Here is a 72,089-nt window from a genome sequence, read left to right as displayed (position 1 = left end):
AAAAGAATCGGGAAGAGAGGGAGAGAAGGAGGGTAGCAAGGGGAATTTCCCCTCTTTGCTCCAATCAAACTGCCCCCATCCTGCCCATCGTACATCATCAGCCCTGTAGGATTGAGGAAAGAGAGGCAGGGAGGGAGGGAGGCTAGAGCAACATCATCTAGCCCTGATCCAGACACACTGTGCCCTCTCCACCACAGGGCAACAGACACCATTGGCCCTGTGGCAAGGAAGGAAAGAACAAGGCAGGGATTGAGGCAGGAAGGCAAAGGCAGCTGTCAGATTGCTGCACTGGCGTATTTTAGTATTTTAAGATTGAAAATGCCTTGGGTGCCTTGCCTTATTATAAAGGCAATAAATAAATAAGGAAACCCTGGAGCATGCCTAGAAGCAGAACAAAAGTGGCACAAAGTCTCAGCTTCGTATTCTTCCATGCTGGATATAGTTTTTTTTTGTTTTTTGTTTTTAATGTGAGCATGAAACCGAATGGATTCTCTGTGCTTTGTGTTTGCTGGTGGAATATTACCTGCTCCGAGAATGTTTGTGTTTTCCTGTTTTGCACTGTGAAAAAAGGATCCCTTGTTCTTCAGGAAGGGAAGAACGGTAAACATATAACTAGAAGATTACATGTCCTCAGGATAACTGGTACTTCTAAATAACCCACATACCTCTTGCATTGTCTCCTGATGAGTGTCCCGCTGTGGCTAGTGGGATTTGCTAGAAAGGTTAGCAAACTACAGCGTCTAGTCCAGCTGCAGACCCTCCAAGTTCCCCTGTTTTTCAGGGACGTCCCTGATTCAGAAAAGCTCTCCCGGTTTCTGATTTGATCCTAGAATGTCCCACATTTCCTTAGGACGTCCCTATTTTCATTGGAGAAATGTTGGAGGGCTTGGAATTATCTGACCCCCAAGCCATCTGAAGGCAATCCTGTATAGGGAAGTGGTTTTTTTAATGTTTAATGTTTTTATTATGTTTTTATAGATGTTGGAAACTGCCCAGAGTGGCTGGGGCAAGCCAGTAAGACGTGTGGGGCATAAATAGTAAAATTATCACTCACTGGAGAAATATTGGAGGGTATGCAGCTGTCTCTCTCTCCTCCCTCTCAAATTCTGTGGCTTTGAAATCTGCTAGAACAAAGCAGAATAAAGCCGCTCTTTGTTCTGATTTTAAAGCAAAATAATGAATGTCCTTCATTTGTACTGCCCCCTTTTACAATCAAGAAGCCCACCCCAATCCTAGAGGAGTTTGCACCAAGGAATAAGTGCATAAACTAGCAGTCCTACATTGCAATCCTGTCCTTTTCTCTTTGGGGACAAGCCCCACAGAGTTCAATAAGACTTAGTCTCAGGTAAGTGTGTATAAAGGGATTGCAGTCATAATCTTTCACTTTCCCCCATAAGCTGTTTACGGAGACTGTCTTAATAGCTTTGCAATTTTAAAAGGAACAATATTTGCATAGAAACAACTCTCTTGAACTTTGCTTGCCCTGATAAACTGGCTTCATCCCCAGCATGTCTCCTTGGCTGGAATTATTATGAGCACCATGAGTAAAATCTTGCGGTGGAAAGGAAGTTTAATTTCTTGAAACCATGCTGGTGTTCTTGAGCACCATCTACTGGAACATATCCTAGTGGCTTTCTGAATCACGGAGCTGGAAGAGATTTGAAGGTCATTACTTAGCTTTTTGCATTCTCCAGCTCATTTGGGTGTTGTTGTTGTTTTTTTAAAAAGGATGGTGACAATATTAATTTTTAAAAAACCCTAAAATCATAAAATTCATGTTGGATGCCCCAAGCTCATATAATGACGTTGTTTCAATTGCCCAATAATGTGTTAAGTCTCTATAACTTAGATCCTAACTCTCGCCGCTCCTGTAAATGGGAGAACTGCACTGGCTCAACTCTCCTTTGAGAGTTTAGAGCAGGTGTATGGAATCGTTGGTCCTCCAGCTGAACCTCAGCTCCCATTGTTGTTGTTGTTTAGTCGTTTAGTCGTGTCCGACTCTTCGTGATCCCATGGACCAGAGCATGCCAGGCACTCCTGTCTTCCACTGCCTCCCGCAGTTTGGTCAAACTCATGCTGGTAGCTTCGAGAACACTATCCAGCCATCTTGTCCTCTGTCGTCCCCTTCTCCTTATGCCCTCCATCTTTCCCAACATCAGGGTCTTTTCCAGGGAGTCTTCTCATGAGGTGGCCAAAGTATTGGAGTCTCAGCTTCAGGATCTGTCCTTCCAGTGAGCACTCAGGGCTGATTTCCTTCAGAATGGAGAGGTTGGATCTTCTTGCAGTCCATGGGACTCTCAATAGTCTCCTCCAGCACCATAATTCAAAAGCATCCATTCTTCGGCGATCAGCCTTCTTTATGGTCCAGCTCTCACTTCCATACATCACTACTGGGAAAACCATAGCTTTAACTATATGGACCTTTGTTGGCAAGGTGGTCATTAGCCATGTTTGCTGAGGTTGATGGGAGTTGTAGTTCAGCAACATCTGGATGGCCAAAGGTTCCACAGACCTGAATTTAAGGTTAAAACCCAACCTGTTTTCAACAGCACCAATGAAGGTCTGGCATTTAGGGTGGCCAGGTGAAAATCAAAGCAGGATTCTTTTACCTTGAATAGTCTTTTATTTAAGAATCATAGTTGTGTAGAATTGATTTATTCCACACAACTATAAAATGTGCAGTACCCTGTCCTCTTTTGCACCGGGCTGTTCTACATGGATTTGGTGTGAGGGGAGAGATCAGGATGCCCTTGTCCCCGGATTTTAGGATTCCCCAGGCAGCAGGATTTGGTTGTTCCTTGCCAGTGGAGGAGGGTCAAAGTCTACTGACCGCACTCCACTGCTGCTTAATCCCACCAAAGGCCAATCTGGGGCAGTGTCCCGTTTCCCACAACAGCTGACCAGACAGGTTCCCACCCAGATGGCTTCCAAGACTAGGTCTGCCTTGTTTTAACCCTTGGTTTCCTGCGCCTTTGTGAAATCAGCCAGGAAGGGAAAGGGGAACTCATGCAAAAGGATTTCCTGGCAGATTGTGAGGCGAATCTACAACAACAGGATGCCTTGAAAGGAGTAAAGTAAAAGCCACTTTGTCATCACTTGTAGCAACATCTTATAAGTTCTGTTCAAGGAAAAAGAGACACTAAAAGCAGATAACCTGTCAACACTGGAAATATAAGTTTCCGCTTCACAAAAGATGCAAAAGCAGGGCAATGTTTCCAGCTATCCCCCACCCCCAAAGGCAAAGAAATAAGAAATGAAACGCCAAGACTATACAGCTCTAATACATTGCTGCACACTTGTGGGAGAGAAACTGTGGTCCTCTTATTTCAGCTTCTGAAACAGTGAGAGTTTATTCTGAATTATTCAGCAGAGTTTGGTTTTATTTTTATTTTATTTTTCAAAACTTGGATTCAGACTCTTTTCGCAATCTTTGATGTTTTAAAAATAAGCTTCTAGCCTTCATTGGTCCAAACATGAATTGGAAATCACCAGGCAGAATTACAAAAGGCTCCATTGACACTGCACATCCTTCCTGCAAGAATTTTCTTTTTCTGATGAAACATAACACCACTGTTATACATCTCTTCATCTAAATTTCCTCTTGCTACCATACTCCCCCTCTCAAAAAAGGTATACATTTCCCATTCTACAAAGGTGCTTATTAAAAAAAAATAGATACAGACTAGAAAAAAAGAATTTACTCAAAATCTGCTCAAATTTGATACAGAATTTGAACTAGAACAAATCAAATATAACAACAACAACAATTTATTTATACCCCACCCGTCTGGCTGGGTTTCCCCAGCTACTCTGGGTGGCTTCCAACAAAGATTATATATGGTGAAATGGGCACAAAGTATTGGAGAAAATATTCCTTTGGACATCTGGGGAAATCTATGCATATCAGATTCACAATTTCCCCTTCAATATGGGTAATCTAGAAAATTGCTGCAAAGTTATGAGTGACTGGTACATTACACCAGCAAAGATAAATGAAGTTAACAGAAATTACCCATCTTTGTCAAGGAGAGGTAATTCCACATGTGGTGGGAATGTCAGCTGTCAAAAATATTAGAAGATGATAATAAAAAAATCAAGTCACAAGCATTTTGGGATATGAAGTACTACTTCACCCTGCTTTCTTTTTACTAACCTACAGTATATGAAACAGTTAGCTAGACCAGAAAATAAAGAACTAATTTCTTATATTGCTACCTCAGCCAGAATTATTCATGCCAAATATTGGAAATTACAAACTATACCTAAAATCAAAGAACGGATTGATAAACGTCAGGATTTTGCAGTTATGGACAAATTGAGAATATAATGAGAAGGAAGAAAAAGACAAGATAACACATTTTGGTAAAATGGCAGAAGTTTATTTATTATAGTAAAACATACAGAAAAGCAATGGGTTTGCAAAGTTGACAATGGGTTTCAAATTTATGGCGCCTTATGGTAAGTAGATATAGATATGCTTTATTATTTTGAAAAATGTTAGCAAAATGTTGAAACCGTGCTCCTGGTGTGTTTATAATTTGGGACTAAAAGAGGTAGGAATGATCAAGTATATTCTTCTGTAAGGTTCTCCTTATAATTTCTGCTCATGGGTGAAGCGATGATAGTTTTATTGCTTGCTCTTGTTAGGAACAATAATTTTAATTTATTTTTTATCTGGCATGAAAATATGTGTGAGCATCATAATCAGTGGAAGTGGAAGTGCAAAGGCAGTAATGTAATAGCCATCTCTATTAAGGAGAGAGAGAGAGAGAGAAATGGTCAGGTTGGGTTCCATATAGATGTAGCCATCGCCATGACACCTCCTGCCACAGAGTCCTGGGCTGGTGACTGAGAGATGGCTGTTTGTGGACTTAAGCTCAAACAGGGCAGTTCATAGTTGAATGGGAATGCAAAGGAAGTTCTACTTGATTAGGCAAATGCTATAGACACTATACCACACTGCCTCTCCCCCATGCAAGGATAGCCTGGAGGCTGAGGGTTCAAAGCCCTCTGTTCCTCATGCTGAGAAAAGGCAGGAAACAAACCAATAAATGTATTATTATTTATTAATATTTTACTGAATGTTCTATTGAAGAATTCTGGTTTTTTAAAAAATGAAAGTACCCTTTCAGAACTGAAAACCATTAAAGGCTTTGCTTTGAAAGATAGCCATGTGTCCTACTTTACAAAGGATAGTGCTCTGTTTGAAGGAGTCTGGTTTTGAGATAAAGAAGATCTGGTTTGAAGATAAAGAAGGGAGAGGAGCAAAAGCCCTAAAGCTGGCCATCAACAGGTCACCTGCTCAGTTTTCTCCACGGTGGTGAAATGTATTGCATTTGTACTTAAATCATAGCAGTTATTTCTAAATTTACATCAATGCAACTCAATTAGAATTTGCAAACTTTATTGAAATCTGTGTCCTTGGTTGGTCTTTGGTTTGTTTGATTTTGGCGATTCGTTTCCTCTCTCGTTTTGGTGATGAGTGGTGGTTGATCATCCCTATTAAAGGTAAAGGGACCCCTGACCATTAGGTCCAGTCATGGCCAACTCTGGGGTTGTGGTGCTCATCTCGCTTTATTGGCCGAGGGAGCCGGCGTACAGCTTCCAGGTCATGTGGCCAGCATGACTAAGCCGCTTCTGGCGAACCAGAGCAGCACACGGAAATGCCGGAGCGGTACCTATTTATCTACTTGCACTTTGACGTGCTTTCGAACTGCTAGGTTGGCAGGAGCAGGGACCGAGCAACAGGAGCTCACCCCGTCGCAGGATTTGAACCACCGATCTTCTGATCGGCAAGTCCTAGGCTCTGTGGTTTAACCCACAGCGCCACCCGTGTCCCTTGGTCATCCCTATTACTCTGTTGTTATTGTTGCTGCTGCCTATCAGAGGTGAAAGACACTTTGTGTGTGCTCAGAGGAACTGTGATCTTGGGTTCATTTCTGCAGACACCAGTTCCCTTCAGAAATAAATTGCACTCTTTAGGGGACCTAAAGGTACTTAGATTAAGGAGCCAATTTTTATTAATTTTTTTAAAAGAAGTTCACACCCCTGCTTGTTCATCCAACAAGGACAGAGTCCTGTGCACTTTTAACAGCATGATGAGCATGTTTTCCAAAAAGCAGCTGCAAACTAACATCCTGTGAATCTCCCACTTACCCCTGTCAAAATTTCTCCTCTGGCATTGGAACGCAGAGAAAAATGTTTATTGTTCTTTTTCTGATCAGAACTCTCTTGTCCCAGAATTCTCCCACATGATTCCAAACCACCAGGAAACTTTCGGGGGGGGGGGCGGATTGCTCTTTGGAAAATCAGTCAGGGTTAGGGCTTTTTTTCCAGGCGGAACTTACCGGAACTCAGTTCCAACCCCTCTCATTTGGGCGCCATTGCCCTTCTAAGAGAATGAGGCAAATCTTCATGGTGAGTTCCTCATTTTCTAGTAAAATAGCACTGGTCCGGGTGGTAGATTCTCAATCCTCCACTCCCTTAAAAAAAAGTGTTTAAACTGCTTCCTTTGAACGTGGTACCTCACGTTAAGTACTTAATTCGTTCCGGAGGTCCGTACTTAACCTGAAACTGTTCTTAACCGGCAGCACCACTTTAGCTAATGGGGCCTCCTGCTGCTGCCGTGCCGCCGGGGCACGATTTCTGTTCTCATCCTGAAGCAAAGTTCTTAACTTGAAACACTATTTCTGGGTTAGCGGAGTCTGTAACCTGAAGCGTATGTAACCTGAAGCGTATGTAACCTGAGGTACCACTGTATATCCTAGTCTGACCAGCATTTCCCAAACTTCTGACTGCTGAAGCACACTTTGTTTCCAAACTAAAAAGTAGGAGGCGTGCATTAGTCTTAAAAAAAATGTTTTCATTTAGCATGTTTGCTAGTAAGGCTGCATACAGATATATATATCAGTTCAGCTGTGAGCCCAATGTGAAAGTATACCCATCACATATCTGATAAGCATAAAGCCGTCTTCTGAGGATTGGAGTCAGTTGAACCTGTTCTTCTAGTTTAGAAAAGAAAACAAATTTCCACAGCACAGACCTGCTAGCCATTGTATCAATCATGAAGCAAATCTATCAGAGCCGGTGTGGATTGGGGGTAGCCGTTTTATATCAGTCCTGAAACCGCCTCCCCTTCCTATCAGAGTAGATTTCAAGGTTTGAACAAACTGTGGGAAATAAGCTCTTAAAAATGCTGAACAAACCAAAGCAGGTAATCTACCCGGAACCTAGTACAGATAAGCACTTTCAATCTCATGTGCTATTGAGGAACAAAAAAGTTTTATGTTTTAGACGATGGGGGAGATAACGTCTCGGGCAGCAACCCATTCGTGAATGGCTGAGTCAGACAAGTGATAACAGCAGGAACCTTTACTGAACTAACAGAACCGGACAACAGGGCCAAAGTAACTGCTTATATACATTTCACAAGGCCTGGGCCACTCCCACTCTCAACGTGATTGGTTGCCTAAACTCCCAAGCTGCAAATCATGACTCAGAGTTTAAGGGCCAATGGCAGAGGTCCAAATCCTGAAATGTTCTGTGATTGGATATCACGTATCAAATCAGATCACAGGGGCTCAGAATCCTTAGTCCAGACTCAAGCTCAGGCAAACACAGACTACTGAATAGAAAAAGACTCTCGTTCACTAATCCAGCCCATGGCATTTCGTGGCCACAGAGCACGCTCAGTCCTCGCTGGGCTGTTCAGGGTTCACTTGCAAAAATGCATTTATTAGAAGATATATACACAGTAAAAAGCGGACTAATTGTTCTGAGAATTCTTTTTGCTTGAGTCCAATCCTGCCGGGGTTCATTCCCTGATAGGAATGGGTGGATCTGTCAATTTCAAGTTTTTAATGTTGGATGTTTTATTGTGTTGGATGTTTTAATTTGTTGGAAGCCGCCCAGAGTGGCTGGGACAACCCAGTTAGATGGGCGGCCTAGAAATTGTTGTTGTTGTAGTTGTTGTAGTTGTTGTTGTTCTCATTTATTAAGTTCAATTTCAAGCATCAGTTTGCATTTTTCTTAATATAACAAATGTGGTGAAGGGAACCTAAGATTGAAGAAATAAGAAAAAGCAGAGAGACTGAAACTCTCCATTGCTGCAGAAGGGTGAGCCCCCTTGAACAAAAGTGGGCTTACCGTACTTCTTGGTAAACATGCACAGGAGTGCACTGAGGAATGGTTGTGTACCAGAAAAAAACAAGCAAATATGACTTTTTAAAAAGCTTTGTTTCTCTCAGGAGTTTCCAGAATAGGCACGCTTGATAAAACAGTGCGACGAAAAATCTGGGCAGCATAGGACTACATGTGACATGCAAATCGATATATGCACTACAAGCATGTTTACTCAGAAGTAAATCCAGTTTAATTCAGAGGGGCTTACTGCTTAGGACAGGCTTCCTCAAACTCGGCCCTCCAGATGTTTTGAGACTACAATACCCATCATCCCTGACCACTGGTCCTGCTAGCTAGGGATCATGGGAGTTGTAGGCCAAAAAATATCTGGAGGGCCAAGTCTGAGGAAGCCTGCCTTAGAACATATGTTCAGGACTGGCCCTGTTTACATCGATCGAGTTCCAGCACTTAGTCTTGTTTTATATCCTTCTGATGGGTGGTTGTGTGCATAATACATGCCCAAGCATAAGTAGGCACATAAATGCACACCCTCTGCGTGGGAAGCCTTGTAGACCAAAGCATAGAAGCTATATATGAGGTACGCATGACCTTCGTTCCAACAGAGCATGGGAAGATTTGTTTTAAGGGCGGTGCTTTCCAAAGTCTGTTGGCGATTAAAAGCATATCAGAGCCACATCAACATCTCAAGGCTGCTGAATACCCAGAGTGACTCATCATGTGCTCAATGCGGTCATTCTTTCAACTTCCCCTCTCTGGTTTGTTCATGAATTTTACTATTGCTCTCAGTCAACAATCACATAAGGGAAGCAACGGTTAATGGCAGAACACTGTGAGGGTGTGAGAAAGCCTCAGCCTCCCTTCCACATTTCTCATTTATAGGGCAGAGATGGGGAACTCACAAGATAGCCATGTGTCCTACTTTACAAAGGATAGTGCTCTGTTTGAAGGAGTCTGGTTTTGAGATAAAGAAGATCTGGTTTGAAGATAAAGAAGGGAGAGGGGCAAAAGCCCTAAAGCTGCCCATCAACAGGTCACCTGCTCAGTTTTCTCCATGGTGGTGAAATGTATTGCATTTGTACTTAAATCATAGCAGTTATTTCTAAATTTACATCAATGCAGCTCAATTAGAATTTGCAAACTTTATTGAAATCTGTGTCCTTGGTTGGTCTTTGGTTTGTTTGTTTTTGGCGATTCGTTTCCTCTCTCGTTTTGGTGATGAGTGGTGGTTGATCATCCCTATTAAAGGTAAAGGGACCCCTGACCATTAGGTCCAGTCATGGCCGACTCTGGGGTTGTGGCGCTCATCTCGCTTTATTGGCCGAGGGAGCTGGCGTACAGCTTCCGGGTCATGTGGCCAGCATGACTAAGCCACTTCTGGAGAACCAGAGCAGCACACGGAAACACCGTTTACCTTCCTGCCGGAGTGGTACCTATTTATGTACTTGCACTTTGACGTGCTTTCGAACTGCTAGGAGCAGAAACCAAGGAACGGGAGCTCACCCCGTCACGGGGATTCAAACTGCCGACCTTCTGATCGGCAAGTCCTAGGCTCTGTGGTTTAACCCACAGCGCCACCCACGTCCCTTTTACTAGCCATATCGCTGGATAACTTATGCTAATATGTTTGTTTCCATATGAACTGACCCAGACCCTCTGCTTGTCATCAGAGGCCCTTCTCTATGTACCCACTCCCCAAGAGGTTTGGAGGGTGACAACATGAGAATGGGCCTTTTCTGTGGTGGCTCCCTGTCTGTGGAATGCTCTCTCCAGAGAGGCTCGCCTGGCACCATCATCACAGGTCTTTAGGCACCAAGCAAAAATGTTCCTCTTTTCCCAGGCCTTTAGCCGTTAAATAATCTAAATAATGTTAAAGTTGTGGAGCGGGGGACTATTATTATGACTATTTTTATTAGTATGCTGTCTAATACTGTGCTTTGTTTTATGTGTTTTATAATTAAGCTCCGTAAAATGTTTGAAAATGTTGTACGCTGCCCTGGGATACTTTGATAACGGGTGGTGTATAAATCAAATAAATAATAATAAAAATCATTCCCATTTTTATTCTATTTCTTTCCCTAAACTGAGGGTATGTAATGATATTTCAAGGGCAGGAAATGCAATGAAATACAATACCCAGCAGAGGTGCATATCTTTTTCAAACATTTGCTGGATGGTTGGGGGAAAACCAAAGGCTTAGCAAAAACAAACATAGAGGAAAGATGGTTTCCCCCCAAAAAAAAATTGGGGGGAGGGGATTGCCATTTCCTTACCCTTACAAGGTGGAGAAGACTTTTCCGCTTTTTTTGCTTTTAAAACTTAAAGTCCCCTACTACTCAGGAGCTGCACTTCCCGGAATATTTTAGCTTAAGGATCACTGAAAAGATCTCTCTCCCCACCACTCGCCCCATATGTTTAAAAAAATTCACATACAGCTTCCCAGCTGGGTTGAAAGGAGTACATGTAAGTACATATGTACTATCAATTGGATGGATGTAGAATCAGAGAAGGGAAGCTGGCATTCTGTCAGCCTAATAAATATATTTGGATGCAACTCTCCCGCAGCTGGAGCCTGTGATAAGAAAATGCTTAACAATACATGTCAGTTGCTTTGTCAGTGTGTCTGCCCAAAATCAGCTCTACGCAAGGCTGCACCAAAAGGTTTACTTTGGCTCTGTGCCAATGTGTGTTGCAAATCCCAGAATAAATTTTGGAGTAACTTAAAGGTAAAGGAACCCCTGACCATTAGGTCTAGTCGTGGCCAACTCTGGGGTTGCACCACTCCTCTTGCTTTACTGGCTGAGGGAGCCAGCGTACAGCTTCCAGGTCATGTGGCCAGCATGACTAAGCCGCTTCTGGCGAACCAGAGCAGCACACGGAAACGCTGTTTACCTTCCCGCCGGAGTGGTACCTATCTATCTACTTGCACTTTGACGTGCTTTCGAACTGCTAGGTTGGCAGGAGCTGGGACTGAGAAACGGGAGCTCACCCCATCGCAGGGATTCGAACCGCCAACCTTCTGATCGGCAAGTCCTAGGCTCTGTGGTTTAACCCACAGCACCACCTGCGTTGGAGTAACTTACTTTGACTCAAAAACCAGTCTAAGAAGCTAGAAGAGGCCCAAGGTTTCATTGTAGGTGAGTATGCAATACGTACGCCGGCTCCCTTGGCCAATAAAGCGAGATTAGCGCTGCAACCCCAGAGTCGGCCACAACTGGACCTAATGGTCATGGGTCCCTTTACCTTTTAAAGCATCGGTAGGGAGGGATGTTCTGAACTCATCCTCCAGCCCTGGAGTCCAGTGCAAAAAGGTGTGCCTTGGCTTGACACTGAGATGTATACAATGATGAAGCTAGGGAGAGTGAACCTGGGGGCCACTATAGAAAAGGCCCTGTCATTCACTGCCAACACACTAGCTTCACAGAGGAACACAACTGCCAGCTAAGCAAAAAATAAATAAATGCATATTGCTGGGGTAAATGTGAGCATAAAAATGTGTATAGTCGTGAAAACCACGAACAAAGCATTATTCTACTGGAAATATTACTGCAAAAAAATATTATTAGGGGAAACTGCAAGGAAACATGTATATTAAGACAAAATCTCGTAAAAATGTTGATGCATTTTCATGGGGTATTTAATTAATTAATTAACTAATTGCATACTGGTGTGGAAATGTGGGGAACTGAATTTAAAAGTGGAAAAACTGAGATAAACTGAAATTCTGATATTTGCCCTACCAATTTAGTAGATGGACTGGGTCTTTATAATTCATAGCTCTCTCTTTTTTTTTTACATACTGCTCATAGCTTTAACTCTAAAAACTGCTCCCCCTCCTTTGTCAACAAATCATCCTTCACTGAGAGAGGAAATTAGATGACAAGGACACTGAATGTTCCAGCAGGTACACGACCGGATGGCTGCATGAGAGTAGCAGCAGCAGCACCATGATAAACCTCAGTGACCCAGTGGAATGGACATATTTTCTGTGGAGTGAACATTTAAAAACAACAACAACAACTTGCATCTTTTGCCAAGAAGGGCATTTGATTTATATTTTTTGAACAACTCTGATAGAGATAATTTAAAAAAAAATACTGGCAGAAAGCATTTATTCAGGGGTCTTTTTTTATAGAAACAAAAATACATTTCTCTTTTAAAGCCAAAATAAAATAAAAGCCTTTCCCGTGAGGACTTGGGGTTGTGGGCAATTAATTCCTACTCAGAGTAGGCCCACTGAAATTAATGAATCTGGATTTGCCATGTCCATTAACTTCAGTGGGTCTACTCAGGGTATGTGTTTGTTTTGTTCTGAGCCAGTGTTTAGCTGATTTTGTTTGCTGAAGATATAGTAATGTCTGCTTTTACAGCCTTCATTGGAAATCCTCCATTTCATCCTCAGGATCTTCATCTTCCTTCTTTTTGTGAAGCCCCCTCCCTCCACTGAATCCTGATGAGGCCCCTCCCTGCTGCTCAGCACATGGAAAGTTGATTTTTTAAAAAAGGAACTAGTTCTATTTCTAGATCAAGCTCTCCCTGTCCAAAAAGAAACCAGTTTCACTTCCAAGTTCATCCTTTCACAAAACAAACTAGTTCGGTTCCAGTTCATCCAAACAAACTTTTCAGTTCATAAAAAGTTCATCCTCTGCAAACAACAACCCAGCATTCCGAATGTTAACGATCCTTAAGCTTCCTGCCCAGAACTATAGTTTCCTTGAGTAGAAGGAATGATCACTATAAATCTGTAGGGTAGTATTCTCTCACACACTTTATCAGATTTCCACATTCACCCCAAGGATAACCCAAGAAAAGAAGTCAGAATGGAGTCTGGAAGGATTTTTTATTTGTTTGTTTATTTAGTTTTACAAATTAAAATTTACACTCATACCACACATCCTAATCACAAAAACAAAAGATTCCCACAAATCTTTGGACTTCCCTCTGTGGGTTCCCTTGTTCATCCTTATATGCTGCATCTTTTATAATAGTCCTTTTGAGGCATCTGATCATAGCCTGCATTTTAATCAAGGCTTATATTTTGATCAGATTCCTGTATTCTAAAAATGAGCTTAAATTCACAAATGTTTCTTTCGAGACAGGAAACCAGCAGGCAAGGTCTTTGTCAGAGGCCCCTTTGGTTTATTGCGGTCATAAAACAGGCTGGGACCAAAAGGTCACACTGACCATACAAATTATAGAATACAATCAAGGTTGCAAAAACACAATTAAATAGTAATAATTATTGTGCCTCCCATTAAACTTGAGCCACATCTTCCTAAGGTTAAAAGGGCAAGAGCTAATACAAAGCATCTGGCTGGCAAGAGGGGGAGTAAAGAGCCGTTTTTTAAGCTGTTCCTTGTTCCTTTTAAATTGAGATCCTTTTACTCTGCAAAGATTTCTTTTCCTCTTAAAAGGTTATTTATGTTATGAAATATTGGCTTAAATGTAATTATGCAAAGGATTTAGAAAGTAAGAAATCGTAGAATCATAGAATCATAGAAGAGTTGGAATAGACCACGAGGGCCATTGAGTCCAGACCCCTGCCAAGCAAGAAAAACACCATCAGAGCACTCCTGACATATGGTTGTCGGGCCTCTGCTTGATGACCTCCAAAGAAGGAGATCTTTCATTGATAATGTGTGGGAAGGTGAACAAAAAGATCTGTTCAGATAAAATTAGCCACCATCTGTTTTGGAGTGAATAGGGCAAAAGATGAAATGTTAGTTAAGGCGCCTAGTCTAGGGCAAAAGATGAAATGTTAGTTAAGGCGCCTAGTCTAGGGCAAAAGGTTATCTGGTAATTAAGGTGCCTGGTCGAGGTAAATGTAAGATATATGACTACTTATTTGCCAATTATAAATAGAAGGAAATATAGCTCTTTGTCTCCCATAAAAGGTAATAGGAAATGGGTGTATCTTTTATGATTGGTTCTAGCAAACAGCCAATAGGAATTTCAACCAGGCTGATTGGACAGAGGCAGCCAAAGGAGGAGCAAGGGGGCTGAGCTGAGGGAATATAAGTGCTGGCCATAATGGCAGGAGGCCAGGCCAGAGCTTGGTAACCATATACCACTGTGCCTCACATTTATTTGTCTGACAAATAAATTATTATTTTAATTTCTCTATTGCTGCGTTGAATATTTCATTCCAGCTAAGCGTTAACCACAAGCAGGGTGCTACACTTTGGGGTGGGGAATATCCATTATATCCATAGTTCTTGTTACATTACAAGTGTTATTTAAGACCTGCTAATGATTTTAATTGTTTACAGTGGTCTCCAAGATAAACTATAAACTTCTCCCATTCCTTATCAAAATTTTGGTCTTCTTGGTTTTTTATCTTTCCAGTCATTATTGCCATTTCGGCACAATCCATCAACTTAGTCTGCCATTCTTCTCTGATAGGGACCTTGTCTTCCTTCCATCTCTGGGCTAGAAGCATCCACACAGCTGTCGTTGCATACAAAAACAGTCTTTTCTGCTCCCTTGGTATTTCTGCACCTAAAATTCCTAATAGAAAAGCTTCTGGGTTTTTTAAACAAAATTTATTTTAAACTTTTTAAAAAATTCATTATTTGAAGGAAATGTTTAGTAAACTTGTACACAGATTTCAGACTGAAAAGCGCTAACTGCTCAAATCGGGTCCTCCCTTAAAGAGGAAAACCAACACACTGTGTTGTGGGTGGGTACGATTGGTTAGCCACAACACCCGATTGGTAGGTCCCTCATAGCTGGGTGTAATCTGGCCAATGGGACGCAGTCCAAATGGTTCGAGGGACCTATTTATACCCTTGCAAGTGACTCAGAGCTTCCTCTTTCGGCGTGTGCATTCAGAACACCCACCCACTTCTCCCTACTTTTAGGGCTTTACGCTTGACCTTGCTATGCCGTCGTGTATCGTCTGTCATTGGGACAGGGACACGGCAGGAATTTTCCCCACTTGAATGATTGGATGTTGCCATTTGGGTTTTGCCTGCTGTGTAGCAAATCATCACAACTTGTAAGGTTATGGATAGGCTCTGGTTGAAGTGATAGGGATGGGAGAACGCTCTCACCATCCCTATGTGAAGGGTATTCCATTAAAGTAATCCAGGGACTCGATGGTTTGGTCAACCCTTGAGAGGGGGTTGTGCCCGTGCCTGAGTCCAGGGGGACATTTGGGTAGCGGAGATAGCCCATGCCCAGCTTTCCGCTTATCCAGGTGTTCACCCTTGGCTGACCTATGCTGGAGCCCTGGGTCAGCGCAACCTGCATGGCAGGGAGCTTGTTGAACCAGAGCCTATGCAACCATTCACTTTCTGTAATCAACAAAGTTGTGGCCTAAATTCCGCCAAAAACCAAAACCATTGAGTCAATCATGAATTTATTTAGGGGGGATGTTTCTGGGTCTGAACACACAAAATGAAAAATAATTTTATACGTTGTGTGTCTTTGTTTCTCAATTTGATCAGCCACACCAACTGGAGCTGATGGGAGTTACCTGGAGGACCACAGTCTCTCCAAGGGTGTTTCAGATACTCCTATTGTGGCTCCTCCATCGCATCGCATCCCAGTGTTAACAAGCAGCAGCTCTAAGCACTGCCTTTCTAACACACGATGGAGTTTAGCTCCTCTCCATTTGCAAGTAAAACTTTGACAAAGAGCCCAACCAATGGCTGCTTTGAAGTCCAGGTTCTGTTTGAAGAAATCTGAGCATAGATACATCTACTTTAAGGATTGCTACCACCCCCAGCTTTCCTAACAAAAAAGCTAGATCTTTTCACAGGTTCACCACAGGTAGGCTATTCTAATGTGCTGGTGCAATTTCCCCCAGTGTGGAACTGTAGTGATGATTTCAGATAGTGAAGTTCTATTTAAGGTAAGAATCCTGCCAGGAAGAAAGAGGGCAGCCCTGATTCTGTGGTTTTATCATTTGGATGATTTAATTGTATTGGTTTTTAAATTATATGCCACCCATCATGTCCCGTTACTGAGGGCCAGCTGATCAACAGCCAAAGAACGTAAATAATATGTGAATATTATCACATAAGCAGAAACTATGTATATGGTCTGTTTAAGCTTTTTGTGTGTGCTTATCCTGCTTTTGATCTCTGCGTTTCTTCCTGGTGGCAAAGTTTCCTAAGTAGCATCAAGGAGCCTTTTAACAGTGTGACTCTCTCAAATATCCCAGTGTGACTCTCAAATCTGTCAGAGCAATGTTATAAGACTTTGGAATGTGTGTCACATGCTAATCAGTCCCAGGAAGGAAAAAAAACCCTCTCACTCACCGCAACCAATTATTGTCGGGAGTGATTTCAAGGGCTTAAAAAAAACTGACATGAAAACCCAGCCAAGAAAGAAGAGACTTTGAAAATAAACATCACATTCCCATGATGAAGCCAGAGTGGAAAGGAGGTTCTTCTAGCAGCCGCAGACAAGAGGAATTTCTCATTCACGTGGTAAAGCACTGAAGCATTGCTTGTTAAAGGACACGGGACTTGTCATCCCAGACTGTGTGGGGGACTTTCGTTCAACAACAGTGAGAAGCAGTATTCGAGTGGTCGGGTTAATATTCTACCATTTCAGTCTGAACCATGCCCAGATTTTGCAGTAAGATTGTCATTGCACAGCTATCGCATCCCAGAGATTCTGCTGGGAAAGTGAGCATGTTTGCACGAGAGCAATGCTTTTATGTAATGCTTTTGAGGGATTGTTCCTTTGAAATATGTCTTCACTGTCTTGGTGTTAGAACTCGGCATCATCAGGTATCTGCCAGTGGCCCATTCTCACAACCGGACGCCTTCATCTGCCCCAACTGCAACAAAACATGTCCCTCCCCAACTGCAACAAAACATGTCCCTCTACAGCTACAGCAGGTTTGACTTCACCCCCGAAGGTGGAGTCTTCCATTGTCTCCCAAGACAGATGGGTGCCAACCAACGAGAAATTAGCACTAAAATGCTGGCTAATTTTCATGAGAACCTTTTGGGGTGGGGGAAGAACCAGCTGAGGTGGAACTGATTGGGAGAATAAGAAACCAAAACGGAGAAATTCAGTCACCCATGCCTAGGCACAGGTGGCTGGGGAGAAAGTCTGGTCAGATTCCCAGAGGAAGCTTGGCTTACGTCTTGCCACTTGCTCAGTGTGGGAGACATGATCCGACCTACAGTGTAAATGAGAACCTGGCAATGCTCTCATGGAGAACTAAAGCACAGCTGCTGGGGCATACATCGGAAGACTGTCCAAGCGTCCTTGCTGGCAAAACAAAACATAAAGGCAGTGATGTCTGCACCCAGTACAGAGATAAAGACAGCAGTGACCTCATTCCCTTAACTCAGCGTTGGACCGATGAGTCTGTAGCATCCTGGCACGTCCCCTGTGGCTCAAAACATGTGTCAGAACAGAACAAGGAGAGATCACGGCTCCAGCCGGCCTTCTGCATTTCATTGGTTCAAAGTATAGCAAACAATGTCCCAGATTTCGTAAAGGAATATTAAGAGATTGGTGACAGGATAGAAAGTAGTAAGAGAGAAATATCGTCATGTCGAGAGACACACCGAGTCCTCTGTGTGCACTTAATGCAGTTCTTGTCATTTCATTTCACAAGAGAATAAAGCTTTTAATAATAATGATGATGATTTTTTATTTGTATCCCGCCCTCCCCAGCTGAGGCTGGGCTCAGAGCAGCTAACGTCATAAAAAAATCCATTTTTAGAGATAAGGGAAGAGAACAATACCAACCACCAGGTCCGTGAAAAGAGACTACAATTCAAGATTGAAAAGGGCAGGGTTCCCTTAGCTTGGGCAAGGAGACAATTAAGGTGAGGGCGTGATTAAAGCACAGAGCGCTTTGCGTGGATTTTCAGAACGGAATGGCGATTCTTTAGAAACCCTTCCTTGGAATGACCCACAAGTCATTTTCTTGAAGGTGCCTCTCAAGAAAGGTGAAAATGTTTTTGTTCCCAGAAGCTGTCTTTGTGGTATTAGCTGTATAAACACCAACTGGGCAAGGAGAAGGTAAAGGGACCCCTGACCATTAGGTCCAGTCGTGGACAACTCTGGGGTTGTGGTGCTCATCTCGCTTTATTGGCCGAGGGAGCCGGTGTACAGCTTCCGGGTCATGTGGCCAGCATGACTAAGCCGCTTCTGGTGAACCAGAGCAGCGCACGGAAATGCCGTTTACCTTCCCGCTGGAGCGGTACCTATTTATCTACTTGCACTTTGACGTGCTTTCGAACTGCTAGGTTGGCAGGAACAGGGACCAAGCAACAGGAGCTCACCCCATCGCGGGGATTTGAACCGCCAACCTTCTGATCGGCAAGTCCTAGGCTCTGTGGTTTAACCCACAGCACCACCCGTGTCCTGGGCAAGGAGAAAGGGGGAGGCAAATAAAGCTAGCATTCCATTTCAGTCCAGGCTCTCCGTTAACCTGGTCGCCTTCAGCTATTAAGAATTCTAATTAACTGCTCTGGTTAAATGTCTAAGTCATGTTTGTGTGTGGTTTGGTTTGCACATGAGTAACGTGTACAGGGCTCCATTAAAGCCTAGTTTGTTCCCAGTTGTCAGAGGGGAACAAGGGGTTCATGCAAACTTACCTTTTGCCCGTGCTTTGTAGGCATAGATCCATGCATTCCCAGTCCATGTCTGAATACTTTTTTTTTTTTGCCCTAATGCTTTCCCTGCCAAAATCTTTTTACCACCGAAAACAATTCCGCAAAAAACATGAATTGCTGTTTGTTCCAACACAGTGTTAAAGAGCGGGGGGGGGGGGTTCTGGAGAAAGCAACAGGAGCTTAAAAACACAGACCTGTGCCTATAAATGTGACACAAAAGGAAGTTTGGGTGAGCCCTGTGTCCATACCATTGGGTACCTTAAAAATCAGCCTAGCAACACACTTTTTAAAAAATAACATCAATTGGAGTTTTTGGTGTTTTTTTAGTGAGTTGGTCACTCAAAATAGTCTTCCAGCACATACATCATGGGAAACGCATGCACAGGTCTGCAGTATAGATCAAAACCTTTGTTTTAAAGTAACATACAGTGGTACTGCAGGTTAGATATGCTTCAGGTTACATATGCTTCAGGTTACAGACTCCGCTAACCCAGAAATAGTGCTTCAGGTTAAGAACTTTGCTTCAGCATGAGAACAGAAATCGTGCTCCTGCGGTGCGGCAGCAGGAGGAGGCCCCATTAGCTAAAGTGGTGCTTCAGGTTAAGAACAGTTTCAGGTTAAGAACGGACCTCCGGAACAAATTAAGTACTTAACCCAAGGTACCACTGTATTTTCATCATCTTATTCATCTTCTTCCAGAGATTCCTTAGCATATTTCTCTGCTTCTTCCTTAATTTCTTTTTGGACACCATCTTTTCCATTGGTCATTTCTCCAACCCAACTGAGTTCAAGTTCAAAAGCGTTATCTTTTACTTCACCACAGCTCAAATCAACGAGGCAGTCCAACGGTTGCACGCTGCTTCCTTCCTCTCCCAATTTTTTCTCTTTAAAACATCTGATATGGTGTGTTCATCCACCCACAGCCTGAGTGGCTAGCACTTGTGAGTGGGTGGGCTTCTAAAGTAGTCTATTGTCCCACCTACCAGGATCAGTCCAGGTGAGCAAGGCAGATTCCTCCTCCATCCCTTTGGGCTACACCCACTTCCGGTCCCTGCCCTCTGGCAGCCAATGCCCCCACAGGGGTTACAATGGGGCAGTGCTGGAAAAGGTTATCCATCTCTTACCTCAGCAAAGGACAAAGGGCAAATGACTTTGGCACTGCTGATTCAGTCACTGACTGACTCAAAGCGTTCTTTCACCCCCTTCTCCCAAAGAGTAGCAACAGAGGCTCTGTCCAATCGACACCCTTTCTCTTTCAGATCGTGTTTCCTTGAGGTCTATACTGTAAGAGAAAGTCCTTGTTGCGATTCGCAGTGGGGTAATTTGAGCTGTTATACCTTGGCTCTTGTGAATGTGTGGTGTTAAGATAAATAATAAGTAGGCGATCTTTATTATTGGGCTGTGAGGGAAGTCTGATATGAAGCATGTACGCTTTCGCAGTCATGCAGTGGCGGCGTTTTATACTGTTGGGATCATTTTATGGTTTTATACCTTTTAATGGCTACACTGAATGTCAGTTTCTTTGTTTCTCTACTGAGGACCTCAAAACGGGTTTTCCTCCTCTCCGTTATTACTTAATGAATATTACTTAACAAAAAGTAACCAATAAATGCATATATAATGCCAAACCGCTATTTTGCAAAGAACTCAAAGCAACTTTAAAAGTATATATGATGCCTTAAAGTGTCAGAGACTACAAATGAATTGCAGAGATTGGAGAACTCACATTTGCAGGTAACTCTAACTCACTAGTCTTTGACCTCTTCAGACCTCTTTCAACCCAAAGAGACTTCCTTCCTTCCTTCCTTCCTTCCTTCCTTCCTTCCTTCTTCTTTCTTTCTTTCTTTCTTTCTTTCTTTCTTTCTTTCTTTCTTGTATTTTTATGGTGCTATCATTGCTGTTGCAACTTGCAATCCACCTTAGATCAGGCTGGAAGCCAGTAATGGGGGGACTACAATTCCCATCATACATGACTGCTGGTCCTGCCAGCCTGGGATGATGGGAGTTGTAGTCCATAAACAGCTGGTGACCCAAGTTTGGGAAACCCTGCTCTACACAAACCAGTTCATAACCTATGGTTTGCAGTTGTCTTGCAACCAGAATCAGCACTCTGGGTCTAGCCATTATTTCAGTTTCCTACAATGCTCTGGAATGATGCTACATCCTGGGTATTGTGGGAAATTTAAATGGCAGCTAGATCCAGCCACATGGCATGGCTCAGATAATTATATCAGGATTATTATTATTATTTTAAAAATGGGGGGAGTTTCATCAGCAGTGGGCCCCATAGGGTGTTGGGGTTGCCCCCAGATGCCCAGTGTTGATGGTGACCCTCTGAACAATGCATTGCTAGAATAGCCCTCCATATTCCAATGTCCCATGTCTTGTCCCATGTTGCTTCTAAAAAGGTAAAGGGACCCCTGACCATTAGGTCCAGTTGTGACCGACTCTGCGGTTGCGGCGCTCATCTCCTTTATTGGCTGAGGCAGCCAGCGTACAGCTTCCGGGTCATGTGGCCAGCATGACTAAGCCGCTTCTGGTGAACCAGAGCAACGCACGGAAATACCATTTACCTTCCCGCCGGAGCAGTACCTATTTATCTACTTGCACTTTGATGTGCTTTCGAACTGCTAGGTTGGCAGGAGCTGGGACTGAGCAACAGAAGCTCACCCCGTTGCGGGGATTCAAACCGCCGACCTTCTGATCGGCAAGTCCTAGGCTCTGTGGTTTAACCCATAGCACCTAGCTAACTCACATCTTGGTTTGCTTCTCTGTGTGTCGCTGCTATACACACACACACTCCTGCCCCCTCCATCGAGCTGGTATGGCGGTGAATCACCTTCCCGTAATTCTGATGGATCTTTCATTCAAAACACATAAGAAATACCTCTATATCTAGGAGCTATGCATCACTTAACAAGCCCATAAAAGGATATGAACTGCCCATTCAATATTCTTAACAAGCTGTTTACTGAATAAAGAAATAACCAGCTAACTTCTGTCACAATAGCATGCCTCTTTGGCATTGGCCAAAAGAAACAGATTTGTATACATTTTGCAAATTACTTTTAAATTCCAGTTTTGCAGTAGTTACCCCCAATCCTGAAAAATAATCCAGCGAAAAACTGTGGATTCCATCATCTGTGGAAGCCTCTGAACTGAACTGAATCTGTTTATCTTTAAACAGATTTTCAGAAATTGTTGAACAGAGACAAAAGCCCCAACATTTGTGTTACAAAACATAATAACTCAAAACAGGTTCAACTTGAAATAGCTCCTAGAACAAACCGCCAAGGACTGTTGTGGCCAGGGTAGCATCCTTAAGGATTTCTTAAGCTGAAGTCTGAGACTCTTCTGTGCAAAGGTTTGAGACACTCCCATTGTCATCAGAGGTCTTCTGATGAAGCTTGAAAACCCTTCTTAAAACCACAAGGTCATATGACTTCATGCACACACACACACACACACACACACACACACACACACCTCTCTTAAGGATACACACACCTCTTTCCCAGAACAGACAAGATCCTAATCAAACCCTAAAATTGAAAAGCTCAAATCACATTATTAGTGGTGATGAGGAGAAATGCCATCTTTCTCAGCTCAGGCATATAACCAGGCCTATAATCAGCCCTGAGTGCTCACTGGAAGGACAGATCCTGAAGCTGAGACTCCAATACTTTGGCCACCTCAGGAGGAGAGAAGACTCCCTAGAAAAGACCCTGATGTTGGGAAAGATGGAGGGCACAAGGAGAAGGGGATGACAGAGGACGAGATGGTTGGATAGTGTTTTCGAAGCTACCAGCATGAGTCTGACCAAACTGCGGGAGGCAGTGGAAGACAGGAGTGCCTGGCGTGCTCTGGTCCATGGGGTCACCAAGAGTCGGACACGACTAAACGACTAAACAACAACAACAACAACAAATAATCCTATAGCATACACACTTCCCTAGGAGTAAGTTCAGTGGAGCTCAGTGAGGCTTTCTTCAGAGAAGACATGTATAGCTGGAAGGCAAAACAGCCGTCTCCCTCACCCCACCCCTTCTCCAAACTTCTGGCTGATATCCCAACTTTTTATTTCTAGCTTGCCCCAGTGCTCTGTCCTAACAGTAACAAAGAGAAACAAAACAGAGAGTATAAAATATATGCAAGCTGTTTAACACAGAGGTAAAAAGAATGCCATATTTATTCTTAACTGCCAGTTTAAACGACAGGCCCCTCTAGATGGTTTGGGTTTTTCCTCAGGTGGACACTGCAACATGCCACTGGCACAATAATAGTGCGTGAGTGGTGGATTTATACTGGAATAATGAAGTTGTTCCACTTATTAGTTGTTCTGTGACACTTCCTCGGTGTTGCCACATTAGTGTTGCCTGGAGGGGCGCTTCTGAAACAGTGCAACAAAAGCAGGACAACCCACAGCACGTTTGTGGCAGAGATATTTGGGTTTGGGCATGACCCATGACTCCAACCAGGCCCCAACCCGCATCCCCACTAAGCCTCATGTCATTGCTCACCTCCTTCTCCAACAATTTTTGGGTATTTCCCACATCAAAAGGATGGCCGCCTGACTTTTCTCTGACTTGTCATGTGCTGCAGTTAAGGGTGTCCTCAAGAAAGCTTCCTTCTGAATCAAACAAACCACTAGACTGCAACGTAAGAGAAAATGGCTGGATGGACAACAGCCAGGAACTTAATTGGAACAGAGTTTGTTGAGATTTCTTTTCAGGCTGTAGAAGAAGGGTTTGTATCTGCAGCATTAATAGAGTGAAAACCACAATAGAGTGTCAACACAATCATCAGCTGCCATGCCACTGCAGATGTTAAAAGGATTTTGAGCACATTAACTTCTGGATCCGTGCTAGAGACAAGCAGGAGAAACTGAGGGCAGTTAAGACTGCCATGGCACTGTTTCATTATGCCATGAGCTTGATAGATGGACGTAGCTATTTCCATGTGGCCGGCCTTGATTCTGAGAAATCATTCCCAGACACAAGGAGGTAACACAACTGCGAGGGACAAGTGGGAAGAGACAGGAAGCGGCAGCAGCCTAACATACAACTAGGTCCCTACATAGGGCTTTGTGGCTGAAGAACTGCAGACAAATGTATTTGCGTCCTCCAGAACCAGCAGCACATTGTTCTGGAGATGTCCTCACTCTGGCCCTGGCATCCAGCTCTGCCTTGTGCACGGGTGAAGTGGGCACTGTTGGTATTCTGGCATCAACAGTCCTGAGCCCTTCATAAGGAACTTTTCCCAGTGCAAGTAGGGTGGCAATCGGATGCTTGGCAGAGCATCTCTAATACACCAGCTTAGGCACAACACTGTACTACAACCTGCAGCATTCAAAGTGGTGGTGGGGATTGGCAGTGGTGGAGCAGAAAGGACATAGGAGAGATGGGGCATCTGAAAGCTCAGACCCTCTCACTTGCATAGAAATGAATGCTGCTCCAACTTTCAGCACCACAAAGGTCTGCTTGCAGACGTATGCTTGAAATTTGGAGCAGGGCAATGGCTGGTAGATAAAGGGTTAAACCTGGAGTGTGGAACCCGTGGCTCTACAAATGTTTATTAATTGAAAAATATTTGTAATCAGTTGTGCTATTAAAAAAATATCAAAGTGGTTGGATTCCAGCAATACTTGAAGGGTCATAGGATTTCCATCCCTGGGTTAAGCGAGCCCTCTCTTGCCGATTCTTCCTTCTTAATTTCTCCCACCCAAAGTGGCATTTCAAATTATTATTTTCTTAATTGAAAGGTAAAGGTAAAGGTACCCCTGCCTGTATGGGCCAGTCGTGTCCGACTCTAGGGTTGTGCGCTCATCTCACTTAAGAGGCCGGGAGCCAGCGCTGTCCGAAGACACTTCCGGGTCACGTGGCCAGCGTGACGAAGCTGCTCTGGCGAGCCAGCACCAGCACAGCACACGGAAACGCCATTTACCTTCCTGCTAGTAAGCGGTACCTATTTATCTACTTGCACTTAGAGGTGCTTTCGAACTGCTAGGTGGGCAGGAGCTGGGACTGAAAGGCGGGAGCTCACCCTGCCGCAGGGATTCGAACCGCCGACCATACGATCGGCAAGTCCTAGGCACTGAGGTTTTACCCACAGCGCCACCCGCGTCCCTTATTTTCTTAATTTAAGAACACATTATTTGTTTGTTTGTTTATGACCTTTCATATAAATTTCAACTAAAAAATAGGTTTTAGAACACAAAAGACAACAGTTAACGATGCTTTACTTGTACTTTTCTAAAAACAGTATGTCGAAAACTGTAAGGCTACAGTTCTATATACTTGGGTGTAATATATAGCTTCACCTCAAGAAATACTGAAACCAAAGCAAGTTTTAAAGCGAAAAAAGACAACAAGGTGAAAAATAAAAGCTTTTCTTCTTTTAATTCCCAAGTGAACAGTGTAGCTTTGGAAACATTTTGCCTTGAAGAGGCTTCCAGTGACAGCAGTGTGATCAAAAGCATGTAGCAGTATCTAAAGTACAGAAGAATGTTTTATTATCAAAAACAGCCTCAGACTTAGATGGCTCAGTGCTTTGTGACTGCAGCCTGATGCAACAGACCAGCTCAGCTGAAACATGAGACAATATTTCCTTATTCATATATACTTTTTACTGGGGCATGTAAAAGCAATTTTCCCTTTGTTTACCTCCCTAGCCCCCAAAAAACAGCCTCAAACAGAGGCTGAGGGTAAGTTGCCACACTTGCTAAGGATTTCAAGTGAAGATGTGGGTATACAGAAGAACTTTTCCCCCAACAAAGTTCAGAAATGAAAAGGAAATGAGGAATCAAAACAGAAAATATCCCTTGGCTTTCTAATGTGGAAACAGTAGCTGACATTCTGTGGGTGGATTTGCTTGTTCCAAGCACCCAAGACAGGGACTGCCATTTTAAAAACATGATTCTCTCTTTACAGGTTATTGGTGGATGCACACATTAGAGAAGAGAGACGGTCTGAAGCATGGGAGAAGAAGACGATGCAATGTTCTTCCTGGCAATATCGACAGTGATTGGTAAATGTCCAGTATCGTTGGAAAATGCTTTTCTGGGCAGTGAAGATGGAGATATGTGCTGTGTTGTGCTGCGTTGTACAGATAAGAAACCACGAAAAGGAGTTGACGGAGGGAGGAAAAACAACAACAGTTAAAGTTAAAATACTCTGTGCATTGAGCTACAAAATCTGCATAGAGAAGAATCTGATTCACAGTTGGCCACTTCCCAGAATATACAGTATCTGGAATTTATCCAGCGCATAATTACCTAACCCTGCAATGGGCCAGGGTTTGTTTAGCCAAGACTCCATGATAAAAAGGTACACATTGTCCTGCAAAACTGGGTATAAATTATATTGCTGAATAGTGCCCTTGAGCAGAAGGCAAAGTTGCAAAGCTTTCCAATTCCCCCCTCCCCACAAATGGCTCCCTAGCAGTCCCCTCACGTTCAACACATCAAGTCAATTTCCTGCGTTTCTAATAAAGGCACAATCCTATCTTAATCTGCTATCATCTTTATTGTTAAATGCCTTCTGCAGTAAAATAAATAAATAAATACCCACTCCAGATAGTTATCATTCTAAACAAAAACTCAGTTGGGAGTTTTAGAATTACATTAGATTTATCATACACTCCAGAGTCAGGAGGGAACAGGTATTAGTGCTTTCCTGGTCAACTACCAATTACGAGCACAAAGGTACTATTGGGGGAAAACTTTGCTTTGGGATTTGAATCATGAGAATCTAATTAACTCCCCACCCCCAAAGCAAAACCCTCCTTGTTCGCTATTCCCTCTCTCTCCAAATATCTCTCATGCAATTCTGAATGCCAAACATGCAGATTAAATTGACTAGATCTTCCCAGTTTCTAAGCAAAAGTAAGCAGGCCATTTGCCTCTCGGGTGAGACATGAAACAGGAGAACAGAAATAAAGTGTCTACAAACCCACCTCTTGGTTGACAACGTATTTAAAATTACGAAACAGGCAGAGCTAAGTGGCAAAGGGGATCTTATATATTGAATGGGGTTACGTGAAGAAAGAGGGCCTGTTCAGACGTAATGGGAAACTATGGATTAGGTAAAAGAGCTTAAACAAGAATCAAGATTGCACACTTCCTCCTTACCCTGCCTCCTTCTGAGTGGCCATGAGGATGGTATTTGAAGCATTCACTTATTTTCAGGCTTATCCACACTAACTTTTCCTAGGCACAGTCCGCACTTTGAAGCTCTGTGTCTGAGCATCCTTTTTTTGATCTAGAGCTTTCCCAAACTGATGGTTGCTCTGATTGAGCACTAAAGAATGGGTTTTCATGGAAAAAGCTCCACAGCAAAATAAATAAATACAATGCTGTTGGGCACATGGACCTGTGCCTGGTAAGAGCGGGGCAAAAGCTAAGTGTGAATCAAACCACAGTTCTCCATTATGTCTGAAACCCAGGAACTGTGGTTCGTTTAAACTGTAGATTAATATGTAACGCTGTACTGTTTTTAACACTGATTGGGAGCCGCCCAGAGTGGCTGGGGAAACTCAGCCAGATGGGCGGGGTATAAATAATAAATTATTATTATTATTATTATTATTATTATTATTATTATTATTATTATTATTATAGATTGTAAAAACAAAACAGGAGCAAATCATGGTTCCGGTTTGTTCTGGCTTGTTCTAAGAAAGCACAATTTAAACTTCCCTTTGTATAGACAAAATAAAGGGGAAATGATTTCTTTAAAAGCAAAAGCTTTTGATATCCTCCTTGTGGCCAAACAGGAAGAGAGAAAGAAGAAATGTATGAACCTGAGGATCATTTGTGTAGCAGGAAATTGTGGTTCCACATTATGTCTGAACTGGTCCATATTTTTTTAGCCTTGAAATACGTTTTAAACATGAAACAATTACTGTTTCTCTCCCTCGATCAAAACAACTGGCTCAATAATAGAGACAGGGGTGGTCTGATACTGTTGCCGATGTTGTCCTCTAGATATGGTTGGACTCCAACTCCCATCAGTTCCAGCCAATGGTCAGGGATGAAGGGAGCTGCAAATCCAAAGGACCACAGCTTTGCCACATTTTGGTTGTCACTGAAAGGCTCCGCAGATTTTCCAGCGCAAGATTTTCAACACAGTTCTAAGGTGCATGTTCCATCAGTGCAAGGATTTCTCATTGTGCAGTGGGAGCTTCCTCCCTCTCCTTTCCCCATGCCCTCCTAAATTTGTCCCACCAACCCTCTAGAGCAGATCTGGAGACAACGCAGGACACATACGGGGAAGTCCTGTTGTGCAAATGGAAGTACTTCTGCTTGCGCAATTGTTTAACTGAATGCCACTCTGAGTCTTTTTGACCCGATGGTGCTAAGCGCTTATGAATAGTGTCGGTGACATCACTAGGAACCTCACTGCCTGTCCCAGTTCCCTAGTTCCCAAATTAACTTTGCAAGATGAAGGCAAAGGGTATCAGTTTTGTGTGCATGTGCAATGCTGCTTTTTTCTTTTAAAGGACACAGATCGTCCAAAACATAATTTGGGGTTGGGGGAGACAACAATGTTGTGGAATTGCAGGCAACTTGCTGGAGGAGCATTCAGCTCCCTCATACGTATGTCTGTAACAAAAGTTTCAAAGTGGGTTCACATTGCAGGCAAAGGTCTCCTGTAACTGCCCTTCAGAATTCTACATCAGTCTCCCTCTTAGCTTCCAAGAAATTTACTGTGTTATCCATTCTTTTGTACACAGTTAAGTCTAGCAGACAAGAAGAAAGTTACAAAAGTGAATTCTTAGCACCACATACCATGCCACAGAGAGCAACAGTAACAGGATGGAGCAGAGAGCAGCAACTGACCCCAATAAAACAATAGTCAGACGCTGTGGCGGGGATGATAAATCTGAAAGAAAAGTAAATTAAAATTCAAGTAGGCGCCCACCAAATGACGCAGTTCGGTCTTGTGATTCATTGTCAGAAGGGACTGAAGTTTACATACTGTAACAAAGCTTAAATGTTGGGTTTCCTGCTTTTTTTTCTCCAGACATCAACCAGACAGTAGCCAGCACCCAATTGAAGAAATGACACGAACTATACGGAATTGTCTTTCTCAAAAGCAGTTGTACTTCTTACCCATGGCTTTCTTGTCTCACTCTTCCTTTACGGTAATGTGGTGATCCCCAAACTTCCCCATTTATCCTGGGGCTTATAGGAATCCCCAGGACGCTGAACAAGACAGATGAATTCAAGCAAAGGTAGATCTTGTTAACTGCATGCAATGGTGACCAGGTGACTTCTAAGGTCTAGAGACAGTTCCTGGGACTTCCCAGGGTGCAGGGGAATGCCAGCCTGCAATAGCACCCAGCAGAGAGAGTGAGTGGACTTCTTTCCTCTACATTTTGGAAGTTTTGTCACATTCACCCATCTGCTCTAGACCTTCATCTCTTTAGTTCTGAAGTATGATAGTGTGACATGTTGTTATAGGTTTAAGAGGGGGAACCCCCCGGAACCCTTGAAATTAATAAATGCCAGGGTTTGTATTAATTGGAATAGGGGTTAAAGTACAGACCTGTGCCAGATAGGGAATTCAGTGAATTCCTGGGCTGTCTTATGCAAACCAGCCTGGATGACTGAGTGAAGGTCAAACCTATTAACATGACAAAAGGTGTTGATGGGCCATTGGGGAGTGAGATGTTACCAAGGTTTGAGGGGACAGGAAAAGGATTTCTGGGAAGAAAGAGGAAGAAGAGCTGAGATCCATCTTGGGCAGGCAGGCTGAAGGTTGCCTGCACTGCAGTTGGCCATGCTGTAAGATCTGGACTCCCTCCATGCAGACTGAAGGTGTAAATAAGTGAATAAACCATATTTATGAAAGCCATGACTGTCTCTGCTGCGTCTTCAATTCTGCAAAGGAGCACAGACGCTGTGTGGGTGCCTGGGACCCCATGGGCTCTTGCCACCGCTCGGCAGAGGGAGGGGAAAGGCATCCGACTTTTGTAACAATATAAATTCATTAAGCAACAGCCACATGAATTGCTATTTTTTATAACAGGAGCAACTGGAAGTTAGTTGTTGGTTCCTCAGTCAACAGAAAACTTACCTTTAATTTGAGCCCAGAGTACACAGGATTGCTTTTTCACCTGAGGAAAAAAACAAAACAACCTGCATCATTGCTTTCCTAAGGGACAAAGGCTGAAAGCTCACACAGATATAATTATTTATTTTGTTCATTTATATATCACCAAATTGCCAGGTCTTCTGGACACTTTGGGGGGGGGAGGCCCTCATCAATAAACTGCAAATACAAACAAAATCAATACGTGCAATTAAATATCAAAACAAAAAGAACATAGCATAAAACCATTGCAAAATCAATAAAACCCAGCAAGGGGATTAAAATGCACTGAACCAAAGGTATCAAAAAGGCTGGTAGAATAAAAAAGATATTTGCCAAAAACTTCCTAGCATAGGCACAAGGTCAAGCCTTTCTGTATCTGAACTGCATTATATTATATTACACAGTGGGGAGAGGGAACACTAAATATGACTGGATGTTCCTCCATACAGAAAAATAAAATTCCTGAACACAGAAAGCTGGCATGTCAAGGAGAAGTGTTCTAGCCTTGCTTCATAACCTATCAGGGAATTTTATTTATTTATTGTATGGAGGAAAATTCTGTCACGTGAGCTGAGCCTGCAGTCCGAATTAATACAGTTCAAGAACAAGATGGGAATTAGAGTTTCAGGTTTGCCACCCTTGCATTACTGTGATGTCCATCTCTGGCTGCAACCCAGCACACCATCAATGACTGCTTGCTAGCTACATTGACATCAATGGGCTAGACTACAGCCTACTTCTTTCAGAGGTTTGAGTATGATGTATTGTATCCATTAATGGCATTTATCATTAGGTATAATGCCTAAGGTCCATTAGCTGCGACCTAGGGTTTGGACATCCTTGGTGGGGTTTTCTTTTATTCCTTTTCCCTATGCTGAAGCATAAGTGACTTTTGAAACACCCTTTGGCTTCAAATGAAGTTTGCCATGCATCATTGGGGATGGGGCTGCTCAGAAACCACATTCAAAATCTCTTTTGGACTTCTGGAACTAGTTACATTGTTCGGTGAATCCAGGGCCATGGCAAGTATCCACTGCGTACTATTATTTCAGCCTAGGTTTTGAGATCTGTGGGGAGGTTGGGTGGGCTGTTCTTGGCAGTGGAGCTCCCATCTCCACAGCGGCCTCACTGTGGCGCTTCCATCGCCAGCAATCTGAGATATCTTTATTCATCTGGGTTCATGATGGACCTAGTTAGGCTGCACTAATCCACAGAAGTTTTATACTGAAGTTATTGTCCTGTTGGGCCATTAAGAAGGCTGATCGCTGAAGAATTGATGCTTTTGAATTATGGTGTTGGAGGAGATTGCAAGAAGATCAAACCTATCCATTCTGAAGGAAATCAGCCCTGAGTGCTCACTGGAAGGACAGATCCTGAAGCTGAGGCTCCAATACTTTGGCCACCCTGGAAAAGACCCTGATATTGGGAAAGCACAAGGAGAAGGGGATGACAGAGGACGAGATGGTTGGGCAGTGTTCTCGAAGCTACCAGCATGAGTCTGACCAAACTGCGGGAGGCAGTGGAAGACAGGAGTGCCTGGCGGGCTCTGGTCCATGGGGTCATGAAGAGTCGGACACAACTAAATGACTAAACAACAACAAGATGCAATCCTTTGTGTGTTTACTCATTTAGTTCAATGGGAAAGGATAGCAGTCACAGAAGGGATTACTAGTGTTTAGCTAATATCTTTTCTTTAAAAGAAGCCAGTGGTGAAAATCAAAAGGGTTTTAGGATAAATGAAGCTGCTACAAGAAACAAAAATAACAATTGAGCAAGTTTCTTACACTGGCTAATAATGTTGGGAAGGGGAGTGATTGAAGCTTATGACAATGCATAAATAAGCAAAGCAAGTTTCTAATTGCCAAGAGCGCTGGTGTTTGCCAACATTTTTGTTCTGCTTAATAGCACTCACTGTTCTGCTGTTTCATTTAGACCAGTGCCAGATTTACGTATAAGCTAAACAAGCTATAGCTTAGGGCCCCACTCTCTTGGCCCCACCCCCCCAAATATACTTCTTCTTAATTGTATTTCACTATTAATAAACTTCTTCTTAATTGTATTTCAGTTCAACAATCACTTTGAAAAATACATATTTTGTTATGTGCAAATGGCTTTAGATATCTATTATGTCCATAAATTACCATACAGTCATACCTCATGTTACGTTTGCTTCATGTTACGTTTTTTCAGGTTGCGTCCCGCGGCGACCCAGAAGTACCGGAAAGGGTTACTTCTGGGTTTCACCACTCACGCATGCGCAGAATTGCTAAATCACACTTCGCGCATGCGCACAAGCACCAATTCACATATAGCAGATACAGCCCTTCAGGTTGCAGGCTTTTCATGTTGCGAATGGGCCTCTGGAACGGATCCCATTCGCAACCAGAGGTACCACTGTATAGCATATATTCAGCACAAAAAAACAGCGACAATTTGTTGTTGACAAAGGACAGCTGGACCCCATTACCTTCAGTAGCTTAGGGCCTCATCAAACCTAAATCTGATTTAGACTGTTTGTCTAAAAATTCACTGCTGTTGGAAGCAGTGAAGACTGGTCCATAAGGATGAATGGGGCCCTGTCCCACCAACCTCAGTCTATCTTCTAACTCCTACCTGTAATTACTTCCTACCTGGTCGGAAGGAAAAACCCAAATGTATCATTGATGTGATTTGAGGAAAATATTTTATCGCACAGAATGGCCTGCAAAACAAATGGCTTAGCCTGGAGGAATTATACTTTGGGATGACTAAAGGAAAAAACCTGTCCTGATACAAAGCTTCAATTTCCTGTCCACAGTCGGAAGTGAATGCAAAGCTTTAAAGAAAACAGCATCTTGGAATGAAACAATTTGGAAGAATACGCCACACAATAACCAACTACTGTTCACTAAATATGCACAACTTTAATTCCACTGTTAATAAGATTTGGTACATGTGCCTCACGGGATCATTTTTGCTTTAAGTTTCTATTTTTAATCCTATTTCAACATATAAAAGGATATGTCTATTCATGTGACGAGGATTTCTGAAAGCACTACTTAAGCTTTCTTCATTTGAAAAGGGTGAGTGACTTGAGAAGAATTTGGAAAACCAGACATTTCAATAAATGAAAGTTCTCTTTTCACACAGGGGATATAGTGCACTTGGATACCTTTTTTTAAAAAAATGATAGATTAGGAGTTTTATGAGGCAGTTCTGTTGGAAATCTTGAACTTGTTTTGGACAACTAGGGTATAGAAGTTATAATGTTAAATATTAAAAAAACTGTAAAGTTATTTAATACAATGTTTATATACAATGTTTAATATCATGTTATAAAAGACCAACTTTTCCATATAAAACCCATCAGTTTGGGATTAGGATGCCTGAAGGTTTGCTTATCTCTACATGTACACAAAGATCAATTCCACAGTTATAGTCCAACTGCGAAGTGCTCTCTACATGGATCCTTGCAGGTGTTATTTTGGCACGAGGTAATTATCATCATCATTATTATTTTCCCAAGTTCCTTAACCTTCTGAACAAAGTCTTTTATGCCGTCTGGTGTCTGTTTTTAGTTCCACTAACTGCATTTACAATGTACAGTCACACCTTGGATCTTGAACACCTTGGCTCCTGAACAAATCGGCTCCCAAACGATCGAAACCCAGAAGTGAGTGTTCCGGTTTCCGAACGATTTTTGGAAGCTGAAACATCCGCTGCTGCTTCTACAGCTTCTGATTGGCTGTAGGATGCTCCTGCAGCCAATTGGAAGCCAGGCCTTGGTTTCCAAATGGTTCCAGGAGTCGAACGGACTCCTGGGACGCATTCTGTTTGAGAACCAAGGTGTGACTGTAGTCTTTTAGGCTGCATCCGAAAGCAGATGCTCCACCACTGATCTACAGCTTTTCAGTTCAATGGGAGTTGGGGCCAGCCCAAGACATTTTGCCACCTGAGACGGACCCCCAAATGCTGCCCCCCCTCCCTGGCACGGAAAGATCTACACTAGGAACAAGGGAGGGGAGATAGATTGACATCAGAACCTGCTGCCCCGGTGGATCCTGCTGTCTGAGGCAGTCGCCTCACCTGGCCTCATGGGTGGGACTGACTTCTGTAGCTCAGTAGCAGAGCATCTCCCTTGCATGCAGAGGGTCTCAGGTTAAATCCCCAGCATCTCAAGGTAGGGATGAGAATGTACCTGGTCTATCCTGTAGACAATGAGGAGCTGGGTGGACCAATGATTTGACTCCATCTAAGGCAGCTTCTGACATCCCCAACTCAATAAAACTTACTTCTGAAAACACATGTATAGGATTGCAACCAGGGCTGGATTTAGGTGTGATGAGGCCCTAAGCTACTGAAGGTAATGGAGCCCTTTTATATGTTCAGCTGTCCTTTGCCAACAACAAAATGTCGCTGTTTTTTGTGTTGAATATGTGCTATATGGTAATTTATGGACCTAACAGGTATCTAATGCCATTTGCATATTAACAAAATATGTATTTTCTCAAAGTAATTGTTGAACTGAAATACAATTAAGAAGAAGTATATTAATAGTGGTAGTGATATTTAGGGAGCAGACTAGCAGGCGGGGCCCATTATTTACATCATAGGAGCCTACACAACACAAAACACTGTTGCTGTATGTAGGTTTTATTTTATTTGTTTTTTATTTTATATTTTGGAAATGTACATCCAGGTGTTTTTTTCTTTAAATTTTTTTGGGGCCCCCAAGAGAGTGGGGCCCTAAGCTACAGCTTGTTTAGCTTATACGTAAATCTGGCACTGATTGCAACGTTCATGTTTTCGTTTTAATTTGCTTAACTTTTTGTAAGTCGTCATGGGAATCTGTTGAAAGGTAGGGTATAAAATCAAATCAATAAATGCATCATTCTTATTCAGGGAGAATTTTGGCCTGCGTCCTTACCCCATTCCATTTACTGATTGTCCTCAGTATAACACAATAATCTTTTCCTTGTTTCAGGGGAGCATTGTAAAAATCCCCATAGTAAAGTCTGTCTCCGAGGGCAAAGATCAGAATGTTGTCAGCAACGACCTTGGCTGGGATTTCTGCTGCCACATAGCCTTCTGAGTCAGTGCCTTTGCTGAAATAGTCTAGCCTAGTCAAGGAGTAACAATCAAAGTTGCACTGTAGGCTCCAGGGAATGACAATCACTTGGTATGAACTAGAAAGAGATGGAAGAGCATCAAGGAGTGTCAGAAGTGATTTATACACAATTGCCTTTTGATTTCTGCATTGATTTTCTTCAACGTGCTGCTTTGTTTAAAAGCGCTCAATCACAGGCCATCACTGAATGGCTTGTTGTACTGTATTTTATTTTATAAAAAAACCCTGTAATCCTAAATTGTTATGCTTTCTTCAATAATGCTAGGCTAAACCACACTATTCAGAGCACTGGATTTACAAAAGAGCAAGTTAACTGGGGGGCTTTATTGCTTACTTTACCAATGCTGGGAAACTGGGAAAGAGGGGCATATACTGCAGGGATCTCAATAGAATGTAGTGTGTCTCTTTGCATTCCACATAGAGAGATCCATTCCATCCATAGCTGTCAACTTTCAGATTTGAAAATAAGGGAATAAGGGATCAGCAGCCTCGAAAATAAGGGATCAGCAACCTCACCTGTCCTGGGGACAATCTACGGGATATCTAACAATCCGGGATAGTAGCGGGAAGCAGCGGGAAACGGTGCTGGAATATGGGAATTTCCCGCAAAAAAAGGGAAGGTTGGCAGCTATGATTCCATCTATTGTTAAGCATCTCTCTCCACTGAACACAGAGGCAACAACCATTAGGGACAGGTGATGCTACATCCAGTGCCTTAATCCATACGAGTAAATGGTAGCTTCTCATTTACAAGGAAGAAAGTACTGTCTGGAACCATTTGGGTGAAGACAGCTAAACCCATCCCCTCCCTTTGAAAAATAGGCTAGCCCCTATTCTAGCAGTCTTGGGTAACGCAACCGTGAGGTTTCCCTGCTTCCATGGAGGCCACGTAAATCAAGCTTGCCTCTTCACCTCCATTGTCCGGCCCTAAGGCAAATCAGATATCTCTTATTATCTTTTCCCCATACAGTGGTACCTCTGGTTAAGAACTTAATTCGTTCCAGAGGTCCATTCTTAACCTGAAACTGTTCTTAAGCTGAGGTACCATTTTAGCTAATGGGGCCTCCCACTGCCACCACACGATTTCTGTTCTCATCCTGAGGTAAAGTTCTTAACCCGAGGTACTACTTCCAAGTTAGTGGAGTCTGTAACCTGAAGCATTTGTAACCCGAGATACCACTGTACTAATGAACCTACGGAATGAGTACTTACTTATGGTGAAATGGAGATCAAAATCTATTATGGACTATAGCTATGGAACTGAGGGGGGTTGTCTAGATTAAATAAAGAAGACTGTAAGGGGTATAAATCTTGCATACATGGCACAAAATTCTGTGTTTTGGTTGATTTTTGCATCTTTGGGTCAAAAAGCAGCTAGCTATATGCGATAGAAAGTAAATTCAGATATGGAGGAAATTAAATTCTTTGAATTGTAATGAAATTTGAAAGGGAAAAAATAATCTAAGCAAATAAAGTTTGAAGTGTAAGTATTATGTGTTTGGGGAGTATCTTAAATGTGTAGCAAAAATCCAGAGACCTTATTGGTCCATTTTTGTCTTCTGCCTTCCTCAGGCTGAATAATGGTGCAGAACCTTGTACTGATACGAAGTCTACTTCCGGAGATAGCGGATCTAAAAAGTAAACCAGATGTCGTTCTTATTACAATGGTATTATTCATGCATTACTTTTTTTTTTAAATCATAATCTGGTCTTCTTCACAAAGAAAGCTGAGCAACTTGCAAAATCAAATGCACGGCAATATCAACAGCAATGATAAAAACCAAAAAAGTAGCAGAACAAAAAACAGAACAAGGGTGTTCCTTACATTGGTGCCACAACCAAGGCGGCCCTGGTCCTCACAGACCAACACTGCATTTCAGCTGGCTGGGAAATCCAGGACAAAGCCTCTGATGTTCAGAGGAACAAGCAGGGCAAGTTAGTCCTTCAGGCATGTGTTACACGACCATTTATACTGTGCTGTACATACTTTTTAAAAAGCCACTATTTGCCATCCGTATTAAAGATAATAAACTGAAGGCTTATGCGCGCCATCTTTAATTTTTATAAGTATTTCTATTAAATTATTGATTCCGCTCCCAATTAATTGGGCTACCTTTTTAGGTAAGTAAACCTTGTTGCTTTAAAAAAAAATGATGGGTCTGATGAATCAGTTAAATATTGCTGCCTAATATTTTATCCCCTTTCAACCTAGCAGTTTGAAAGCACACCAGTGCAAGTAGATAAATGGGTACCACTGCAGCAGGAAGGTAAACAGCATTTCCCTGTGCTCTGGTTTCCATCACAGTGTCCTGTTGCACCAGAAGCGGTTTAGTCATGCTGCCCACATGACCCAGAAAGCTGTCTATGGACAAACACCAGCTGCCTCGGCCTGAAAGCGAGATGAGCGCTGCAACCCCATAGTCGCCTTTGACTGGACTTAACTGTCCAGGAGTCCTTTACCTTTACCTTTTACCCTTTTCTAAATCTCTGTAATTCATTCAATTCTGGAATTATGAATGTTGCTTTTTCTACAAGCAACTAAAAAGATATTCTTTTCTATATTTTAAGCTTTGTCCATTAATTAAATCAGCCCACCCTCTTTGCAATGGTAAACATGCAACTAGTGCTCTGTGCGAAGGGAAAAGATATGCAATGGTGAAAGTTGCAGGTGGGAGAAAAGCTGTTGAAGAAAGGATTCCACACGTCCTCAACATCCACAAACTCCACTGCATCTCCCTGCAAAACTGCCACATCTCAAAGCTGTGTCTGTTTACAAAAACTTGTATCAGGGCTTTGTTTAGCATGTGGGTTTTGCCCATCAATCCCTTTCTCATAACCCAAAGAGCAGGTATTTGAATTGGGAGCACCAGTAATTTGAAAGACTGGGGTACCGGCAGACAGAATAAGGAAGTTTCCTGCTCGTGGGCTGCAAAAGGAAATGAGCACAGGCTGTGCATCCTTGCAATGTGGGCTCATCCACATTTCCGCTTGACTAGTGCCTAGAAAGCACAAATCTGACCCATTTCCTGCCTCTCTTGTGCTCTCTAGGCAGAAGTCCGAGTGGTTCTGCCTTGCCCCACTGCTTCCTGTCAGAAAACCCACACTTTAGCACAAACGGCAATCAGCAGAAAACCCTATTTCCGTTTGTTCCGATTCAGCGCTAAACCACGGGTTTTTCCAGGGGAAAGCAGTGGGGCAAACAGAGCTGTGGTTGAGCCCTAAGCTGAACTCAGTCCAGCTCAGCACATCTCCTGTTTATGCTGCCTGGGACTGTAGGAACTATGGAGGGAGGGATGGGGGCATCAGGCAGCTGGAAGAACACAATGAATGGCTGATGATGATGAATTTTGCTTGGTGAGTCACAAATTCTGAAGGCTTGGAATACAGGCAGATGAATAATTCAGCAGATGGTTATATTGAGTTGGTGGACAAGAACAGCAGCAGGATCCTTACTGAGCTATTTTAAATACAGAACTATCCACAATATGTGGCAAATACAGCACATGACTATCAATCGGAATAAAAAATTTAGATTGTGTTTTATGTTTTAAGCTCAGTTGCAGTGCACAGGCAGAAGAAAAGAAGGATGGGAGCAGTTGAGGTTATTAAGGGGGGTGGGACTTCTCTGTTTCACCCTAACAAAGGAAGGAACAGCTGAAGACGCTGAAACAATTTATCTGCCGAAGATAAACAGCTTCACCTAGTGGATGATTACAGATTGGGGAGAAATGTAAAGAAATTGCAAAGACTGCCTTCTTCTGGTTAGCAGACAGAGTAACCACAAAGTGCATGAGAAACGGCAATGTCTCGTCCTCTTTCCACACAGCGCATGAGAAATGAGGATGTTTTTTCAAGTTTATGCAACATTACAACAACCGAGACCATATGGTGTTCCATACAGAGAAGCTATTCAATCAGTCAGTAACTTCTCCAAGCCCACTCACATATCTACCCCATTCATATCTAAAGCAAGCACAGGTGCCAATTCCCTGGGGTCTTGGTTGCCCAAGCACCCATAAAAACTCCCCATGAAGGGGCCAGGTATCCACAAATTTCAGTGCCAGGGCCATGCACGCTGCATGGCACCCACGGCCCTGGGCACCCACAGTTGCAGGGCCTAGTTGGCACTCTTGAAAGCAAGGGGTGAGAGGCGTAAAAGGAGCACACAGGAGAGGAGACTTGAACCCTCTCCCTCTTGGGCCTCATCTCTCCTGCAGCTGGTGGCTACAACCATTTTTCTCTCTTCCTGGTTCTGATATCAGAAAAGAGCCAGGAATGCAAAAAGTGGCTGGAGCAACAAAATTAGGGGAGGGAAGGCATGGGGAGGGATCAGCAAGCTTCTTTTGCTGTTTGAGAATCCCCCCCCCCCAATTCATAAGTGAACAAGAAAGGCACGTGAAACAAAATGTACCTGTCATCAGCATTGCTAGTTCAGCAATTAGCAGGTTATTGGAAAAACATGTCAAATGCCTTGCAAGTAGAATGTTTTGGCTCCCGAACACCGCAAACCCAGAAGTGATTGTTCTGGTTTGTGAATGTTCTTTGGAACCCGAACGTCCAACGCAGGTTACACAGGTTCTGATTGGCTGCAGGAGCTTCCTGCAGCCAATCGGAAGCCACACCTTGGTTTCCGAACATTTTGGAAGTCAAAAGGACTTCCGGAACAGATTCCATTCAACTTCCAAGGTACAACTGTATTTGAATCTAGGTGTAAAGGTAAAGGTACCCCTGACCGCTAGGTCCAGTCGTCGACAACTCTGGGGTTGTGGCACTCATCTCACTCTATAGGCCGAGGGAGCCGGCGTTTGTCCGCAGACAGCTTCTGGGTCATGTGGCCAGCATGACTAAGCCGCTTCTGGCGAACCAGAGCAGCACACGGAAATGCCGTTTACCTTCCCACCACAGCGGTACCTATTTATCTACTTGCACTTTGATGTGCTTTCGAACTGCTAGGTGGGCAGAAGCTGGGACCGAACAACGGGAGCTCACCCCGTCGCGGGGATTTGAACTGCCAACCTTCTGATCGGCAAACCCTAGGGTCTGTGGTTTAGACCACAGCGCCACCCGTGTACTCACGTCCAAAGGTAGCTCTCGTTCCATCATGGCAAGAGCTGGTGCCTCTGCTGCAGTAAGACTCAACATGAGCACTAAACCTCACTCTTCATATTCTACAACTTGCTAAGTCATTGTGGTGTCAGTAGGGTAAGTGGCATAGAAAATTATTTGATCAAGTAAGGGAGGGGCTTCCTTAGCAAGAATGGAAAAGTGAAAGGTAGTAAATTCCATGGCTTTCTTCCAGATGGTATAAAAATCAACTGAACCGATGTCCTGCACTTTTAATTTTCCAACCTTGTCAAAATACTAGGAAAAAAATACAAAGCAAGGCCTTACCAGTGATGGGGGTTCTCATGTAGATGAGAGCACTGTGGTTGAGATCTGTTGTGGAGATGTTAACGGTGTAATTCGTGCCCGGCAGTAAGTCAAGGCACACTGCTGGAGTCTGAGAACTTGTGGTGAAGTTATAGGTCATGTTATCACGGAATTGTTTCTGATACCACCGTAGACCGTGTATCTGAAGCTGCAAATGGAGTGTGCGACCCAAATGAGAATGAAATACTTTAAACATTTGGCACATATTATTAGCTAGTGGAGTTTCTTCAATTTAAGTGCACTAAGCAAACGTTTTGGTGGTTGCGGCAGGAAGCAGAATACACTACGTTTGCCTGGTCTGAATGTCCTCCGTCTATTGGGAGTGCCTGATTCTAAGGCCAGGTTTACATGTGCAGCAGAATGAAGCAGAAAGGAAGTGCAAAACCACTTTTGAATGCTGCCCCACTGTAAAGTGCTCTCTGAAAATGGAAAACTAGCACAACAGGACAGAAGTGTTTTAACCTTTAACCTAACCTGTTTCCTCCCCTTAATGGATCACTGCCTTGTCGTGGCAAAGGGGCTTGAATAACTTCAAGAAGCTATGAGCCATTCTGTGCAGGGCCACCCAAGACAGACAGGTCATAGTCAAGAGTTTAGACTACATGTGATCCACCTGGAGAAGGAACTGACAAACCACACCAGTATTTTGCCAAGAAAACTCCATGAGTGAGAATTTCCAAGGCATACTCTGGTTCGTGGGGTCACGGAGAGTCAAACACAACTAAGACGACTAAACAACAACAACCTGTTTCCTGCTGTACTGGATTTGGTATTTGCAGAGAGTCTTTTATGTTGGGGCCTCTTAAAAAAATGTGAATTCCTGCTTATAGTCTGAAATCGTACAATCCATTCAACCACCTCTGGGCCACTTCTACCATCTCGTTCCCACCTCCTTCTTTAGCTTGTGCAGACCAGGTTTCAGATAGCATCATCGGCTGAGTCACACCTGCAAGTTCATCCAGCCTGACCAGATTTCAAGGATTCACATTTTGAGTCCTGAGGGAAGGCCTGCTGTGTGTGAAGACAAATGTAGCATTCTATGAGCTGTCAGAGCAAGGTCTTCACTAGGGTGTCCCCCCCAAGCTGGAGCTCACTGGAGCTTAGCTCTGACACCTCTTTTTCTAGAAAAACAGCACTGGTCTTAACCCACAATATAAAGGTTTGCATGTTTTGTTGACTGGCAATTTGTTTCTCAGATCAAGGAGTTCTGACAGCCCTCTCTCTTCCCCCAAAGCGTTCTGCATTAGGTAGAATGTTTGGCTTTTAAAAGAGTAATAAGCAACATGGAACTCCAGGAAAGGGGCCTGAATTTTAATGAGGGGGCAGATAATCTCCACGGCTGCAGCACTAACACACAAGAGACTATACAGAAATCTTATGTCCACATGATCTACCTCAGAATATGTTGCAAATAAGAATGTATGGCACGCAAGTCCCTCACAAAAATTCAGCAGTTTGCTTGCAAATCTACACACTACCTAATCAGTCACTGCAACGGTTATATCTGGTATGTTTTTCAACCGTGAGGCATTACACTGGAGAACTTTTTTTTTTCATTTTCTGTTGCATGAGATTTTTCAACTGTTCTTATATGTTCTCTTAATGCTGATTTCAAATCTGAAATCGATTTTCATGTACATGCTATAGTTATCTTGCAATTTCTGACTTTTGACGATATGTCATATTTACACTGGGGATAAGTGGACACTGACACGTTGATCTACCCTAACCACATGGTAATTATTGTTTTGCAAACTTATTTTTTCTTTATTTGTATAGTTTTGTAACCTAAATATTTGTATTTTTCAGATCAGACCATGGCTTCTTCAAGTAGACCAAAATGTGTAAACAAAATTTGTTCCCCAGTATACTGTGTATCACAAGGGAATACATTTTTTTGCAGACCTCCAACAGTACATAGATATACATGTCATGTTCAATGCTATATAAGTCACTTACATTTATACTCATATTGTACTACTTTGGCTATGTGTTTAATAAAATATTGAATTCTTGCATTGTGCAAAACAAAGATTCTGGTGAAAAGTGAAAAACATGGATTGCAAAAAAACCTAGAGCTTACAGAACAAAACCAACTTCAGATATGAAATCAGCACGTCAAAATTAGGTTAGAACAACTGCAGCTGTCAATGCAACAAAAATTTTGTTCCCCAGTGTTATCAGAGTTCAAGGGTACACTGCAGCCAGGCGAAAAGGAGGATGTGAAGGAAGGCTGCTGATAGATGTGGCATGAGAAGAATTCCAGTTGTGAAACAGAGACCTAGGGGGCTGCATTTGGCCCCTAGGCCTGAGTTCTCCACCCCGGTAACAATGGCATTGTTGACTTTCTTGAATAAGTAGAGATCCCTGTTGTCTCTGATCAAACCGTTTCTTTGAAATGCACCCAAAATCTGCAAAACTTGTATCAGGGGTGACAATGGGATGGATGCTGTACTGCTGTCAACACTCTGAAACATGCATGTCAACATGAGATTTAGTCCCAGTACTTCCCACTGCAATCAGAAACTGTACATCACTTACTACATAGTTTTCCTCAGATGATGATTCTCTTTGCCATTTAATACAGGTGTCATTAAATATGGAGATGTTGCTGAATGCAGCTTTCTTTTCTGGGGAGGGAAAAGTGTGGCAGGAAAGAGAAACTCTTAATCAACTATGCTATGCTGGTATGTTATTAATAATAACAGGTAACGCAACACAAAGAAGTAGCCTGCAATCAGAACTGCTTGCTTTGAGCAAATCCAATATGCAAAATTCAGGCCCACTCACCTGTTTCTTGAGTGCCATGGCTATTTTTGGGTAGCCAGGTCACAATGCTACTGCAGAAGACACAGTTGGCATATTCCTGATTTGCAACCCAACTCTCTTTTGGCCCCTTCCCTTAGAATCATAGAATCATAGAGTTGGAAGAGACCACAAGGGCCATCGAGTCCAACCCCCTGCCAAGCAGGAAACACCATCAGAGCACTCCTGACATATGGTTGTCAAGCCTCTGTTTAAAGACCTCCAAAGAAGGAGACTCCACCACACTCCTTGGCAGCAAATTCCACTGTCGAACAGCTCTTACTGTCAGGAAGTTCTTCCTAATGTTTAGGTGGAATCTTCTTTCTTGTAGTTTGGATCCATTGCTCCATGTCCGCTTCTCTGGAGCAGCAGAAAACAACCTTTCTCCCTCCTCTATGTGACATCCTTTTATATATTTGAACATGGCTATCATATCACCCCTTAACCTCCTCTTCTCCAGGCTAAACATGCCCAGCTCCCTTAGCCGTTCCTCATAAGGCATCGTTTCCAGGCCTTTGACCATTTTGGTTGCCCTCCTCTGGACACGTTCCAGTTTGTCAGTGTCCTTCTTGAACTGTGGTGCCCAGAACTGGACACAGTACTCCAGGTGAGGTCTGACCAGAGCAGAATACAGTGGCACTATTACTTCCCTTGATCTAGATGCTATACTCCTATTGATGCAGCCCAGAATTGCATTGGCTTTTTTAGCTGCCACGTCACACTGTTGGCTCATGTCAAGTTTGTGGTCAACCAAGACTCCTAGATCCTTTTCACATGTAGTGCTCTCAAGCCAGGTGTCACCCATCTTGTATTTGTGCCTCTCATTTTTTTTGCCCAAGTGCAATACTTTACATTTCTCCCTGTTAAAATTCATCTTGTTTGTTTTGGCCCAGTTCTCTAATCTGTCAAGATCGTTTTGAAGTGTGATCCTGTCCTCTGGGGTGTTAGCCACCCCTCCCAGTTTGGTGTCATCTGCAAATTTGATCAGGATGCCCTTGAGTCCATCATCCAAGTCGTTGATAAAGATGTTGAATAAGACCGGGCCCAAGAAAGAACCCTGTGGCACCCCACTAGTCACTCTTCTCCAGGATGAAGAGGAACCATTGATGAGCACCCTTTGGGTTCGGTTCCCTTGCTTGCCCTCTTTTCTTCCTGGTCCAAAGCACACAGTCTCTCTAGGCCCTATACGTAGCTTTCCAATTTGGTTCTTTGGCTCGTTTTAATCCACTAATCATTATCACAAGGGTTCACCAGCCCATTGCACTACAGAATCTTTAGCATACAGTTGTAATCGAAATTATTCAACTCCATAGCTGTCAACCTTCCCTTTTTTGCGGGAAATTTCCTTATTTCAGTGCCATTTCCTGCTGCTTCCCACTGCTATCCCAGATTGTTAGATACCCTGTAGACTGTCTCCAGGACAGGTGAGGCTGCTGATCCCTTATTTTCAAATCTGAAAGTTGGCAGCTATGCTGCTGATCCCTTATTTTTGAGGCTGCTGATCCCTTATTTTCAAATCTGAAAGTTGACAGCTATGTTCAACTCCCCCATTGCAAATCAGGTTTATTATCAAAAATTTACAGACTTTCAGCTGTTTGCAATGAGCAAATCAATTGAAATAGCTCAACACAATGGATGCTTCAAGTGGCTCCCCCAAATTCAGCTGAAATCGCAACTTATACTGGCTTCTCCAGTCTTACTTTTATTCAATTCCTTCATGGCAAGCATCTTTAGTACTTAGTAGAGCAGCCTTTTGCTGCTATGATCTGCTGCAAACGAGATGCATGGCCAGATCTTAGCCAACCTTAGCCCATTCCTCATGAGCAGCGGCCCCCAGTTCAGTATTATCAGCCACCAGTTTAAGAACACTGTTTTGTGTCATCACCAGTACTGAAGATTTTCAGGTAAAATTTCCTAGTCCATTTAACTATCAATATTTATGATTTGCAAAACTGCAGCACCTACCAACTACTGGGTGCATTATTCGGACTTTTAAAGCCAAATTGGTGGATCCTGTAGTTACTTCCACACTGTAGTTTGCATCCTGACGTAGCTCCAAGCATATCTTTATAGCCTCCTTGGCTGTGGTATAGCTAATCTTTGATTCAGCCACAGTTTTCTTCGATTCATTCCCTAGCATTCTCATTGTGAGCTGCATGGGAAATGAAAGGGAAGTCAGTTCTCAGAAACAAAACTTCAGGGCATAGCTATAATATAAACTTGGTTAACAATCCATTTTGTCTCCCCAGAGAACTCCGGAGATGTCCGTTTTGAAAAGGCCACACTTTTAACACATGGGTTTTTCCAGGAGTCTTTGGGGAAGAAGTCAAGACAGATAAGCTGGTACAAATTTGTTTATTTGTTAAATTTCTATACTGCCCTTCATCCGAGGATCACAGACAGGGCTGGATTTAGGTTTGATGAGGTCCTAAGCTACTGAAGGTAATGGGCCCTTTATATGTCCAGCTGTCCTTTGTCAAAAACAAATTGTCACTGCTTTTTGTGTTGAATATATGCTATATGGTAATTTATGGAACTACCATATTTTTCGCCCCATAGGACGCACCGGCCCATAGGACGCACCTAGTTTTTTTCGGGGGGAAATAAAGAAAAAAAATTATACCCCCCCCCCAGGTGCGGGGCTGGGGCGGGGGAAGCCCGAGCTTCCCCCGACCCCAGACCCCAGAACAGGCTGCTATCCGCGAGCCGTGGGAGAGCCGCGCGACTTCGCGCGGCTCTCCCACGGCTAGCAGAGCGCTGTGCGAAGCCCGAAGCTTGGGGCGTGCTGAGCTCAGCGCGCCCCAAGCTTCTGGGTGCCGGCAAGCTCTCCGCTAGCCGTGGGAGAGCTGCGGCTCCCACGGCGAGCGGATAGCTTCCTGAAGCCTGCATTCACCCCATAGGATGCACACACATTTCCCCTTCATTTTTGGAGGGGAAAAAGTGCGTCCTATAGGGCGAAAAATACGGTAATAGGTATCTAAAGCCATTTGCACATAACAAAATATTTATTTTATCAAAGTAATTGTTGAACTGAAATACAATTAAGAGGTATATTAATAGTGAAATACAATTAGGAAGACGTATATTAATAGTGAAATAATTATTAAGCTCTAACGTAAAATGATTTTGTACTCAGAACAAACTTAATAATGCAAACACATTGGCATTTGGCAATAACAAAAGTTCCTTTAGAAACACAATTTACAAAGACTCATTATCTAGTCTTTAGAAACTTGCTATAACATGAAATAATAATAGGTATAAATATATGATGCAAACTTCTAATAATTATAAATAGCTTTATTAATATGAAATTAAGTGTTATAACCTGTACAATGCAATTGTAGTTCATACAATGCATTTTTAGGTTTTATTTTATTTGTTTTTTATCTTATATTTTGGAAATGTACATCCAAGGTGTTTTTTCTTTAGTTTTTTGGGGGGAGGCCAAAGAGTGGGGCCCCAAGATATAGCTTGTTTAGCTTATACGTAAATCCGGGACTGATCACAGAGCCATTTGAAATATAAAACCACAAAAATATACAACATAGTAACGAAAGCCCACAATAACACACCCACACCGTGTTTAAAGGGCATAGATTATTTAAATAGCCAAAGGCCTGAGAGGAGAGGAGAGTCATGTTTTTGCCAGGCACCTAAGGATATGTAATGAAGGCGGCCAGGCGAGGCACCCTGGGGAGATCATTCCACAAATCCTACTTAGATTTGTATATACCCTCAGAATAACTGTGGGATGGCAAGGAGACAGGCCAAGATAGTTAATCAGCATTAAAGACAGAGCTGACTTGGCCAGAACAGAAGCCCTTCTGGCCAATCAAGAAGCAGTTATATATTTATCAAGTTGTACAGTGGTACCTCACAAGACGAAATTAATTCGTTCCGCGAGTTTTTTCTTCTTGCGAGGTTTTTGTCTTGCGAAGCACGGTTTCCCATAGGAATGCATTGAAAATCAATTAATGCGTTCCTATGGAAACCGCTTGCCGGGCTGGCGGTGCGGAGAAGGGCTTTTCTCCCCACCGCAAGCCTTCAGGACAGGTCCGGGAACAGAGGGGAAGGCGCGCTGCGCTTCTCCTCTGTTCCCGGAGCTTGCGGGGCTTGCGGTGAGGAGAAGGGCTTTCCTCCCCACCGCCAACATTCAGAACAGCATTCTGAATGTTGGCGGTGGGAAGGAAAACCCTCCTCCCACCGCAAGTCTTCAGGACAGGTCCGGGAACAGAGGGGAAGGCGCGTTGCGCTTCTCCTCTGTCCCCGGACCTGTTCTGAAGGCTGGCGTGGGGAGAAGGTCTCTCCGCCCCACTGCCAGCCTTCGGAGGAGGTCCGAGGACAGTGGGGAAGACGCGCTGCGCTTCCCCACTGTCCCCGGAGATTTCCCTATGGGCTTTCGTCTTGCAAAGGACGCCCATAGGGAAATTCGTCTGGCGAAGCACCTTGAAAAACGGAAAACTCTTTCTTCTTGCGAGTTTTCCGTCTTGCGAGGCATTCGTCTTGCGAGGTACCACTGTAAATGTTTCCAGGCAGCTCAGAAGTTTTTTGTTTCTGCTTTACTTCCTATGTTATGGCATCTAGAAGAAACGGTGAGCAATCAAATCACATCCTTTAAAAAAAAACATAAAAACATTTGCCGATGTTATTTAGCAATATTTTAATAAAATGTTTATACACCCTCCCATACTTACAGAAACCTGCCTGTCCCCCACTAGAAAGCTAAGAACCTCTTATCTTTCTGGTACAAAAAAAGATTTAAAATATCTCACGCACTTGGTAAGTCTCGTTGACGGCTGTATTTCCATTAAGCCTCCTCCACGTCAAACAAGAGTTATTTAGTGCAATACCGACAAAGTCTTTAACTTCTGCAAAAATAACAAACGAAAACATTTCCCATTGTTGAATGGCATGTAAAAGCCAGTTTCTTCTTGTCGCTGTTTCAATTGCAGGATCTAGTAGTGGTCAACTGCAATCTAAATCCAGCTTTTTCATCATACAAACTTTGCAACTTGACAGGGAAAGGGCAGCCATTCTTTGCCATCATCACTTACCTTGTTCCATCAACAATACAGCGAACTGCCACATCATTGCTCTAGAATGAGACCTGTTACGGCTTCTGCTAATGTTTCATATTACATCTTGCCTATTTGCTGAACCCAGTTTTGATCAATCATTACTATATTTGTCACATGCATGTTGTTAACAAAGAAATCCACTGGATGCCACTGTTGTTCTGTTAAACACAGAGCTCCAAAAACTTCAAGAGTCCTCTCTGAAAGTTCTACAGTATTGGGAGAGGGTAGTTCATGAGAAGAGAAGACTCCCTGGAAAAGACCCTGATGTTGGGAAAGATGGAGAAGGGGACGACAGAGGACGAGATGGTTGGACAGTGTTCTCGAAGCTACCAGCATGAGTTTGACCAAACCTCCTCTGGTTCTTAACCCGTAGACGCCTGCCAAAGGGATAGTGCCCTCGCTTCGCTACAAGAGCAATAATAACTCCAGTGTCCCTTAGTTAGAACTTGCCCACAACGTCTGTGCTAGGATTATCATCATGCACTTACTTTCACATCTTAGATCCAAGATTTCCCATGATCCATTTTTGGTACAGAATGAATGTTTTTTCATGCTCGTGTTGTAGAAGCCCTTGACACATCTGTATTCCACAAGGCTTCCCGGCTTTGATATCCCATTCCATATCATGTTGGAGTGATGTATGGCAGGAGGTTTGCCACATTTTATTTCTAAATGGGATCAGAAGCTGTTTTAATTCAGAAATGCAACTGCAGTAGTCTAGACTTTTTGTCATCCCAGTCTAAACCACTGAGCCTCTTGGGCTTGCCAATCAGAAGGTTGGCGGTTCGAATCCCCATGATGGTGTGAGCTGCCGTTGCTCGGCCCCTGCTCCTGCCAACCTAGAAGTTTGAAAGTACACAGTGCAAGTAGATAAATAGGTAGAAAGGTAAACTGTGTTTCTGTGCGCTCTGGTTTCCATCACGGTGTTCTGTTGCACCAGAAGAAGTCTAGTCATGCTGGCCACATCACCCAGAAAGCTGTCTGTAGACAAACGCCAGCTCCCTCAGCCTGAAAGTGAGATGAGTGCCACAACCCCAGAGTTGTCCACGACTGGACCTAATGGGGTCCCTTTACCTTTTTTATCTACCATATTGGCCCAAATATAAGCACTGCATGCTTTCAAACTGCTAGGTTGGCAGGAGCTGGGACAGAGCAGCAGGAGTTCACCCCGTCGCGGGGATTCGAACCACCAACCTTCTGATCGGGAAGCCCAAGAAGCTTAGTGGTTTAACCCACAGCGCCACCTGTGTCCCCAATACAGTAGAAACCTGACTACAAAATAAGAAACCTCTTGTCAAGCAGCAATGAGATAGAACTGGGAATATGAATAATTAATAATAATAATAATAATAATAATAATAATAATAATAATAATTGTATTATTCATACCCCGCTCATCTGGCTGGGTTTCCCCAGCTACAGCATGTATAAAAATATTGTAAACCATCAGGCATAAAAAAATTCTCAATACAGGGCATACGGCCATTGTGCCTCATATACCGTGTTCTCCAATTTCCATAACCAAATAGAAAATATAAACCAAGAATCAGCCATCTGAGCAGATGAGAGGTGGAGCTTTTTCCAGGGATGCTGTTTAACTTCTCAACTAGTCTGAACCTGAACCTCTAGTACTTGTCAAGATACCTAAAAATCATTTTTCCATTATTAAGAAGAGGTAAGAACCTTGGGATTTTCAGGAAAACATTTTTTCTTCTTCACAAAGGATAGTTATTATGGTGGTGTTCATTCATAAATAATGAGCGTTTTTAATGTAGATTACAGATGATATTTTTACCTTTGCATTCAAAAGTGATGTTTCCCCACTTCTGAGATGTTGTGCATTGTGAAAAATTATGCTCTCCAAAAAACTGAAATCCTTCCCTACATTTATAGTATATCGTGCTTCCTAAAGTTGTTCTGTTATCCCAGATAATATCTGTATTATTTGGAAACCACCGTGGTTTTCCACAATCAATTTCTAATGGGAAAGAAAGAGAAAGAAGACAGCATTATTAAGCTAACGGTTTCCCCATTAATATTTATTTATCAGTAAAATATTTGCTGCTGAGTATTTTGTGAAGCAGCACTTTGACCAAATGAAATCAAGAGAACCAAGCAATTTAACTACTTACTTAAGTCCCATTGACTTTAATTTATAAAAACTTTGATTTCCTTGCAATTCAAGCATGCCAAATTTTTTAAAGATATGCTTACAATTAATGTAACAAATAGCCTTTGTTGAAATAAATGCTGCAATCATTAAAGCTTTTTAATTGTTTTCTTTACCTTTGCATACAAAATCAGCTTCCTTCCATTGTCCGCTGGAACTGCAAACTGCAGTGGAATTTCCACTTTCGATGACATAACCAGGCTGGCAAGTATAAACAACTTTGTTTCCATAAGTTGTTTTGTTGACTGCAGAATATGCATTTGGAACAGAAGGTGGGAGCCCACAGTCAACAACTGCACCAAAAGAGGGGGGGAGAATAAGTTAAGACACTATAAGGCAAAGACACTCTATGACATGCAAGGCCCAATTTCTTAAAGTAACAATGGCTGCCACTAATCACACATTTGAAGAACATTCGTCACCCCAAAGAATATTGGGAACTGCTGCTTAGCTCACAAAGCTATAATTCCCAGCACCCTCAACAAACTACAGTACCCAGGATTCTTTGGTGAGAAAAATGTACTTTAAATATATTGTGTGTATGTAATCCTAGGGTACACAACACAGAACTGAGACAATCCCAACTGCTTAAATTATGAATTTACAAACACATTTTGCTACATTTATATGTCTTTACTGTTGCCAGCCACTCCAATCTCTGCTGAGCAGTGAAAGATTCCAGGGATCTCAGCATTTAATCAAAGTTTGTGTTTCTTTTGGGGAAAATGAGGCATAGTGGAGACCGTAGCGCCTTTATGAAATATGGTTTATTTGCACATATTGACACCTGCTAGGTTGGCAAGAGCTGGGACCGAGCAACAGGATCTCACCCCGTTGTGGGGATTCGAACCGCTGACCTTCCGATCGGCAAGCCCTAGGCTCAGTGGTTTAGACCACAGCGCCACCCGTGTCCCTTGTAGGCCTTGCTAAATCCATTGACCAAACCCCACATTTACTGATTTCAGACATTATGGGGAGAACTGGCACCCAGAAATTTTAGGAGATCCTTGCCCCCTTGCAAACTCATAACAATACTGTTAAGGAACTAATGAGAATGCTTATAGTTTTGATGCCATACTTTTTTTGGAGCGGTTGGGTGGGGGATGGGAGCAACTTTGTGATGTGTCAATTTAAAATGGAAAAGCAGCGGAGGCGAAGAGTCCTGAAACCATTTCCCATCCATTTTTCTGCTCACATCACAAAGCCAAGCAGCTTTCTCTCCCCAATGGGTTGAAACCACTGGTAAACACCTAATTTGAAAGATGAGAGGAACATGAGGATAATCTGTAGCAAAGAAATGGCAGCTGAAGCTAAGCACCTCTCCCCATTCACATCTCTGCTCTCTGCCCAAAGCTGCCCTCCAGCAGAAGCCTCTTTTTTTAATAAAAAAAAAATGTTGCAGAAAACAAAGACAAGTAAACATTGAGATTTCAAAGCCCATTTAGTGAATCTCCAGCTCTGCCTACTAACTGCTCTAGAAGATTGACACTTTTGCACTTTAGGTGTGGCATTTAGGTCAGATCGGTGTTAGTGGAAGGGCAGGAATATCGCCTCTTTTATCAGATCCTATAGGCCCATGCTGCAGCACATGGGACCATCATCTCTCTAAAATCCCATACTTCACATGGCCCTGAGTCAGTTGAATTAGGTACAGTGGTACCTCGCAAGACGAAATTAATTCGTTCTGCGAGTTTTTTCGTCTTGCGAATTTTTCGTCTTGCAAAGCACGGATTTCCTGGGTATTAATGGTTTTAAGAAAAAGGAAACAAACTCGCAATACGTTTTCATCTTGCAAAGCAAGCCCATAGAGAAATTTGTCTTGCGAAGCAACTCAAAAAACGAAAAACTCTTTCGTCTTGCGAGTTTTTCGTCTTACGAGGCATTCGTCTTACGAGGTACCACTGTACCTGGTACAGGCACTGGATGTTTTGCACCGCAGTTCTAAAATATTTCCGCGCCTGCCTGCAATGTTGCCATAATACCACTGCGATGCCTGCATAGCATCGCCTTTTGAAATGTGCTGGCACACCTACTGGCATGGCTCATCAAAAGCCTGTGCGCTGGTACAACGAGTCTTGCACTCAAGCAATTATATAGCCTCCTTGAAGTATTCTGCCTTTTTATGATCATTATTATAATGATTATTTCTACTATATTATTACAATGACTGCCAAAGCACAGTTCTCAGGAGGTGCTGCTATCTTATTTAAAATGAGTCATCCAAAGATTATGCCAGCTCCACATGGCAAAGTGGTAAAAGCTCCTGACTCTTGCAGGAGTGCTGCTGTTATTACTTTCATTTCTTTACATTTCCTCCCTGAAAACACAAGTCACTGTGATTATATATTTTCCCATGAGATAACTATCGTGCTAGGCATTTTCACAGAGAAAAAAGTGACAGAACTTGGCAGTTAAATTCTGCGTGTTCTTCCGCTTTTTAGAGTCCCAGACACTCATACAACACACAAGCGACAATGTCTTAAACCAAACTGCTCCAGAAAACAGAAATTAAAAAGCAGAGGGCTGTTTTATGGGTGTAGAAGCAGCTACATTTTTTCTGAGTCGTATCTGGAACAGACTTTTCTGCTCCTCTTTCTCTTGTTAGCAGCGCATAACATGGTTGTTTTTAAGCTGTTTTACTGCAGACCACAAGGCAGAGGGAAAGAAAAGAAGGAGAGTTATGCTATCACCTCTGCTGAGAGACCAACCACCCTTCAGCCTTCCCCAGCTGTCACCTAGTGGCAACCATTCCATCAAGCTCCCTGAAATTTTTCATCGCAGCTGGTCGTTATAATATCTGTAACGTAAAAAACTAGTACGTAAGGACATATTTTTTCTCCTCCCACCCCATCTCTTATTCTTTGCATTTCAGGTCTTTTAAGCCTGAGGGCAGGGGCTGTCTTACTACCGATTTTTTTTTTTAAGCCACTCTCTTTTCAGCTAAACAGAGCGGAAAAAATTAATTACTGAAATAAATAAATGCATTGCTGCATTTATTCATTTTATGCACTACTGCTTTGTTTTTGTAAGACACTGTGAGTTATATGAGGAAAAGTGGGGGTATAAAATACTTTAAACAACATACCTCTACCATTCAGTGTTTTGCTTTTTACGTTAGTAAAAAAATGGAATCTTACTTTCACTATGCCTAATAATCGCCTAATACTTGCAATGTAAAATGAAGCATTTTCAGTAACGTAGTAACTATTAAAGAGCTGGTCAAAACTGATAACAAAATGATACCAAGGTTTACCATCAGCATGGCTCTGTCTTAAGGGAAGGGATTTATCATGTGAGGTAAGGTAAAGGTAAAGGACCGCTGGATGGTTAAGTCCAGTCAAAGGCAACTATGGGGTTGCGGCGCTCATCTCGCTTTCAGGCCAAGGGAGCCGGTGTTTGTCCACAGACAGCTTTCCGGGTCTTGTGGCCAGCATGACTAAACTTCATCTGGTGCAACAGAACACTGTGATGGAAACCAGAGTGCACGGAAACACCATTTACCTTCCCGCTGCAATGGTACCTATTTATCTACTTGCACTGGTATGCTTTCAAACTGTTAGGTTGGCAGGTGCTGGGACAGAGCAAAGGAGCTCACTGCATTGTGCGGATTCAAACAGCCGACCTTCCGATCGGCAAACCCAAGAAGCTCAGTGGTTTAGACCACAATGCCACCCGCATTCCTATTTATCATGTAAGCTGCAATCTTATGCCTGTGAACCTGGGAGTAAGTCCCACTAAACACTGTGGGAAAATGTTCGCAAACCAGAACACTTAATTTTCAGCTTTGCAGTGTTCGGGAGCTGATTTGTTCAACAACTAAGCCATTCAGGAACCCAGGTACCACTGTAATAGGGATTCAACCTTGGAATTGAGTGCTTGTCAATCCTCCGGTGCCTCATCAGCTAGAATATTGGAAGATGGGTTTACCACTTACTGCACAATTGGGCAGAGCATACAGACATGTTTTCCCTTGTATTTCAATACCTAAAGGGGCCTAAAACTGTACTCTTTTTAAAAATACAAGCCTTCACCTTTGCACGAAGTATTTGCTGTACGCGAATGAAATGGTTCCACTCCATTTTCTGTTCGGTATCCTTCAATACAGTAGCACTCATAGCTTCCTAATGTATTCATACATCGTCCTCCAAGGCCACAGATGCCTGAGATTCCACATTCATCAAGATCTAGAAAATGTAATACAATTGTGACCGTCTTTTTATGAAGACTGCTTCAAATATTTTGAACCCATTGGTAGGCAAGAGCCAACATGCAGCAGCAATTATTGTTTAGAGCTCACCTAGCACCAAGTTGCCCCACTGAAATTAATGGAACTAACTTAGCCATGTTCATTCATTTCGGTGGGCCTGCTCTGAGCAACTACCACACATAGTGCTTTAAACTATAACATACATGAAAATGACTGGTCCTTGGGTCAGGGGGCTTTCAACAGTGAGGGAAACAAGAAAAGAAAGGGGAGAAATGAAGAGGGAAGTATAACTGGGGTGTGTGAATATGGACTAAGGGTGGAATCCAGTGTTGTGATATTATGACTGTTCTGTGAACACAAGCATTGCAATTTGCCCGACCGAACAAACCCCCATCCCTTCCAGCTGCTGTGGGGTTTCTCCTGATCAGCGGCAGAGCATATGCCCATGCTGCCCAGGGCAGGCACGCTCCCAAAGGGGGAGGGACACGGAGGGTGCCCTCCCAGGCATGGGATAGCAGCTCAGGTGCACAGAGTGGCGCAAGTGGGCCGCCCATAGGGGCGGAGTGAGCCGTCAATGGCAGACATTCGGTGCACCACCCGCCCGCGACTCCCAAGCCTCCCCCAGCTGTCAAAATTAAGAGGGAAGGGGGGATGCAGCCGGCAAAGCGGCGCAGCTCCCCCCCTTCCCCTGACGGCTCAGGGTAGGCTGGGAGTCGCGGGCAATGTCACCCACCTCAGCGAAGACACCCAGGATGATCTGCCCCCATCGCACCCCCCTTCCTCCGCCCCTGCTCCTGATGCCCCCAGAGCCAATTCTGGAGGTTCAGGGGGGAGAAGCCCCACTGCCCAAGCAGAAATACTTGTGTCTCATTAAGGGAATCCCACCCTTAGTTTCAAATGATAAGAGGACTATGGAATTAAGCCAGACTTGTTGGAAGAAATGAGGGGGAAATCCCTACCAGAGAAGAATGACAGATTAAGTTGATGGATTATGCCGAAATGGCTAAAATGACCGGAAGAATCAGAAATCAGGAAGACCAAAATCTTAATAAGGAATGGGGGGAATTTATAATTGATCATAAAAACAATTGTAAACAGCTAAAATCGTCAGTAGGTTTAGAATAACACTTGTAGTTTAATGATGAATTTTGGCCATAATGGAGATGTAAAAGGTTTTGGATTATCATAAAAGATGCAGGAGGAAATGATTAACAATAGGACCCACAAAGGGGAGGAGGGAAGTCCAGGAGATTCCTTGGAATCTTGCTTTTATGTTGTATGTTGGATATGTGACTGTAAAATGTTAATCTGGAAAACCAAATAAATAAATAAATGAGAAAAAGAGGAGGATGGCAGTAAGCAAATATTTGGAGAAGGGGGTGCAAGGGGGAAAGGGCAGGGCTATTTAAGAGAGCAGGGGACTTTTAGGTCGCTGAAATTGGAAATATCAACAGATCAGAGACATGTCAATAGATAAGACTGGGGCAAGTTCACGCCAAAGTTTCAAAGGTAAGGGCAAACAGTTAACACTGGGCATGGAAGGGGATGGAAAGTCAGTAAAGAGTTCTGAGGAAAGGCATCAGCTGGACTTAGATCAGGAAATCTTGGACTCAAGTTCTACCCCTGTCAGTGGCGGAGCAAGTCGATTGGGCACATGGGGCGGCGTGCGTGGGGGGGGGCAGCCACCCGAGGAGCAGGGCCAGCTCCGAGTCTGCCTGCCTCCTCCCACTCAGCCATCCTACAGCTGAGGGGGAGACGGAGGGCAGACCGTTTGGGGCAGCGTGGAGCCTGCGGGCACCCAAGCCACCGCATCACTCCCAGGAGAGACGTGTGGCTCAGGTGCGCTGCAGGCCCCACGGTGAGTGCCACTCGGCATTTTGTCACCCCCCTAAGTGGCGACACCCGGGGCGATCTGCCCCCACCGTACCCCCTTCCTCCGCCCCGGTTCTACCCCTGCCACTGATTTGCTACGTGCCCTTCAAGAAGTTAGTCTCTGATATCTGCACACGTACATATTGCAGCACTGAAGCAATTTTCCCACATGGAAAGTAACAACCATGCGCTTGCATACACAAGACCTCAGATATCAGAGTACAAAACACAAAAGCTATCTTATCAGCTGTGGGAGAAAACAGGTGCAAAATACGTAGAACAGTAAGCCTGGACTTGGACTATGATGAAGAGGGGCTGGGGTGATCTGTCAGACCAGCAGCATGAGAATGCCAGCCTTGAATTGGGGCCTCCAGAGTCCATAAGGGCTCATGCAGACTCCCGCTTGGTCCTGCCACTTTCTCCTGTAGAAATCTGATCTTTACTGCTGGACCGGAGCAAACATCAATTGGATTTCCTGTAGATTGACGTTTGCTCCGATTTAGCACGAAAGAGCTGGTTTTCCCAGGGAAAGCAAGTGGGGAAAACAGAAGGTTTGTCCACACTTCCAGTTATCCTGTGCCTTAGAAAGCATGGATCTGAACAGTTTCCCATTTGTCTCGTGAAAAAACACTAACATAGCACATTTGATGTGATTTAGATGTATATATTGCAACAAATTCAAAGCTTTACCTGGAAATTATTTTTACGGGGAAACTTGTAAATCTATTGCAGACTCAGATATTCCCTTCCCTGAACATTAATTAGGTTTCGGAGGTGGGGGAATGAAGGCTTCTCTAAATCAGTTAAAAATAATAATAACTACAACTTTTATTTTAGATTTGACTGGTATATATTTTAGTTGTCAGCTTAATCAGCATGATAGTCATTCCTGTATCTTATTAATTTTATGAAACAATGCATTTCTAAAAATGAAATACTTTCTGCCAAAAATATATAGCAGAAAATTCCCCCTCTCCTACATAACTATGTGGAAATATGGGTTTGATCTTCCTCAATTACAGCTCCCAGCAATTTTGAAAATGAAAAGTGTCAATTTAGATATGCTCAAGTAGTGGAAAGGACATACATTAAAGAGAGAAACAGCTTTAGATGAAAACTAAAACTGTGTGTGTGTGTGTGTGTGTGTGTGTGTGTGTGTGTGTTCTAAAAAGAACATAAAGGAAAACAGTAAAAATTCCTTATGACTTGTTGCTGCTGTACTTACCTATACATTTTGTGCCATCATTGGGAATGAATATCTTGTTTTTACTGGAAGCCTGGAAGCCTTCTAGACAAATGCAATAAAAGCTTCCTTGTGTATTGTGGCATGAAGCATGCTCTCCACAAATCTTGCTTGCCCCAATATCACATTCGTTTTTGTCTGACAAAACATTAATTTTTTTTTTGCAGAGGTTAAAACAAACCATTAAATATCAGTATTATTCTCTAATTATTTTCTACCATTTAAAAAGAGAATATGTTTTTGTTTTTTTTAATTATTAAGTTTTCCACAATTATACTACATAACAGAACAGATAACACAAAAAGGAAGAGGGGGGGGAAGTGCATCAAAAAAGAAAACAGTACAATAAGCATCTTATCCACCACCATAAAAGAGATAAACAATAAGAGCGAACTTAATCCTTTAAAAGCCCATACTTATTTACATATTGGTTGACTTCCTCCATTCCCTCCCTTATGAATTTCCTTGTGTGTGTATGTAACAGCTTTCCAATATCATTCTTAAACCAAAATATTTTCAGTTATTATCTAGCTTATTCACTTTTCTTACTTTCTAAACCCCATTTATTTAGTAAATCCTATTTTAATCCTAGGCCTATTTGGTACTTTCAAGTGATTTCTATTTTTTTATATTAGAATATTTATTCAAATAGTCTTTAAATTTCTTCCAATCTTCTTGGTATTCCTCTTCTTTCTGGTCGCGGATTCTTCCTGTCAGGTCAGCTAGCTCCGAAAAATCCATCATCTTCATCTGCCAATCTTCCACAGTTGGTAATTCTTGTATTTTCCAGTTCTTAGCTAGTAAAATTCGAGCAGCCGTCGTGGCATACAAAAATAATTTAACATCTTTCTTGGGCAATTCCATTCCTGTTATCCCAAGAAGAAAGGCCTCTGGTTTCTTAATAAATGTATATCTCAACATTTTTTCCAATTCATTATAAATCTTCTCCCAGAAGTCTTTCACCTTGGGGCAGGTCCACCACATATGAAAAAAGGTGCCTTCTTTTTCTTTACATTTCCAGCAAAGATTATCACTTTGCTAAATCTTTGCTAGTTTTACTGGGGTTAAGTACCACCTATACATCATTAAAAAGAGAATTTGTTAAAAGAGAATTGATTCCATCAGAGGCATAGCAAGGTCAGGTGGTACCCGGTGCAGAAATTTTTTTGTCACACCCACCCACACCACATCGACGGCTCAGGGTAGTCTTGGGAAGAAGACTATTTCAGCCATACTCATCATAGACCCAGTGAAATTAATGAACATTACTAACCGAAGTCCATTGGTCTCAGTGGGTCTAAGCCTATTCTAAGTAGAACTTAGATGTATACAACCCATTGTTCAGATAATTCACCCAATTTACTGTGAGCCCCTGTGGGGGTCCTATCTGCAGGGCTGGATTTAGGTTTGATGAGGCCTTAAGCTACTGAAGGTAATGGGGCCCTTAATATGTCCAGCTGTCCTTTGTCAACAACAAACTGTCGCTGTTTTTTGTGTTGAATATATGCTATATGGACCTAATTTATGGACCTAATAGGTATCGAAAGCCATTTGCACATAACAAAATAGGTATTTTATCAAAGCAATTGTTGAACTGAAATACAATTAAGAAGTATATGAATAGTGAAATAATTATTAAGCTCTAACTGTATGTAGGTTTTATTTTATTTGTTTCTTATCTTATATTTTGGAAATGTACATCGAGGTTTTTTTCCTTTAATTTTTTTTGGGGGGCCCCAAGAGAATGGGGCCCTAAGCTATAGCTTGTTTATCTTATAGTAAATCTGTGCCTATCTGTGAAGACAACCTAGAATGCCAGGGTAGTGCTGGTGGGGCAAGCTTCCCATATCACAAAACCTGTCTTGCCACACTCTAACATCCTATATCTATACAGTGGACACTTGGGTTGTGAACATGATCCGTGCGGAAGGCATGTTCGCAACCCACAGCATTCGCAACCTGCGACCCACGTGTCTGCACACAGGCGGTTCGCGATTTGGCGCTTCTGCACATGTGCAAGAGCTGAAACCCGGAAGTAACCTGTTCCGGTACCTCCAGGTTCGACGCGATGCACAACCCAAATCACACAACCCGAAGCGTCTGTAACCCGAGGTATGACTGTATAGGTTTATGTTCTAGTAGGTGTGTCTATCTCTTTAAGGGAACAAACTTTCACAGAGAAGAAGCGGAGCAAACTGAAAGTTGCAAGCTACGATTCATGAGGTTCAGTTTGTTCAGTAAAGGCATATTATTAATATCTGGAGTATATCTGAGCAGTTCTGCATGAGCAGCAGTATGTCACACCATTCACCCCTGGAGGCCTTTGCGTTATTATAACAAATCCTAAATTGTAACAGTTCAATTGTTATGCAACATATGCCTTTGTGAAGTTGCAAGAAATCACACACCAGCTTGCAAATGTCCACCTACCTTGACAGTAAGTCCTCCCATTGCCCACAAATCCATAATTACAGGTGCAGATGTTTTTGCCATCTCGCTGCTGGCATGTGGCATTAGCATGGCAAGTGGCGCACACATCAGAAGGTAAAGCACTTGTGGCATCTATAAAAATAAAGCACTGTGAATTAGGACTGGTAATTACCTAGCAATGCACTGAACAACAAACATTTGGGGCATTTTCAGCCTCCCAATGAATCACACTCAAGTATAACAGCAACGCAGGTATACAAGATAATGTTAGTTCTCATACCAGCACCATATACTTCTAGAGCCAAGGAGCAGAGAAGCAAGGCAGACATAATGACACAAGCCTTCTTCTATCCAGATAACAGGCCTGGATGGGCTCATTCCCACAAAAAGCTAAGGATTAATAATTACTGCAATGTGTTATACGTAGGGCTGCCTCTGAAGATGGTTTGGAAACTTCAGCTGTGCAGAATTCAGTGGCCCACCAGAGCAAGACGGTTTGAGCATATTACACCGATTCTGGTCCAACTGCACTGGCTACCAATTAGTTTCCAGGCCTAATTCAAAGTGCTGGTTTTGACCTATAAAGCCTTAAACGGCTCAGGGCCACAATACCTCAAGGACCACCTCTTTCCATATGAACCTACCCAGACCCTGAGATTGTCTTCTGAGGCCCTTCTTCATGTGCCTCTTCCTCAAGAGGTTCGGAGGGTGGCAACATGAGAACAGGCCTTCTCTGCAGTGGCTCCCCGTCTGTGGAATGCTCTCCCCAGGGAAGTTTGTCTGGTGCCTTCATTATACACCTTTAGGTGCCAGGCAAATACATTCCTTTCTAACCAGGCCTTTGGTTGACTTGATCAATATCCTATACCCTTTTAAAATGTGGCTCTTTGGGGGGGATATTATTGGGTTATTGTTTTTATTTTTATTTTATATATTGTGATCTGTTTTGTAAACTGCCCTGAGACCTCCAAGTATAGGGCGGTATATAAATTTTAACACAGTGGTACCTCAGTTTACAAACTTAATCCTTTCCGGAAGTCCGTTCTTAAACCGAAACCGTTCTTAAACCGAGGTGCGCTTTCCCTAATGAGGCTTCCCGCAGCCGGTGCCCTTCCATCATTCAGCTTCTGTTCTTAGACCAAGGTAAAGTACTCAAACCAAGACACTATTTCCGGTTTTGTAGAGTTTGTAAACCAAATTGTTCTTAAACCGGACTGTTCTTAAACTGAGGTACCACTGTAATAATTAATTAATTAATTAATATCAACTGGAATTCTTACTAGAATTCTACAGAGTGTTGGGAAGAAGGAAATCTGAACCACCAAAGAGGTAGCCTGATTGTGGCAACAAGAACTCCTGGATTATTTTGTATGTTTTTTTTCACATTGTCAGATGTTTGTTATACTTTATTTTTAACTGTATTGTTTTATTCACTGATGTGTTTGTTGCTTTGGGTTCCTTTGGAAGCAAGGGCAACATATGACTTTAAATAAAACAATACCTGCTCCAAAGCAGGGCAATCCACAGTCCAGTTACAACACTGAGTCTTGGCCTAAGCTTCTTGCCCTCATCTCTGGCACTGTGCTGCTGCCAGCCTGGGAGCAAAACTACCAAACACAGGCATGGGGACTGGAAAAGAAAAGTTGGCCAGTACCCTTTGAGGATTACTCTGTTGGCCCCAAGTAACTCTTGGTTTCGGAGCAGCAATTTTCAGGGTCACGGCAAGGGAGGAAATGGTTAGCATCTTGAACAACACCAACTGTGATCCCAATAATTATTAGTCTATCCACCATGAGTGGTTACTATTTGTATTTTTAAGGAAAGTGAAGGCTAAATGCAGACATTAACCCAAATGTTCCATAACATGCAAATACATTTTAAAGAAAATACTGAGCACTGTTATTTGATGTGATGAAAATTTTACTCGGAATGCTAAAAATGCACAGCTGAGCGCTCAAAACAAAACCTGGAAGCGGGCAACCCCCCTGCAGACATGTGGGCGGTTTTCAGGAGAATTGCTATTTATACAGTTGTACGCATTAGCAACTTAAAACGAGGCAAGGTTGTCCGTCCCTCCATCATATTTACATATTGCTGTACACACCAGAGAGGGGGCAGGGATGTCTTCACCTGGTGTGCATTAAACCTGTTTTCTTTCCCTGGTTCTCCCAACCCCAGACCCCCCAAAACCACCCCTTTTCGTGAAAGCTGTCGCCATCTGCGCACATGCAACGGCTGTCTTCGACACACACACACACACACACACACACCCCTCCGCTGCTAAGTGAACGTGGCTCAAATTTCCAAACCCAATGAAAGGTGCTTGGAGGAGAAATGCAACAAACAGGCATCTTTCTCCACGAACAACAGGATAGATATGGATCATGGCACATGTACTGCACACACCACTTCCAACAGGGGAGCATGCCGGAGCCAGAGTATGCGCAGCCACCAGAGGTGCGAATTTGAAGAAAAGAGAAGGAGGGGGGCATGGGCATAACCAGGATTTATGGGGGGGAGGCTTTATGTTGGGGGGGGGCAGAACCAAGTTATCTGTGATGCAATTGGTCAGTTAGTTAAGTATTTTAATTGATGGGGGGCAGGTAATCCCTGCACCATATAATTTATCACATGCACATCGTCTGGATGGCAATGCGCATCAACTTGGGGGGGGGGGTTGACCCCCTCAAAAAAAAATGGAGGGGCGAAGGGAACTCGACTGCTGTGGCAGCCAACACAGAATCACACAACTCATAGGAACAACAATTGGTTTTCGGTGCTACCCCCCCCCCCATCCTCGAGCTTAAAGCTTCTTTTTAAAGGTGGGCTAGAGAAAAGTTAAAGCAAGCAAGCTGGAAACGCGTCCTTCTTCTGCACTTTTTCCACGGTGGTTGGAGCGCAGCTGCGCCTCCGCGCGCTCTCCTCTGCACATGGCCAGAGGCACTCTTGCTCCAGCAGAGATCCACGCTGCGCGCGCTAATTTCTCCCTTTAGCTTACCCGGGTCCGCCTCTCCTCCTGAAGGGGATGAGAGGAGCAGCAGGAGGAGAAGGAGCAGGAGCGACGGAGGCGGAGGTGGTGGCTGCCGTCGCGTCTCCGCCGCCGGGCTCATGGCGCCTCCAAGGTCCGCCTTTCCGCGCCTCCCCGCAGCTCTGAGGCCCCGGAGGGTGAAGGGCGCCTCGGGCTCGCTCTCCACGCCCCCTCGGCCGCCAAGCGGCGAGCGGAGGGCTCCTGCCCGAAGCCTCGCTTCCCGCCCGCGGAGGCGGCTTCGCCTACTGTTTTGGTCCCCACCCATAGGTGCCAACTCCCTGGGGTGCCCGAGCAAAATTCCCCAGGAAGGGGCAGGGCACCCACAAATTTCGGTGCCAGGGCCATGGGCAGCAGCCAGGATTTTTTTGGGGGGGCGCAGAACCTCAGTTTGCTATGTATTTTTATTTATTTTTATTTATTTGGGGGGAGGGCAGCTGCCCACCTTCCCTTGGCAACGCCCATGGCCAGGTGTAACAGCAACAACTTTTAAGCTCATGTCATGATGACTAAGCCCAACTCTGAACTATGTTTCTGGCTTTGTTTCGACATTTGGGGTTTCAGTCCTGAGCTATTATTCCTTGAATATTGCCTATCTTCTTTCCATATGCCACCCTTGCTTCGGTCTCTGTTTGAAACACACAAGTGGCCGTACTGATAAGAATTATTTGTGGCTTTACGAAACGGTGGCTATTTTCAGCTAGCAGCCAAAATGGTGATTCTTTGTTTCTGTAAATCCCCTTATTCTTCCTGTTCAAACTGAAAAGTCGTATTTTCTAAATGGAATATGTACGGTAGTTACAGTCTGAAAAAAGCATCTGAAAAATCCAGTCGCAATCTTCAAAAAATACCTGTATTTTTTCATAGCAGGACAGCTAACAAGTATAATTTAGGTCAGGATAACAGCACAGAGTTTAAAAACAAAGCCTTTTCCAGTGTCACCTCTCTCACCTAATTAAAACCAGCAGTGGGCGAGCTCTGAAGCAAAATAGCTGTAAATCAATTGTTTGCTTCCTTTTGGCTTCTTTCTTGTAAGCCATCCCAATAACTTTATGTTACGGGGTTGCAAACAAATGTCACAAGTAAATGAAAATCTGCTTATGGCTACCTGATGAGCCCAAATTATAAGAATAGTATAGACAAGAGATAGTTATTTGGAAGCTACAATGTTTGAGATCATAAGGGCTGCACAGCGTTATAGTTTGTCACACACTTCAGTGTGTTTTGCAATGCTTGCAGCAGGAAACATGGTCAGGAAGCGAGAACCTCACATTTTGGAAGTTGTTGCAACAGCATTTCAGTCGATTCCTTGGTCATATGCTACCCTGCACATGGGATTTTAAGAAGGGAAACCAAAAGGTCTGTTGCAACATGTTACCATCAATGGAGGCTACTATGAGGCTTGGGATTGCTACCGTGGAGGGGCGAGGGAGGTATGGCGGTGGGGGCAGATGTAATAGGCGAAGGGGATCGAGATATGGATATGCTCGTACCCCTTCCAATCTGCGCCCCATCCCGAGGGACGAGGGTAGGGTGAGCAAGGATTACTCACCTCCGTCACTGGTGCTGTGCAATGCCAGGTCTATAGGCAACAAAACCGCCACCCTGCGAGATTTCTTTACCTCGCAGGGGGTCGACCTGGCTTGTGTGACGGAGACCTGGGTGCGCGAAGGGGCAACAGTTACCTTATGAGAGATGGCGCCCCCGGGTTTCCCCGTCCTCCACCAGTCGCGGACTGTGGGCCGGGGGGGGAGGGGTGGCATTATTAATCCGGGAAGATTGTCCTTTCAGGGCTCTACCATCGCCATCGATCCCCGGCATTCAATGTGTTGGCCTAGTGTGGGGCTCCGAGGAGAGCTTGGCTGTTTGGCTGGTGTACCGGCCACCTAGCGCACCAGCAGCCACCCTGTCAGGCCTATTGGAGGCGGTGGCTGGCTGGGCCTTGGAGTTCCCTAACCTATTGGTATTGGGGGACTTCAACATCCATGCTGATGCCACTCCCTCCTCACAGGCTCTGGACCTGGTGTCTTCCATGGCGACACTAGGGTTCTCCCAGTTTGTTTCAGGCCCCACACATCAAGCAGGCCACACGCTGGATTTGATCTTTGGCGTAGGTATAGATGTGATCATGTCTCCTTCGATGAAAGTGCCATGGTTTGATCACTACACTCTGAAAGCCAGGATTGACTTTCCACCCCCACCCTGCTTAGGTGGCGAGCCGATTTGGGCTCGCCCGCAGAGGCTGATGGACCCTGATATATTCCGTCAGGCCTTGCGGGACCTTGCTCCCCCTGGCGACTCATTGACTGAGCTTGTTGAGGGCTGGAATACCCAGCTCCTGGCAGCCATCGATGAGATCGCACCTAAGCGCCCTCTGCAACCCCGCAGAAACCGGGCTCCCTGGTTTACCGAAGAGCTCCGGAAAATGAAGCGGGACCTCAGACGGCTAGAGCGAGTATGGCGGGGTGCCCGTGACGGAGCCTCAAGAACATCTTATAGGGCTTTTATGAAAACCTATGAGATGGCGGTGAAGGCTGCTAAGAAGTCTTACTTCTCAGCCTCCATTGCATCCGCTAGCTCTCGCCCGGCACAATTATTTAGTATAATCAGGTCTTTAACGTCCCTTGAGGGACAGCCAAATTTAAATAACAATTTGGCACATAGCTGTGAGGCATTTGCGAGCTTTTTTGCGGAGAAGGTCTTGTTGCTCCGCCATGACCTCCCTGCCAATTTGGATACAATAAAGGAACTGGAGGCCCCTCGACTGTCCTCGGGTCCAGTATTGGACCACTTCGACCGGATATCCCCAGCCGATGTGGACAGACTCCTCCGAGCTGGAAAGCCCACCACCTGTCCTCTCGACCCATGCCCGTCTTGGCTGATTAGAGCATGTCCAGACGGGGTGCGGGCCCTCCTGGGGGATATCATCAATTTGTCCCTTGGCACGGGGACAATCCCTGCGGAACTGAAGGAGGCAGTGGTGCGCCCGCTCTTAAAGAAAACATCATTAGATCCTTTAGATCTATCCAATTACCGCCCGGTTTCGAATCTTCCGTTCCTGGGTAAGGTGATTGAGAGAGCGGTTGCCGAACAGCTTGGTAGGTTTCTGGATGAAACATCGGCTCTGGATCCATTCCAGTCCGGCTTCTGCGCGGGTCATGGGACCGAGACGGCTCTGGTTGCCCTAACAGATGATCTTCGTAGACAGCTGGATCGAGGCGGGTCGGGGCTGCTGATTCTTCTAGATCTGTCAGCAGCTTTCGACATTGTCGATCACGAACTCCTGGACCACCGCCTTGCCGACGTGGGGATCCAGGGCACAGTCCTTCAATGGCTGAGCTTGTTTCTCTCTGGTCGGGGACAGAGGGTGGCGCTTGGGGGGGAATTGTCATCGCGCCACTCCTTGGTGTGTGGAGTACCTCAGGGTGCGATACTCTCCCTGATGCTTTTCAACATCTTTATGCGCCCCCTCGCCCAGCTTGTCCGGAGTTTTGGGCTGGGTTGCCATCAGTATGCTGATGACACCCAACTCTATCTGTTGATGGATGGCCATCCTGACTCGGCCCCAGACACACTGACCAGATGTTTGGAAGCTGTGGCTGGATGGTTACGTGGGAGCCGGTTGAAGCTAAATCCTTCGAAGACAGAGGTCCTGTGGCTGGGACAGGACAATATGGGATTGGGGGGGCAACTCCCATCTCTTGCGGGGGTGCAATTAGTGCCAGCACCGTCCGTTAAGAGTTTGGGTGTAATCTTCGACCCCTCCCTTTCCATGGAGGCGCAGATTGCAGCTATAACAAAGGCAGCATTTTTTCATCTCCGCCAAGCTAAGCAGTTGGCTCCTTACCTCTCTCGCCCTGACCTAGCCATTGTGATCCATGCGATGGTCACCTCCAGACTGGATTATTGTAACTCGCTCTACGTGGGGCTGCCCTTGAGACTGACCCAGAAACTCCAGCGGGTGCAGAATGCTGCAGCGAGACTCCTTACGGGGTCTTCGCTGCGAGACCACATTCACCCGGTGCTATACCAGCTGCACTGGCTCCCGGTGGAGTACAGGATCAGGTTTAAGGTGCTGGTTTTAACCTTTAAAGCCCTATACGGCCTAGGACCCTCGTACCTACGGGACCGCCTCTCCAGGTATGCCCCACAGAGAAACTTATGGTCTTCAAATAAAAACATCTTGAAGGTCCCAGGCCACAGAGAAGTTAGGCTGGCCTCAACTAGAGCCAGGGCTTTTTCGGCTGTGGCTCCGATCTGGTGGAACGCTCTGTCACTAGAGACTAGGGCCCTGCGGGACTTGACATCTTTCCACAGGGCCTGCAAGACAGAGCTGTTCCACCAGGCCTTTGGCCAGGGCACAGCCTGACTCCCTCCCTTGGCAATCTTCGTGGAGCTCTGGCACAATGGTTGCCAGTGGCTTGATTTGAATCAATTTTATAATGAATGATTTTAGAGTGTTGTTTGTGCTGTACTTTTGTACTGTTTTATTGTTGTTAGCCGCCCTGAGCCCGGCTTCGGCTGGGGAGGGCGGGATATAAATAAAATTTTCTATTATTATTATTATTATTATTATTATTATTATTATTATTATTACCGAGCTGTATTGTGCAATTCTAACCATGCCTGCTCAGAAGTGTGATAGGAATTTTATGGTCTTAAATATATGGTAATGTTCATAAGTGTACCAACCAAGCACATACCTGTACATAGATCAGCACAGGAAGGCCAACCTGGAACCATTTTGATTCCTAAACTGACCAAATCTTTTCTCTGCAAGGTCAAAATGGAAAAGGCTCCCCATTGTCTTTTCCTTCACAAATCCTGTCTTAAGGGTATGTCTGTGTTTGAATAGGGTGTGAGCCTGTGACATGGCCCAGGAACTAAGTATTTATCATTACAAAAGACTGGCCAGGCTACCCAGGAATTCCAATCAAGTAACCTGCCAGACAGGGACGCAGGTGGCGCTGTGGGTAAAACCTCAGCGCCTAGGACTTGTTGATCGCATGGTTGGCGGTTCGAATCCCCGCGGCGGGGTGTGCTCCCGTCATTCGGTCCCAGCGCCTGCCAACCTAGCAGTTCGAAAGCACCCCCGGGTGCAAGTAGATAAATAGGGACCGCTTACCAGCGGGAAGGTAAACGGCGTTCCGTGTGCTGCGCTGGCTCGCCAGATGCAGCTTGTCACGCTGGCCACGTGACCCGGAAGTGTCTGCGGACAACGCTGGCTCCCAGCCTATAGAGTGAGATGAGCGCACAACCCTAGAGTCTGGCAAGACTGGCCCGTACGGGCAGGGGTACCTTTACCTTTACCTTTAACCTGCCAGACAGCAGATAAACAAGGGCAGGAGAAAAACAATATTAAAATTTCTGTTTTAGACTGCCTTTTCTGTGATGTATCTGAGGGGTGGTCTTAGGTTACACCCCTTCTGTGATGTATGTATGATGTTTCTGGGGGTGGTCTTGACCTACAGGGTGGCAGTTTCAAAAATCTTTATAAGGCCTTGCACACCCTTTTTCGAGGTCCCTCCTCTCTACTGCGGGTGAGGGGAGCACCCTGTTGCAACAGATCAATAAAAGCCAAGCCTACAGGCTGCTGTTTTGCTCCAAGTTATCCTGGTTGGTGTCTTTGTTTTTTGTCCAAGGGAGCCCTCAGATTTTTCCGTTAACAGAAGTAAGTCCGGATGAATTCAGTGGTGGGGTGTATTCCCCAGAAAGGCGGGTTAGGATTGCAGCTGTAGTCTTTCAAAGCATAACTGAGTTCCCATTTTCACAATCAGTTCCCAGTGTAGTAAACTAGCTAGCTGTTGCTTGCTTGCTTGCTTGCTTGGTTGTTTGGCTGGCTTGCTTGCTTGCGTGCTTTTTTTATGGGGCAGGCATGTAAAAGCAAGTGTGACCACACCACAAAAGTTAGCAGGGCGAGAACTGCAGTTCTTATGGCTGCCCTCCAGAAGACTTTCCCATTAAGCTTTTCTACACAAATTTAAATCATTTGTATCATTCAGTTTTCAGCATGAAACACAGTGAAAGTGAAAATAAGCAAATACTTTATCAAAATCAAACAAGAAATTTTGGGAAGGTCAGGGGAACACAAAAACCTTTCGGGATCACAGAATCACAAGTAGGGGCCTGTAGAAGTGATCAGCAATTAAAAATAATATTACAAAAAGAAAAACGGAGACAGTCGTGAAAATGGGCTTGATGTTAGAAAATAGGTCGCAAGTTAGAAACGATATACTTTCCCATCAAGCTACTGTATTTTCTTTTGTCCTGAGAAGTATTACAAGGTTCAACTGCCTTGCATTAGAAATACGCCAGCAGTTTATGCAGCATACTTTCAACAGACTCTTCAATTCTTTCAAGCATAAATATAGACCGCAAATACAGCAAATAAATATGAAGGACTTTTATGGCTTTGGTAGCAGGTTTTATACATATATATATATAATGAAAGTTGCCCTTCAGTAACCTGGAAGTAAGCTCAGTGAATATGGATTACCCATTCAAAATGCAACTTGCATTTATTGTTATATGCTCTGTTGGTTGCCTGCTGACCAGCTGAGATGAGAGTTGATGGAATTTGATGGAGGGCTGCCTATTTGTGCCTCGCATGGGGAGCAAACACTGTCCTTCTGGCCTATTTGCAAATTTGCAGATTAATTAACAATTCCTCCTGTTTCTCCCATTAGATGACAGGGCAAGCATAAGCAATAAAGTGGGACTGAAAAATAGCTGGCCAGACCAGGGTTCTCTAATTCTCATCAAAACGCTTCAGTGGTTATTGTGCCACCTAAGTGTTTTTCTTGTAATAACACTCACTGCGAAGAAAACATGCTATCACTCAAGTCTGATGGTGTGGGCAGTGCCTCTTAAGTTCATATTTCTTGTGATTCCTCACCCACAAAAGCGTAAAATACACAAACAGAACAAGAAAACCAACACATGTGAACGTAGCTACCACTATAGAAGTATAGGGACGGGAAGGCTGTGATGTAAATTTAATATACATTGGTACCTCCGGTTGTGGACGGGATCCGTTCTGGAGGTCCGGTTGGATCCCGAGGTTTCTGCAACCTGAGGACATGCAGAAGCGATCTACTGCTTCTGCGCGCACGGCGAAACCCGGTAAAATACTTCTGGGTTTGCCGCGTATGCATCCCGAAGTTTACGTAACCAGAGGGTTTTTTTCATGATTTTTTTAAAATATATTTTTGATGGATTCCCCCCTCCCCCCCAAAAGTGGTGTATAAATTTTATGAAATAGGTATTATAAAATAATATTTCACAGGTGCACTCATGCAGACACAGTGTTTGTAACAGTGTGGCGCTGAATTCCGTCCTACATTTCATCAGTCCAATTGCGTGTGCTGTTTATTCCTTATACATATCCAGATGTAGAATAATAGTGACCTTTGTGGGGAAAGGAAATGGTCCCCCTGAAATATTAATTGAATTCAGCACACACTCCTTATGTTTAGATAATTTATAGTATCCCCTCAAGAGACTATACTCTTCTGTGAGATGTGGATTCATCTGCAGTGAAAACGTTTGCCACTTGAATGAGAAGGCAAATTTGCCACTAGAGCATACAACCTTGTTTTTTTGTGTTAAAAACCTTTTAACCCAAATACATACCCTTCGCTAGACTGATAAACACGGCTGAAGGTTAAAAGCAGGGCTCTTCATGATCTTACCAAAAGATGGCAAGTATATGTATTGAAAAGTAGAGTATGAACAAAGAAATTCATAAAGACTTACAGAAAATATGTTTCTTTCCTCTTTGCAATAGACCACCTATCTACATTGCAGGAAAAAAGATTTGCAGCTTATATATTATATGTCTTGTTACAAACTTCACTGTGGTAGCATATCCCCAAAGTGCGGATGACAATAATTTGTATAATATTCTTTAACTTCTATAAATTATGTGTTTATGCACACTCATAGGTTATGATGGTGCTAGAGAAGTACCTGTATGCTGTTATTTGCTGCATGCTTGCTTTGTGTTTTATTAGCTAAAACGAAGGCTTCAACGTCTATGTTCATGCAGTGTAATAGTGAGAATGAGTGGGCCTCTTAAGTATGGCCTATATGCTGTTTTTCATCAAAGCCTTTTCTTTACTTAAGAATATTTCTGAGGTCTGCCTCATGGCAGAATTCACCCCCTGGTTTCTGCAACTTGGATAAAACCCCTTAAGGGTGGTTATATGTGATTCAAGGACCCGCCACCCATTTGAGGATATGAAAGAGACATGGACACGGTATATTAGGTTAATGGGCTAAGAAAAGGCCACAACTTTATTGATTACAGCATGTGAGAGGTATTGGCTTAGGCATTGGATAAAACAACAAAGCATGACTCCACCGCCTCAGGGAGGGGTGAGTCTATCAAGGGTTAACCACTAGTGGGAGGAGCCTGTTGATGCAAATACAACTGAAAGCTCCCCCTGATGTCACCGGGGGGTCGTGCCATGGCCCTAGCCACCAGCAAGGGCGTCGGACAGGATTCACGACCGCCGGATTCCTTTACCGGAATACCCATAAAGTGGAGGGGTAGGCGATGGCCACACCCTGCCCTCCAATGCACAAACGTATCCCAATGCCTAACCGCCAATACCAAAAGTTGTGATGATTTGCTACGAGGTAGGCGAAAAACCAAGTGACTGGTGCCAATTTGCCAGTTGGGTAAAAATTCCTACCAGGCCCCTTGGCCAACCAAGGCGACCAACCGCAGGTCCATAGCAATGTCAAGAACCAAGCACTGAACTAAAGGGAGGGTGGGTGGGTGATCCGACAAAAGCCAGCAGTGCAATGGACGGGGAGCTTTGCCGTGGCCGCGTTTGAGCGTCGAAACCCCGCCCCCAAGCCTCCATCCGATTGGCTGGCCACCTGGGGACG

At 43.7% G+C, this 72,089-nt stretch overlaps 1 protein-coding gene across 3 annotated transcripts; it reads right to left on the bottom strand.

Annotated features, from left to right (window-relative positions):
• Positions 1-25,102: 25,102 nt before the first annotated feature.
• On the bottom strand, positions 25,103-63,477 carry SUSD1 (sushi domain containing 1). Of its 3 annotated transcripts, XM_053371303.1 has the most exons (16): positions 63,168-63,477; positions 60,170-60,301; positions 57,722-57,877; positions 54,449-54,601; positions 50,534-50,710; positions 50,043-50,225; positions 48,736-48,915; positions 47,946-48,037; positions 45,132-45,318; positions 42,903-42,991; positions 40,323-40,509; positions 36,469-36,562; positions 34,731-34,989; positions 29,807-29,846; positions 28,516-28,609; positions 25,103-25,822 (listed from the first exon to the last, which is right to left on the bottom strand). In XM_053371303.1, the coding sequence occupies exons 1-16, from the start codon at positions 63,460-63,462 to the stop codon at positions 25,678-25,680; spliced, it is 2,463 nt and encodes an 820-aa protein (XP_053227278.1). In that variant the 5' UTR covers positions 63,463-63,477; the 3' UTR covers positions 25,103-25,677. The 3 variants fall into 3 exon arrangements, with proteins under 3 accessions (XP_053227278.1, XP_053227280.1, XP_053227281.1); XM_053371305.1 differs by lacking the exon at positions 48,736-48,915; XM_053371306.1 differs by lacking the exons at positions 45,132-45,318; positions 47,946-48,037.
• Between the last annotated feature and the right edge of the window lie 8,612 nt (positions 63,478-72,089).

Source organism: Podarcis raffonei, chromosome 17 (genome assembly GCF_027172205.1).
Source record: "Podarcis raffonei isolate rPodRaf1 chromosome 17, rPodRaf1.pri, whole genome shotgun sequence".
Taxonomy (NCBI): Eukaryota; Metazoa; Chordata; class Lepidosauria; order Squamata; family Lacertidae; genus Podarcis; species Podarcis raffonei.
Note: the sequence above shows the minus strand (reverse complement) of the source record. Positions and strands in the feature narration are given on the sequence as shown.

Coding starts and splice junctions, on each gene's coding strand:
- SUSD1 (XM_053371303.1), bottom strand. CDS start 63,462: ATGGGTGGGGACCAAAACAGTAGGCGAAGCCGCCTCCGCGGGCGGGAA. Junction 29,847..34,730: donor CAATCAGTAAATGGAATGGG/GTAAGGACGCAG, acceptor TTTTTTCCTCAG/GTGAAAAAGCAATCCTGTGT. Junction 25,823..28,515: donor CTGTTGCTCTCTGTGGCATG/GTATGTGGTGCT, acceptor TGTACAACGCAG/CACAACACAGCACATATCTC.